This window comes from Chenopodium album, chromosome 7, assembly GCF_948465745.1.
Source record: "Chenopodium album chromosome 7, dcCheAlbu1.1, whole genome shotgun sequence".
Classification (NCBI taxonomy): Eukaryota; Viridiplantae; Streptophyta; class Magnoliopsida; order Caryophyllales; family Amaranthaceae; genus Chenopodium; species Chenopodium album.
In genome coordinates this window covers 48,270,087-48,342,175 of record NC_137840.1, presented here as the reverse complement: position 1 = coordinate 48,342,175, position 72,089 = coordinate 48,270,087, and the positions used below count along the sequence as shown (strand labels likewise).

Here is a 72,089-nt window from a genome sequence, read left to right as displayed (position 1 = left end):
TACAATAATCATTAAATGTTTGGGATGTAAATTCCCCAGCATTGTCAAGTCTTATTTTCTTTATTGTATGATCTGGGAATTGTGCTCTTAATTTGATGATTTGGGCAAGTAATTTTGCTAAGGCAATATTTCTACTTGAAAGCAGACTAACATGTGACCATCGTGTGGAAGCATCAATTAAAACCATGAAATATCGAAATGGTCCACATGCTGGATTAATTGGCCCACATATATCTCCCTGAATTCTTTCCAAGAATTTTGGAGATTCAGTAGCAATTTTGTTCATAGATGGCCTTATTATTAATTTGCCTAGTGAACATGCAGAGCATGTTAATTCATCTGATCGAGGAATTTTGACATTTCTTATTGAATGTCCAACTGAATGTGCTATTATTCTTTGCATCATCCCAGTTGCTGGATGTCCCAAACGATCATGCCATAGAATAATCAATTGTTTGTCATCTAACTTCTGGTTAGATACCATATTAATTTCCACGGGTCGTATGTTTATACGATATAACCCCGAAGAGTATGCTGGCAATTTCTCATATATATGTTTCTTGCCATGTTTTTCTGCCGTGAGGCATATATACTCTTTTTGATCTGTTGTCATTGTTTCTAGATGATAGCCGTTTTGGCGTACATCTTTGAAGCTTATGAGATTTCTTCGAGATTTACTCGAATATAAAGCATTATTTATTATTAATTTTGTTCCATTTGGAAGTATTATACAAGCCTTTCCAGATCCTTCAATTAATTTAGCTGACCCGGAAATGGTGTTTACATTTGCTTGAAACAACTTTAGTTGTGAAAAATATTTTCTATCTTTTAAGATAGTATGTGTTGTTCCACTGTCCAAAAGGCATTGATATTCGAAACTAACTTCAGGCAGATCCATATCTTCATAAAATAAATTTGAGATTAGTTTAGAATAATGTCATACAAACTTTTATTGATGATAGAGATTTAAAGTACATGACTAGAAATCTAAAATACAGGATACTAAGAAAATACATTAAAACATAGCATATGTTACATTGGTAGATGGGAAACCTAAGCACTGTTGTTTTCTCCAAGAATGAAATCATTTCCAATTTCAGCATTATCCATGAAATAATCAGACACATCAAGGCTGGGACAAGGAGCATTTTCCTCGTTAACATAATTTGCTTCTGCATTTTTCTCTTTGCCTTTTACAGAAGCCTGGTAAAGATCTACCAAATGTTTGGCCGTACGACAAGTACGTCCCCAATGTCCTGTCATGCCACATCTGTAACATGTGTCTTTTCCTTTCGAAGGATTTTGTTTGTGGCTTCCAGACGACTGTCCCTTCTGTTTTTCAAAATTTTTGAAATTACTGTTTCTTTGAAAATTATTTCTACCACGACCACGGCCGCGTCCGCGATAATTTCCACGGCCTCTTCCACGGCCATTGTAATTTCCACGTCCACCTCTTCTTGTAGCATTTGACTCGGGTGGATAGGAATTTGTTGCATTTGCCTCATGATGAGTGGCCAAAGACCCAGTTGGTCTCAGGTTATGATTTTTCAACAGAAGTTCACTATTTTGTTCCGCAACAAGCAATACACTCATTAATTCATTGAACCTTTTAAAACCTCTTTCACGATACTGTTCTTGCAACAGTATGTTACTTGCATGAAAGGTAGTGAGTGTTTTTTCAATCATCTGTTCATCTGTAACCGGATGATCATAGTATCTCAATATAGACACTATCTCATGTATGGTTGAATTATAATCAATTACAGATTTGAAATCCTAAAACCGTAAATTTGTCCAGTCAAATAATGCCTTAGGAAGGAGCACCCTTTTGTGGTGTCCAAATCTTTCATTAAGGCAATCCCATAATTCTTTGGGATCTTCAACCATCATGTACTCAGTTTTAAGGCCTTCATGTAAATGATGCCTTAACAACACTAAGGCTTTTGCCTTATCTTGTTCAGTGATAGGTTTTTCAACCGTCATTGTAGAAGAGGTAGCATCAGTTGTTTGACCAGAGGGGTTTTTATTTTCTTTAACAGTGTGCTCCAAGCCTTGAGCTTTCAAATTCATCATTGCATCCACTTTCCATTCCAGAAATTTCTTTCCAGATAAATCTAAGATGCTGAATTGTCTTTTCATAAGGTCTCCCATTTTAGCTACAACAAATTACGTGATAATTAGTTTATAATGACAAATTATATGTACAACTCACATGTTTAGTTCTTCCATATTTATAATTAAGTTAATAAGACACGTGATAATTAAATTTAATAATAATAAACCATAAATAATGTAGTCTTTTCTCCCCCTTGGTTTATTATTGTGAGTAATTATGTGATTAGGCAAAAATTAATCATGTTAGTTGCAAAAAAAAAAAAAAAACGACAACAATAGCAGTAGTAACAATAATTATAATGATAACGGTAGTATTATACAATGATGATTAATAACAACAAACAAACATAATAAAACAAAAACAAGCTTTTAATATACTAAAACGACAAAATAAGTGAGTTTTACTTATACATAATGACAAAAACTAATATTGCTACTAATAGAACTACAAGCGCCGTAATTAGAAGGAAATATTGTTTTATCTTCCTTAAATCTTCTTCAAAAGTGAAGTTGTGGGTGTTTTGGTTGCCGTCGTCGGGGAACATATCGGAGAAGAAGGGGGTGATAAAATTTTTAGGTGATTTTTTGGATAAAAAGTGGGAAGGGATAAGGGATTTGTGGTGAAATCGGGGAAAAAATCCGTCCTTTATAGAGGTAGGTTTATCCGTTACTGTTCTGTACAACTGTAAAAATATCATATAACAATCTAATATACTGACAAAAATTATGGTCCGTATATATATATTTATAATTGTAAAAGGTTATCACACTGGGAATGCAAGCCATAGTGGTCCGAGAGCCCTAATATCTATAAAAGATCATGGGTTCGAAAACGGAAAGAAACACAAAAAAGTATGTAAAAGTAAGAAAAATAATAAGTATAAAAGGCTGCATCTTTTTGTTAATAATATGCATGCAAAGTTTCTACTAGACAATTACAATAACTAAGATAAAAAAAATTTACGTAAAATGAGTACGTAATATCAACATGAATAAAAAAAACATTAACATGAATAAAACAAAATATGGTAGTAATGAATTCACAAGTAAGAGAACTTTCATCGTTGTTTTTGAGGTATATATATAATACAGTAAATGTTTGAGTTTCTGGTATAGAGGATCCCAAATATGGGCAACTATAGAGCATACTCCTCGAAACATTTAAAAGTAGATAGTATTATTTGTTATAAATTTTTATAAGTAGGTATAAATATACCTGACTGGAAACTGGTGCTGATAACGTGTTAAAAATATTTTACTGATGGTAAGATATTTATCAGTGAAGTGATGAAGATAGGAAGTAAGTAGTAGAATGGTAGGAAAACTCCTTTCTTGTTTTCCAACCTAAGTTCACAATACGTGAACTTTCATTTATATAGCCAAAATAATTGAATATAATAATATACATTATTGTACTTTATACAAATTATTGTACTTAGTAAAGTCTTCATTGACTTTAATTACCACATGTGAAGTTCAATTCAATCATGTTTCTCAACAGTATAGTAATAATAAAACATTGTAATTGCTAGCCCAGTGGCAGGAAAAACGAAACGGTAATTGGGTACTGGAAAAGAAGTCTAGTTTCAATTCTTGTTGTTTTCCTCCTTCAACATTTCTTTCTGTTAATTTTAATAATTCCAATCTTTTTATTAGTCTTTTGAATATCTCTCTAATCCCTAAAATCTTTCTATAATTAGTTTTGTTTATATCTTTACTCCAATCTTAAAATAACTAGATGAAGCCCGTGCGATGCACGTTTTGTTTGAATATATATATATGTGTGTGTGTGTGTGCGCGTGCGCACGCGCGCGCTAAAATTTGTTATATATTTAGATAAAAAATCTAATATCAAAAGAGAATATTTTATATTTAATTTATCTAAACTGAAAAATCCCATTCGCTAATTTTGCTTGCGTGTCATTTTAATTATTTAATTCTAAAAGAAATTAATAATTTCGTATTTAATTGGCTACCATTAAAATGTATTATCCTACATGGCGCACTAAAAAATTAAAGCCTATTATATATATATATATATATATATATATATATATATATATATATATATATATGTATGTATGTATTAGATTTTCCCTTTATTTTTTGATTCACAATAATGTATAGCTTAAATTTTTTCTTTTGTTTTTTTTTTTAAAAAAAAAAGATATATTGACCATTGATATCTTTGATAATATACATTGAGTTTAATCATAGAACAACTAATAACATTTGTTTTGTCATAGTAAAAATTATTTTATCAAAAAAAAAAATATTAGTTAAAAATGTGGTCAAAGCTAATTTATAATAGTACAAAAGAAAAAAGTTTATAATGGAAAACTTATACGACGTATATAAAACACAATATTATATTAATTAATATATGTGTTCGGCCCCGTTGAATTTCAAATCCTGGCTTCACCCTAGATGTATGTAATGAGGAGAGAGATAGAGAGAAATGATAACCTACAAATGAAAGAAAACATTTGTTGTAAATAATGTTTAGCATCTATTTTTGGTAAAAGGTGTACATTATATTATAAAAGATTGAATCTTAAAAAGTATTGATAATAAACAAAAAAATGTTTAGAGGAATTAATTAGGGTTTAAATGCTCTATATACAAGCTACAATAAAAATAAGAACAAGAATATTTATTATGATATAATACAAGTCCTATTTTTTGGAATAGCTCGAAAACCCAATTAAAATAGCTAAATCAGCCTCTCAATATCACACGTGATGGGTTTGGCTGTTTGGGCAATGTGACCCTATTTAGGGTCAACTTGGATCTAAAAAATTATGTGCTTCAAAATTTCCATATGCGAAACTTGAACTTTGCCCGGTGAGTCAAGGTATAGGGCAAGTGAGGTAAGATGTAATATACTTCATGGTATAAGGAAACTTTGTCCGGAGGCTCGGGGCGATTTCTCCTTTTAGGGAGCTTGGTGATAGGAATATACTACTCTTTGGTAATCAATCAAAAATATGCCCTATGTCTCATAGTCATCTCACATACACCACTATCAGGGCGAACAATAAAGAACTCCATTATCTTAACGTACTATACTCCCTAAGAAAATGTTCGTTCCAAACTTGGGGGGCATGAATCATACTCCAAAACACTGAATTCTCCTTGTCGGCAAATCCTATAATTCATCCAATTTAGGGTTGTCCAAAGAAGTAGAAAGGAAAAACAGCACCTCCAATCAATAATAACATAATACTAAAAACCGATGTCGGGAATGACAAGTGTCATTTTCTGGTGCTGTTTTTTCCCTCCAAAATTCCATCCCATGTTTTTTTATTTAATTATTTATTTATTTTTTATTTTTTTTTTTATAAATTTTTTCTCCCCTTTTTTTTACCAATGCCATTAATTGCCTATTATAAGATATACACAAAATATTCACCAAATCATATAATATAATTGTGATCATTTTATTTATATACTTTCCATTTTTGTAATTAAATTTTTCATTCTAGTTATTATAGTTTATAATACTATCTGATGTACGTAATTTTAAATTAATATAGAGTTTTCAAATTTTTAATATACAAACCTAAAGTAAAATCAAACTAACGTTGATTAAAAAAATATACATCTAAAAGTTAAAAAAAAAATATTCAAGAAAAATTTATTCTAAATTTATACTACTACTACTACTACTACTAATAATAATAATAATAATAATAATAATAATAATAAAATATTTGGTGAATACGACAAGTAAAACATATACTTCGTATTAGATTGTAGCTATTAAAATGGCAGATATGACAAGAAAATTTTAGTTTTTACTTTTTTATTTATTTCCTACTAGAGATAGAAAATGGATGAGTCTACTTTTCTTATATAATCACGTGGAGCAATATGCATTTATTTTTCAATTAATAAAATGTAATAATAAAAAAAAATACTAATAACTTATATTACAATTCAAACTACATTCCTTTATTTTTGTAACTTAAAATACTATTCAAATTACATTCCTTTATTTTTGTAAGTTAAAATAATATTCAAACTACATTCCTTTATTTTTGTATCGACCATTAGTAAATTGGCCCTTTATTACTAATTGAATTATCTCTGTTTTTGTTTTTTCCTACGATATTAATAATTAATAATTTAATTTACAAGTCAAGGGCACTATACTAGTTTCTAAAAAAATCAACTCAAACATAAACAACACAAGGATAAATGATTTAATTCCTAAAAAAAAAGAGAAATTATTTAAAATAGTTCTGAAGAGCTCAAAAACACTAGAAAATGTTAGAAAATGGAGGTACAATTTAATAAAATATAAACATATCAGAATAGAGCATTTTTTCCGAACCTCACTTCCCCTTCCCCACCCTCAATCTCACTCCATCGAACAAACAAAGCCTGCAAACAAAGAATTTTGTTACAATTGGAATTAAAACTTTCAATCACATGTATGTTCAATTCTTACGTACTAAACACTCCCTGCAAAGAAAAACAACAATAGTATATACTACCTCCGCCCACAATTATCTGCAACATTTGCCATTTAAGGGTGCTTGTATTATGTGCAACAAGTTTTTTTCTTTCTTGTTTTAGTAAAAAAATGTAATAAAAGGACAATTTTACCCTTATTTTTTTTCCTTAAACCTGCTTACTACATATCCGAGTAACTTACCAGAAGTTACTCCGAAGGCGCATTTTTGGGGATTCCATCGCATTTTATATTCTTTTATGCGAGTGAAAAATTTCGTAAAGCTTTTACATGTCCCATTCTATCTTCGGACTTCACTATCATATCATCCACATACACTTCTATTTCTTTATGCATCATATCATGCAAGAGAGTCGTAGCCGTTCTTTGGTATGTAGCTCCTGCATATTTTAAACCAAATGGCATGACTGTGTAGCAATACGTACCCCAAGGGGTAATAAAGCATCTCTTTTCTTCATCTTCTTTTGCCATTAAAATTTTGTAGTAACATGCTTATCCATCCATAAAGGATAACATCGCATGTTCATCCGTGTTATCTACCAATATATCAATATGTGGTAGAGGAAAATTGTCTTTAGGGCTAGCTTTATTAAGATCCCTAAAGTCGACACACATGCAAACTCGTCCATCCTTTTTAGGGACTGGAACGATGTTCGCTACCCGTTCTGGGTAATTACATACGCGAATAAAACCGACGTCCAACTGTTTTTGTACTTCTTCTTTTTTTTATTGCGACATTAGGTTTCATTTGTCAAAGTTTTTGTTTTACTGGTTTAGAAGTATGGTTCAAGGGAATGGTATGTTCCGCGATTTCCCTATCTATTCCAGGCATGTCCTTGAATGACCAAGCAAACACGTCTCCAAATTCTTTGAGCGTCGATATGAGGGTCGATCGCTCTTCCGGATTTAGAGTTAAGCCAATTTTGACTTCTCTCTTATTTTCGTTAGTTTCTATATTAACTATTTCAATTTCTTCAATGATAGGATTCATTTGTTCTCGTTCATTCATTAATTCAACTAATTTATTAATGTTATCATCTTCATTAGATTGATTGTTATAGCATTCGAAAGATTCAAGAGAAGGCATATACTCGGAAATAGAGCTCATATTATTAAAATCAAAAGAGTGTACATCAAGAGAAGAATCCTTTTTGGGATCTTCATCCTTAAAACTAGAAAATAAAGACTTAGTAATGGCCACAAGGCCTAGATTTTCAGCTTCCCTAGAGTCTACAATAGATTCATCGTCCGATTCTTCAAACATCTTCCCTTCGCCTGTGATGATCTCTAGTTTATCACCTTTGTGAATGATCCATTTGAAAGATTTCCTCCATCCATGCTTAAAAGTTTCGTTTGAAGGAGTGATTAACGAGGTTTGGTCAAAGGCTTCATCTTGAATGGCGTTTTGATTGGTCATTGTTGCGACATGATTTTGCTCTATTCCAAATAGCAAGTTAAATGCTTGCCCATAATAGCACCCTAGAGTTGGGTGTTTTGATTTAACGATGCTAAGATCGTCATCCAAGAAGTAACAATCATGAAATATTTTAAATCCAGGCTTCTTGATTCCTTCCAAAACTAAGGGTTCCCAAAAGTCATAACATGGGTAATCTTCTCCCTCCCTAATGAATTTTCCATTAAGGGTTTGTTGATAGGATGGGAGTAAAGTGATTATCCCTTTCTTATTATTGTCTCTACGTGCTTTGTTCTTTGCATCGTGAGACTCCAATTCTTCTTTGGTTGGTTTATATCCCAATCAAAAGGAGAAGCTTTTCTTTGGGATAGGAAGTAAGAGAGATTTCTTCATTCCTTTTCCCAAAGGCATCCCAGGAAAGTAACTACTCTTGAGCAAGAGTTGTTTACTATCCGAGTGGAATACGGATCAAGCTTGAACGGTTCTTCCAAGTCTTCTTCCATTTCAATTGTGAAGATTGGCTCCACGGAAAATCCCCACATGTCTTTTTCATCATTATCATGGTTTTTTTCTAAGAGTGATTGATCATTTATTGCTATTTTGAGTGGAGAAGCATGTATAGTCATAGGAAGCCTTTGATAGTTCAACCTAATCATTTGATGAAGTGAGAATGGTATTGCACCAAGCTCATGTATCCAAGGACATCCAAGTAAAAGGTTGAATGTAGGTTTTATGTCGATAACATGGAATTCAACCATTTTTTTAATTGGGCCTGTGGTAATTGGTAGCTTAACAGTTCCACACACCGATCTTCATGAATTGTCATAAGCCCTTATGCTTTGTTTTGTTGATTGGAAATCTTTTTCTGGATTTAGGCCTAAGTATTTGGCCGTTCGTAATGGGCATACGTTTACAGCCGACCCATTGTCTACCAAACTTAGAGGGATATTGTATCCCCTGCATCCCACAGTTAAGTATAACGCATTGTTGTGGGTAGTGTCTTTTAAAGGCAAATCATCATTAGTGAAAACGATTGACTTGTCGGATTTCTCTCTAGTAATCATGTAACAAGGTCCAGAGGGGTTGTGTCTGTGCTTACAGACAAAGCCGTTAGAGCGTTCATGAGAGAACTCCTATGTTCTTTAATAGTACTTAGGGGTTCCCAAATGCTAACATTCGCCTTGGATTGGCGAAGTTGTTTGACCAATGGATCTTCCACCTCAAGTGGAGGTGGTATCGTATTTTGTGTTTGAGTTTGATTTTGTGTGGTTGAATATCCATTTGGTGGTGGTGCTTGGTAGACTTGCCCAGAACGAGTTAAATTATTTATCTCATTTAGGTTAGTCATAGGACTAATAAACCAACTTTCTTCTAAAGGCTTTGGATGTGCCTCCATTTCAAGATGCTCCATGAGTTGTGCTTGATGCCATTGTTCATCCAAGGAGAGACTCGATAAATCTTGTGATTTCCCCAAGAAATGATCCCAGTCAAACGCTCCATTTGTTTCATTTTGCAAACAAGATGGAGGTGGGATGGCGGCATACTTAGAGACATATAAGTCTTGAAAGTCGTCGTCCCATAGTCCACATACTTCATTAGTTTCCCCTATGAGTATTGTGGATAGAGGTTCTCCTATGGGTGTGATATAGTCCAAAGGATTGAACGTATCACTTCCCATATGGTCTTCATCGATGTAAAACACCCTATGGGGGATGCATTATTGTTAAATTTAGGCGTGGGAATTTTCCCATCGTCTACTAAATCATGTATTTTGTGATTTAAAACATAGCAACGTTCAGTATCGTGTCCAACGCCTCTATGATAAGCACAATAAGCACTACCATTCCATTGAGGAAACCTCCTTTCTAGTGGAGTGGGTGGTGTTGGCCCTGTTGGGACAAGTAAGCCTTTTTCATTTAATTTTTCTAACAATTCTTTATAGCTTACAGAAAATGGAGTAAATTTTCTCTCTTTTGTCCATCTTTTTCTAGGATCATCATATCGATTTGTGTTATTGTATTGCGTGGAAGTCACAAATACGTCAATAAAGGATGATGCATTATCATTCCCCTTCTTGTAGTTATTCTTAGGTTGATGATGATAATGAGGTTTGTTTGCTTTTTCTTTAGCAAGAATATCTTCAATCCTAGTAGCCACAGAATAGACCTTTTGAAAAGTGTCTAGACCAAGGTAACGTAGATGTTTGTTGTACTTTTCATGATAGTTGTCAATGAATTTTTGTACTAACTCGAGTTCAGGAGGCCTTTGGGCAAGGTGGGCCGCCTTTTCTCGCCATCTACCATAGAAAGCAAGGAAACCTTCATCGCCGCCTTGCTTAAGCATCTCGAGTTCACGTATAGTTGACTTGAACTCCATGTTACTCTCATATTGGGTGATGAAAGCCGAAACTACATCTTCCCATGTTGCTTTGAATTTTGGATCTAGCCCATAGTACCACTCTCTCGCGGTTGGGTCTATTGATAAAGGGAAAGTCAAAGCATAAAGCTTAGGATCAACTCCCTTCAGTGTCATAGTGCCAGTAAAACACATTAAATGATTTTGTGGATTATTGGTCACCTTAAATATTGGCAACTCCGTAGCTATGAACATTTCTGGTAAAGCAAGTCCCGGGGGAGGAGCAAACTTTTCCGCGTCAAAGTACTTGTTCCCCATTGTAGAACAAAGAACTAGCTTCTCCAACTACTTTTCTTTGATGGATAGTTGCTCCATCTTTTCTTGTAAGGCTAACGCTTCAACTTTTTTCTTTTCATCATTTTCCATCTTCTTAATTCTTCTCTCCTCGGCCTCTTGAGCCTTTTCCTCTCTCATACGAAGAATCTCTTGTTGAAGTTCTTCGATGGCCGTCATTGTTGTTGGACTAGGATTAGTTGTCGAAGGAAAGTAGTTTGAAAGGGTTTGATCTTTGGGTGGTAAACGTAGAATGCGGTGCCCAGGGGTCCTCTTTCCCAAGCTTGAAAACCAGCCCTAAAGGAGTACAAAAGGATAAGTAAATCGATACGCTTGCTTTTGAAAGGAAAAAAAAAAGAAAAAAGACGCAAAATATACTCAAACGGATAACATCGCCCTTAAAAGTTCTTCAATGAAGATATTGTTCGGATGAGTCAATTTGTTTTTTGAGAAATCAAAACTGACTCGTCTAGTGGGCGTGCGCAAGTTTCTCAGTTGCGCGCGGTTGTCGCGCGCAACAAAATAACTTGCGCTGGGAGGGGTCGTGCAACTTCTTGAGTTGCGCGCGACACCTTCTCGTAATATATTTTTTAATTTTTTTTTAATTCGAGCATTTTTTTTATTCGATTTTTTTAACTTGACCCTTTTTTTATGTTATCCTTTGAATACGACGCTAAATCACGAAGAGACAACTTCGTAATTGGGAACCTAGACCAAACTAAAAAGATAAAAAAGAAGACTATCCTAACACGTTGCACATAGTCACATAATCACATAAGCATGTCATAAGCCAAGATTCACGCAATGCCGTTCTAAAGTCAAAAAGGGTTTGGGTGTCCAAAGGTACCATACCATAAGAAACGACGCATAAATCAATCACTCAACGTGTTGACCTATGACATCGTCCTCCCAACATTTTGTTGGTGATATGGGTGGGATGATTGTTATTGATTTTGGGATAGATGCTTAGTGTTGGTGACCCCTAGTCAATGAGCCAATCCCCAAGGGTTTAAATGTGCTATGCTTATGCATGATGCAATGTTGCTTGTTTGGTTTTTACTCTTGTACAAAAGGAAGATATTATGCGTTCAAGTCTCGCTCTCTAACTAGAGATTATCCAAGTTAATTCTCGTTATAACCCATAGGCAACCTATTGTTGGATACCTTGGACCATAACTACGAATTAATCATATAACCTCTAAGTCCCCAGTGGAGTCGCCACTGTAAGGAGGGAGATCCCATCGTAAGGGGTACTCTCCTTAAATGCCCTTGGCCACTTAAAGCCTAGGAATTTACACTTGTTAGGGTGTAGTTGGATTTGAATTCCTGACTGTTTGGGGGACCTTGAATTAGAATTGATTATATCATCACGCTTTTTTATAAGAAACAAGTAGGAGTCGCCAATGAGTTTTAGGAAAAACTCATAAACCTTGTTCATGCCTTTCTTCCATGTGGAATTCATGGAATAATTAGCACAAATCATAAGTTTACCCATGCCCAAATGGTCTATAAACTAGAAATGAGTTCGGGAGCGAGGGTACTAGGATAACATTCCTTTTATAGGGGAATCGTCATCCTAGCCCTAGTACGGCCTCTACTAGCTCTTCCTTTTTTACCATTTCATCACCAAACAATATACGCAACGCGATACCTAAAACTATGTTAGTAGATTTTATTTACATGCATTAATTCACATAGGAATTACATTGCAAAAGTCGTTATTCTTATTTAATAATATTTGTGAAAAAACAATAAATAAAAAATATTCGCCTTAGCTTAAGTGATCAACCAACAATTATTTAATTCAATTCTAATCTTTATTTAACGCAAGATACTATGTGGAATTGATTAGTTAATTATTTTAAAGGTGATCAAATAACACTAATTAATTAATTAAAGTCCTTTTAAAGAAGAAAATAAAGATGATTTAACTAAATGCTCGGGAATTTACCACTTCCTTTTGCTAGATCTCCGTTTAGAACACTTATGGACACCTTCTTGTTAGGGAACCTCCACCATAGTAATAAAGTATCGAAAGGGTGAGTGTTTAGGACAAGAGGGCTAGGTTGCACAAGTTCACAAGTAATTTCGCTAAAGTTTTAGGTTAATTTCTGTCTGTTGAAGCCTCGGTTTAAGCTCGTATTTATAGAGAAAGATTAGGTTTAGGGTTTTGAGCAATCTTCCACAGCAGGTGTCGCGCGAGACAGATGAAGTTGCGCGCGGCATTCCAGCGCAAGTTATAAAGCTGCGCTGCACTAAAGTTCTTGCGCACGGTTTTATGGTAAGATTTGATTTTATATTTTCTGTATAATTTCCGAATAATTACAAATATTCCGCAGCGCAACTCTGAAAGTTGCACTGGGTGTTGCGCGCAACTGAATTAGTTGCGCGCGGTAGCCCAACGCGACTCTGTGAGATGAGCGCGACTTTTCCAGTGGCAGCACTAAGATTTAACCTAGGCGCTCCTAAATCCGTCATTATCATGGTTTAAGCACGGGCTTAAGTCTAATTATGATCGGGTTTAGTTAACTGGACCTTTGTCTTGGCTTTTCCTTCAATTTGGGCTAGTCTTTTGTGTTTTGTGGCTTAACCAGTTATCCATAAGTATTCTTCACTTTGATCCAACACGAAGATGGCTTTATTTGTCGTCATTACACTTCCTGTTGGGACAGGAGGCCAAAAATAGATGTCTACAGGGTCAAACCACTTAAAAGCCTCATACACTTTCTTTATTAACTCATCTATTGTAGTGGGAAAGGACAAGTACTGCAGTGATTGAATGACCTTGAACATACCAAGGTCTAGCACATTTAAATCTGGAGATTGTGCTGGTTGATAGACCATCTATATGTTAAACCCATCACTTGTGCAAGCTGCAATGAATTCCTCATCCATAGGAATCTGATGTTGCCTTGCATTGTCCCATTGATGACAATGTCCTTAGGAAGACTTGGATGCCATTGCGTTTTAATTGCTGGAATGATGTTGTTGAGTAGCATTTTTCTGATTTCTTGTTTGGTTACACTCTGCACAGCCTTTGTTTCCATGACCCCTGCATCTCTATTTTTTCTTTTCTTCTTAGCCCTTTGTTGGTAGGTAAATAGGAAGATACCATACTTCCCATCATGTAACATCTGCCCATTATTGTCATACAATGGTTTACCAACCATAGCTATGAACATAGCTTTGATTTTGTATCTCTTGGACTGTTGGCATCTGTAGGGGTTTTCTTCCTTTGGTAAAAGGTAGAACCTCCTTGTTTCTAGGTTCATGTAGAACCATTTCTCATCTATGTGTATAGACTGTTGCATATCCATGAAAGTAGGGTCCCTCACTGCTGGTATGGGGTGAATATGCTCTAATGCCCACTTCATTCTTGCCACTTTATGGTTTGATGTTAGTGCTGGATGGTTGGCTGTTGTATGTGTTCTCAATCTGCCTTTTTTCTTTAAGTTATGGAGAAACCCATGACTTACTTTCAGAACTGTTGCATAACTCCTCTTTGTGGTCCTTTTGTATAATGGCACTGGCTATAAGAACTCATCAGTAATGTCTCTTGGTTTGGGACCAATTCTGCCAAGTTTCTTGCTTCTAACATCAATCACATTTCCCTCTGCTATACTTTGCTTTACAAACTTCCATACTCTTAATGATGTGCTTTTCTAAATGTCATACTTCCTTGTTGTTTGTGACACAAAACCTCTTGTGAGTTCCCCACCTTACATGTTTTGAAGAAAATCATCTACAATCTTTTTTTTTTTTTTTTTTTGCACTGTGAGATGCTTTTTGCTTGTTGGTTGTTGTTGAACTTCTTCTTCCACCTCACTGTGTTGTGTGTCCTCCTCATAGTCTTCCATACAATCATCATCACTTTCATCCCCACTATTGTATTCATATGGTCCCTCATCTAACAGTTAGTCAACATTAAAAAAATTCTAATCAAAGTACTCTTCGATGTTTCTTGTTTGCTGTTTTGATGGTGTGTCTAGATTTCAAGCAAGGTGATGAAGTTTTTTTGGCTACTATCGTTTTTGAAGAATGAGTGATGAAAGGAACCCAAATGCTACCCTTAGTTTAGGATATACATCAGATTAGGCATTACATATTTTGGACTAATTATGGTTGTAATTAATGGGTTTTCTATTGATGAAACTAAATTGTTGATTTGGTGCCCATTGTGGCTTTGGTTTGTATTAAATGCACAATGAATGATGTTTGCCTTTTTATAAGAAGGCAAGTTTATGTTTAAATGGTATGCTAAATTTGAATTTGGATGTGAAAATGAATTGAATTAAAAATTTTGGTGGAAAAGTCAAATTTTTAAAATTTCACACCAAATTTTGAGAGGAAAAGTACTTTCCCTCTTCTTTTGGACAGGCTTTTCTGCCAAAAAAAACCCACTTTCTCTCTCCACTTTCCCACCCAAATCAGCCCACATGCAAAACAAAACAAAAGGGACCACTTTCTCTCTCCTACTTCCCTCCTTTTTTACAACTTAATTAAAACCACCCAAACATCATTAATATACGTACACTAAAAGTTTTTCCTAGGAGTCTGTAAAAACCCCTTTGATGCAGATTATTGTGGGCGGAGGTAGTATATGGGATCCAACATTGTAAGTGATCCTCATCTATCCATGACTTAGCAAACAAATATAAATAATTACACGTACACCTAATTCCAATTATTAATGGAAGAGTGAAGGATAGCTCAGTTGGTTTGAGCTTGTCCCTAAATTTCAAGGAATCCTGGTATCAATTCTCATCATCCGTTTTTATACCTATAAAAATACCAAAAAAAATGAAGGATTATTAAGGTAATCCCAACAAACATAGCAAAGTTAGCATAAATATATAACCCAAACAAGAGTTATGTATGAGCCAATGACCAACAAGAGTTGGCTCATGTGGTAAGCAGTTGGATGTCGCTTAAGGGAGGTCTCGAGTACAAGCCTCGCTGAATGCCCAAAACTCTTGTTTGGGAGACTAGCCTACCATAAGCCAAATTTGCAATCCGGATTGGATCCAGATATAACTAGTGGTAAGGTCCGATGAATCGAGTGGGGAAAATATAAAGAAAAAATATAACCCATCTATATAAATGTACCTAGAAAAGTTGCATTCATTCTGAAAAAAACACGCATTCATTAAGCCTCTTAAACATAAGAAATTGACCAATAAAACCTGAACTTTTGGTCCATCGTGCCCTTCCAATATAAATTTTTACCTACACCCCACGACAAGGAACACTGCCTGCAACCCCCACCCTCCGCTCGTGTTTTGCCCCCGCCCCTTTTCATTTACGAATTTTCTACATATTTTTCTAAAATGCTCATTTATGTATTGGTAAATGTTCATTTTTGTATCATAAAATGTTCATTTTTATTACAAGGAGTCTTCTGTTCAAATTAATATATATTTTGAATTGAATTTTAAGAATTTTCTATAAATAAAAATAAGAGCAAATTTATTTATAAGGATTACTGCATTCAAATCATTTTTATTATAAGAAACGTTGTATCATTCAATGTTTATTTTTTTTTTATCCGTGTTCCAACATATGTTCGTTTTTGTATAACCAAATGTTCATTTCAATAGTTATGTGTAAGCTTCATGGTAAGATGTATGCCAATACATACGTCTTAGATTTCTATTTATTTAAATAAAACATTGTTAACAAATAATTTTCAATATAAAATAAATTTAATTTAATTACAGTGATAATGCATTTCTATACAGCTATACTATTAAATGTAATTGTTCCATAAACATGAAATTAAACCAAATGTACATATGTGTCTTGCTAAATGAACATTATTTGTTATATTTAATATAATAAAGTGTGTGTGTGTATGTGTGTGTGTGCGTGTGTGTGTGTGTGTATGTGTGTGTGTGTATATATATATATATACTTGTGTGTTTACGTTGAAAATTATAATTTGAGCACAATATATATGTTGCCTTCAACATCCTTACTTGATTATCCTGTTTAATGAAAGATCGATCAAGTTTTAAAAAAATAATAATAAAAATGCAAAACAATCATTTATTTTTATAGTTGTGTTGTGATCAATTTATAATGCTAAATGATTATTTATAATGCTTTTAGATCAATTTCATTACTTTTAAATGAAAATTTTAAATCGATAAATGTTCAGTTTTATTGCAACAAATAATCAAATTCCTCCAAGAAAAGTCCAGTTCCTTTAAGTGCTCTAAGAAATGTTCAAGTTTCTTTGAGTTTTCCAAGATATGTTCAATGTCATCCAAGTGTTCCAAGCAATTTTCAAGTGTTTCAATAGGTTTTCAACATGGCAGTTAAGAATAAAGTCATGTAAAAATGAACATATAGTCTATTATAAATGATCATTATACTTTGCAATTACAAACATGTATTTTTTAACAGAACCGATCACGTGATATAATTATAGCTTTTAAAAGTTGAGCATCAACTACATGAAATATAATTATCTTAGCGCTCTTTTTGTATTCTATCCACTCTATAATCGTCATCTATGTTCATACACAAATTTTTTTTTTAAAAAAAAAAAAAATCAATTAACAATTACATGACTTCATAACACTACAAGAAAACAGGTCATTTCCGACGGACATGAAAATTCGTCGAAAAGTACGAAATTTCTGATGAAAATAAAATTCGTCGTTTATTTATGACGGATTTTTAATCCGTCCGAACATGTACCTTTTCCGAAGGAAAATCCGTCGGAAATGGTATATTTTTCGACGGATTAAAAATCCGTCATAAATTTACGACGGATTTTAATTCCGTCGGAGGTTTGTGACGGATTTTAACCCGTTTCCAACGGAATTTATTTTTTTAAAAAAAACCCAAAATCCTAATAAAACGGCGCCCCCTACCCCTCCCCTTTCATTCACATTTCGCCTCTCTCGTCTTCTCTCTTCTTCTTCTGATCTTCTCATCTCTTTCTCTCTTATCCTACTCCTTCTCTTCTCACGCTTTCTCTCTCCTTTCCTCCTCCTCCTTCTCTTTTCATGCTTTCTCTCTCCTCTCGCAAGCTCTCCTTTCCTACTCTTCTGTTCTACTTGTGTATGTCGTTTATGGTGATGCTTCAAGGTCAAATTAATGGTTTTTAAGGTCAAATTCGACCATGAAAATCCTAGATCTATGGTTTTTGTGGTAAAATTTTGCCTTGTTAAACCAAGTTCGAGATGAATTTTGAAGTGTTTTATCTAAAGGTACGTTTTAATTTTTATTTTTGATTTTTTTTATTTAATTTTTGGGTGATTTTCGGTGGTGGTAGTGGTATGGGTTGTGGTTGGTCTGGGTCATTTTTGGGTGGGTCATGGTGGTGGTCTTTTTTTTTTTATGTTTTGTTGGTGGCGGTGGTCTTGGGTTCCGCCACGGCTAAGGTGGGTGGTGTGGTTAGGGTTCGATCAGGGGTGGGTGGTGTGGGTTTGGTTGGGTTTTGGTTAGGAGTAGGTGGTGTGGGTTTGGTTAGTGTATTTGGTCAGGGGTGGGTGGTGTGGGTTTTGGTGGGGTTCGGTTAGGGTTAGGTAGTGTGGGTTTGGTTAGTGTATTCGGTCAGGGGTGGGTGGTATGGGTTTTGGTGGGGTTTGGTTAGGGGTGGGTGGTGTGGGTTTGGTTAGTGTATTCGGTCAGGGGTGGCTGGGTTTTGGTGTGGTGTTTCGGTTAAGGTGGGTAGTGTGTGGTGTGGTGTGGTTGAGAGGGGCGTTTTGGGTGGGTTGAGGTAGTGATACGCTGTGCCAGTAGTGGCACGACGTATTTTTTTAAATTTCCTGAAATTAATTTCCGATGGAATTCTGGTCAAAAATTTCCGACGAATTTAATTTCCGACGGATTATGCCGATGCCTAAAAACCTCTAACGACGAAAAATTTCGTTGGAAATTCTGTCGGAAAAGTGTTTCCGACGGAATTTCCGTCGGAAATGGTCTTATTCCTACAAACACTTTTCTAACGCGACTTCCGACGAAACAAGTTTTCCGACGGAATTAAGGGTGTTTCCGACAGATTTTTTTCTCTCAGAAATGGATGATTTTCTAGTATTGATAATGTAAATGAAAAATCAAATAAACACTTTTGAATCAAGTAAACAACACTTACGTCTCCAAAAACATCATTTTCGTCATTTCATTCTTGTTTTGCAGATACTATCGCAATTTCTTCTCTTATATCACACATTTTTCTTAATTATTATATTCAATTTCGGTCGTAAAAAAAAATAAGAAAATAGACTTACGATTTTGATTTTGTTGGAGATTTTTCTTTCGCTGGTGCAATATCATCTTATATATCACTTATTGTTGTTGATATTGTATCAAATTTACAGATTTTTCTGCATGATTGAGCAATTTCAAAGCAAAAATGGAGAGAGAAAATGGCAGATGAAGAAAGAGAAAATGATGAATTTTTTTTTTTTGTTTTATATTTTTGTACTGGGGTAGGCAGTGGCAAACTGGCAATTACTCTTTACTATGAAGCATGTGGTTAATGGGTTTATCTATAAGGGTTTTGAACTGCTGGGCATTTGAGGAATGCCAGTACTCCCTGGAAAAGTCACCGCTTCAAAACTGGTGGGAATACTTGTTATTGGCACCAGTTAACCAGTGCCAAAAAAACCCAAAAAAATAGTCACACCATACGGAATAATACGAGCCAAATGGTGAGCAACAAAATTCCCGTCTGGCTTTACATGAGACCAAGCAATATCATTAAAAAAAAAAAAAAGGTACAAGTATCTAAGACATTCTAATAGAAAATCCAAGTCAAAGACATAATTTGAAGCTTTCGAAAGCATGGAGATAATGGTGCTGCTGTCCGACTCTAGAATAATGTGTTTAAGCCCATGTGGCCTTACAAAAGCACATAATAAATAGCAACTTTGCCTTCTGCTAACATAGGGGACCAGAATGCCTTGTATCTTCGTACATGCGGCCTTACGAAGGGAGTTTCCAAATCTTCAAGCTCTTGGTTGGCTTTGGGCTCTTGCAGCCATAAATCTTTAAGGCATACCTGTTATAATCCTCCATAGGTTAGTCATGTGCATGGGGAAAGTATTGTGGGAAGTCTCCTTGTTATTAAAGACTTTGTTATTGCGCCTTTCCCAGATTAACCATAGAAGAGCTGCTCCTCATTGCTGAGTCTTCTGATTCTCGATCACTACCACACGCCTCTAATAGATCTTTAAAATTAGGAATTCTTCCAATTTGATAAGCTTGTCGCAATTGGCTGCAGTCCATAGATCACGTACAACAATACAAGTAAAGAATGCATGGTGCATGGTTTCGGGTTCAGCCAAGCACCAGGGGCAGTGGTCTTCATCTGACATATGTCTGAATTTCAAGAGAGCACGAACAGGTAAAGAGCTAGTGGAAACTCGCCACTAAAGGTGTCTTACCTTGGGAGTAGTTTCAAGCTTACACAAATTGACCCAAGCGTGATGAAAAAGATCAAGGTTACAAGATTTTCCCAACATATAGGCGATTTTAACAAAGTAAAAACCATTGTTGGAAAAGGCCCAAGTGAGTCTATCTTCCGGATACCTCAAGCTTAGAGGTATCGATAAAATACATATGATGTCCTACTCATTAAAAATAGTAGCGCAGCTCATGGTTCTAGTCCATGACATCAAAGTCTATAAGGTCACTGACATAAGTAACCAAATCAAAATGTGGAGATAGAATATGTTAGCCGTTCTCGTAAGCAACCTATGAATCAGCCCAGATATTAATCCGGCTGCCATTTCCAACCTTCAAGATGAGACCTTCCTTAACTAAGGCCTTAGCTCCCCAAATACTTCTCCATCGAATAGCTACTTTAGGGAATATTTCAAGAATTACCCCAAACTTGAACCCCACTGTGATCATACACTAAAGCATGGTGGCGTCCAAAGGGAAGGAAGCTAGAGAAAAAGAGCCGCCAACAAGTTTTAGGAGCTTGTAAACCATTCATAGGGTGAAGGTTACACCCCTTAACGATCTAGGAGATCGTTAACTCCAATAGGTCTGGAACCATGACTGGAAGTTCGGGGATGAAGGTACAAGTACAATCTAATAGAGAAAGAACCTGCCCTAATAATAGGCCTCTACTTTATTTTTCTCGTAATCATGTGCGCTTTTTGACTAACATGCAATTATTAGGTTCACCCTAAACCTGTTTATCTATGTTGGTTGAATATTAATGCACAAATAAATCTATTATTGGCGATCACTTGAATTATAATCATATTAACCCTAAACAAGATTATTAATTATCTTATTAAGCGTGATTACAAGTACAAATTCCCTTAAACATGCATAAAAGGAGTGGTCAAGCAATAAAAATATAAATCAAGCAACATAATAATCATAATAATATTCATAATTAAAATAACCATGTTCATATTAAAATTAAAGCATAATAATAGCAAGATCATAGGCATGATACTAACAAGATTAATAACAAACCCTAGCATGTCACTAAACGTTAAAAATCAAAGCTTTAACTCTAACATGATACTAAAATGACATTAGGAAAGAAAATATGAAGCATTCTTTTAATCATACTTGATATTAGGAATTTTTTGTTGTTACCCTAAATATGATACTAAGAAGCAATAAAACATCCTAACATGATACTAGGAATTAAAATAACAATCTAAGCATGATTTCAATAAAGCAATTAAAGCACTTACTTGGATGTCTCGTACCTCTTTTTAATAACAAAATACACATGTTAGTAACTTCTAGGAAAATAATAAATCAAAGAACTAAATTAAATAGTTGAAATAGAGATTTGGGACCAAACCCTCAGAAACATCAAACCTTTTACGTCTAGGGCGAAGACAACTTCTAACTTGGCTAGGTGTGTGTAGTGCTTATATATGAGGAATTGTGTTTGTAAAAGGGTTGGTTTAGAAAGAGAGAGAGAGAATCAAGAAATTCTTGATGTTGATGAGAATTGATTAGAGTTGATGATTAAAAACGAAGGTGTAAGGACGCTATTTATAATAAAAACAGTCTGGATTAGATAAAAAAAAAGAATCAGATTTTGAAGAGGAATAAAACACGACGTTGTCGCCGCAACTGCCCTTGTCGCCGGGCGACAAGCCTGTCGTCCGGCGCTGCGGGACATTTTTTGCGGATTTTGTTTTTATCATATCTTTTGAACCAGAAGTTTAAAAAAGTCATATAATATGTCATTGGAAAGCCCTTGAAGTATAATTTCCAACCCAATTAGAATTAGATTAAAATCTTTTGTAGATAAAAAGATATGGCCGAAATAGTGGAAGGGTGTCAGTTTTGCATAGAGTTTCATATTCTATTCATATCTTTTTTGTTATAGCTCGGATTTAATATTATAATATATCATTGGAAAAATAATTTCAAGATCTATACAACCATATAAGATTTGGATAAATATTATGAGGCACGAAAATAATATCTGAATATATTCCATTTCATACAAAACAAGAATTCTCAAAAGGAGTAGTTTTATTCAATTTCAAACTCTTTGAAACATAATTATCAATCCTAACTCCATTAGGATTTAAAAGAACCTTATAGAGTATTCTAGAAGACTATAATCAATCCTAATAGCTTTAGGAATGATAATTAATAATAGGCCCTCCTCTAGATCATTGGGCCGTATGTAAAAATCAAACCGGGTCCAGTTTAGTATTTTGGCCATAACTTCTTCATTATTCATCGGAATTGGGCTTATAATATATCGTTGGAAATGTCTTTTCGAGCCCTATCCAACTACACTATTATTGGACCCTTGTCATGTGCCAAACTAAATTGGAATGCACATTTTTTCATAAATAGGGTAAAAAAAGAAATATTTTCAAAAACAGAAAGAAGAAATATTTTAATAAAAACATCTTCATCACTAGACTTTTCACACTTTCACCTCGTTCGATAATCAAATGACATGAAAGGTATTCATCACTGGGTTTGGTTTTGGGGAGACACATTTGGGTGTCTACAGCTACACAAAAGTCCAAGGGAAGAACTTAAAAAATCACTGTGAGGAAAATATTTTTTCCCCAACACTCTGCTCAACAGTGAGTCCGGATTGGAAATAAGCCTCCAAGCTTGCTTCCCGAGCATCGCTTCATTGAACACTACCATGTCACGGAATTTAAGGCCACCAAGCATCTTCTGATTGCATAGGGAATCCCAGTTTATCCAATGAACTTTCTGGCGATTATTAGAGTGACCCCACAAAAATTTCGCCGTCAAGGATCTAATATCATCAATGATAGTATGTTAAAATCTATAAACCCCCATAATGTAAGTCGGAATCGCTTGGATAACGGATTTTATGAGGGTCTCCTTTCCGGCTCTAGACAAAAGTTTCTCTTTCCACCCTTGGAGTTTCTTACATATTCATTCCTTAAGGGGATTAAACACCGCTTTCTTAGATCTCCCAATGATTGTCGGAATGCCAAGATACTACCTGTGTTCATCAACAAGTCTCATCCCAAAAAAATCTACAAGATCTTTTTGCACTAACTCACACACACCTTTGCTAAAAGAGACCTCCGGTATTTCATAATTTTTTTTTTCCGGATGCTGCTTCATATTTGTTGAGTATATCAACTATCTTGAAGCATTCTCTTCGGTTGGCTCTAGCAAAAAGAAAACTATCGTCAGCAAAGAAAAGATGAGAAATTTCAGGACCATTTCGGCTGGCCCGAGCACCATGAATATTGCCTTGCAATACAGCCTTGGAAATGAGACGAGATAAATCATCTGCGATCATAATAAATAAATACGGAGAGAGTGGATCGCCTTGCCTCAAACTCCTTGACAGTTTAACTTCCCCACAAATAGCACCATTTATAATAAAAGCATAGGAAACCGTCGAAACACAACTCATAACCATCTTCACCCGGAACTCTGCAAACCCTATTCTAATCACCAGCTTCTCCAAAAAGGATCGTTCTACCCCGTCATAAGTCTTACTCATATCTAGCTTCAAAGCTATCGTTCCCTTCTTACTTTTGCTCTGTTTTTTCATGGTGTAAAATAATTCCAGAGCAATGAGGGCATTATCAGTAATCAATCTCCCCGGAACAAAGGCACTTTGATTTTTAGAATTGATATTAGGAAGAATTGACTTCAAACGCATCACGATAGCCTTAGAGGCTATTTTATACAGAACATTGGAAAGAGCAATCGACCTAAATTTAGTCATATTTTAGGGATCATTTACCTTAAGAATCAAAACAATATTGGTGCCATTGAAGTCTGTCGAAGAGATATGACCATGAAGAATATTGCACACAATTGTAGTAATGTCGTCCCCAATAATATGCCAGAATTTTGGGTAGAAAATTGCATGAAGTCCGTCAGGTCCCGGAGCTTTTCAAGGATGCATCTAAAAAATTGCAGAGTAAATGTCTTTCTTTGTGAAAGGCTGGAGAAGTTGAGTATTGACATCATTAGTATTGGAAGGAGTAATAGCTTCGAGCACTTCATTACTGGAGTTTTTAGAATACGGCCTCGAGGTAAAAAGTTTAGAGTAATAGCCTTGAACTATACCCTCAATTTCCTCGTCTTCTGTGCGCCACTCCCCTTTCTCATTATGCAGCCCCACAATTTCATTTTCTTTTTCCGTTAGGAGGCCTTATGATAAAAAATACTTTGTGTTTTTGTCTCCGTCTTTTATCTCAGCCAATCTCGATCTCAAATACCACTAAGCTTCTTACTGTTCATGCACGACATCAGGCTTTTTTTCAATTTCTGCCCCTAGCCGGATATTAGACTTAGACATTGCTCCCTCTTATACGGCTTTAAGCTTTAGCTCCAAGTCATTGAATTGTTTATTAAAATTAGGTTAATTTTTAAATTACCACCCAAAAATGTAACAATTTTCTAACTATCCGTCTAATTTTTTATTTTAAATTACCACCCCTTAAATTAGATAAATGCTCAGATTACCACCCATTTAAAAAATCGTTTCCCACTCCAGCATCGCAAGGAACCAAGTTACCTCCTCAACCGATCTAGCATAAGGAACCCCTTAGTGTCTTTTTATGTCTGCAGAACTACCTTCTCGCACTTAGTGTCAAGAAGCCAAGCCGTCTTGAATTTGAAGGACTTCTTCCCTCTCTTGCGCTTTCTCTTAGGCCGCTTCTGTCTAACCATAATTGGAGTGTGGTTAGACTTGAACCTAACTAGGTGCTCCTCATAAGAATCAGGGAACAAAGAAAACCATTCATCATTTCCACATAACACTAGTAGAAAAAGTGCTATTTGTAACTGGCAAAATTGACTTTTTGTAACTGGCGTTGTAGGTTGTGAATTCCACCGTTACAACTAGTGAAAATTATTCGTAACCGTCTCATGTTAGTTACAAATAATGTATTATTCGTAACTGGCATAACCTAACACCAGTTACAAAAAGTCTATTTTCCAGGTAAGAAATCACACTATTTGTAACTGGCATTAAGTTACGTCGGTTACAATAAGGGTATATTCATAACTAGCATAACCCAACGCCAGTTGCAAAAAGTCTATTTTCCGAGTAAAACAGTACACTATTTGTAACTGGCATTAAGTTACGTCGGTTACAATAAGGGTATATTCATAACTAGCATAACCCAACGCCAGTTACAAAAAGTCTATTTTCCAAGTAAAACAGTACACTATTTGTAACTGGCATTAAGTTACGTCGGTTACAATAAGGGTATTATTAATAACTGGCAAATCATAACGCCGGATACGAATATATTTTTTATTTTTTTTAAAAAAAAAATACTATTAGTAACTAGCATTAGATTACGCCAGTTACTAATAAATATATATTTTTTTAAAAAATATTTGATTCGAATACAAAAATGGTAGTATATCCTATCAAATGACCCATCGTCAAATGGGTTATAACCTGTTACAATTCAACCAAAAAAACACGTACTGCGAATACTTCCATACTTCCATACAATACAAACACTCTAAATAGTTCCGCACAACTCGAATTATTCATCCATAACCATACAATAAAAAAAAATTAATTATACTTTAATTTCCAAAAAACAATTAAACTTGAATTAAAAAAGCATTGATTTATAATTTAGAAATGTAATAACAATAACCAATAGGCTAAATAAAATTAAAAGAGATATATAAAAATGTGTTATATCATTGTATTAAGCTAAATGCGATAAATCATAACATCGATTAATAAGATAACTAGCCTTTCAACAAAAAGTTAAGCCTAAAAAACTTAGCCCATTGTTCTCGAATCTCATCCACTTCTACATCGTTGTAGGCTGCAAGTCTTGCCAAATACTCCTGAAAAAAAAAAACGTGTATATATATATTATACTTTATAAAAATAAAACATCAACCAAAACTCGTAATACATCTCATCACTAAATTCTTTCAAATTACCCTTGCAATCGCTATGGAAAGATACTACCTCATACATATATCTCATCACATAATAAGCACATTCGGTACCACCACATTGTTGAGCACACTAATTCAAATGAACATAGTACAATTATTTAATATATTAAATAATACTTTCATTACTAATAGAAAGAAAAAGCAAAAATTATACGCTTACCTCCATTCTTATGTGTAGTAATTGTGGTTTACTCGTTTTGAAAGCATTTCCTTTAAGGTGTGACCTATATACATTATAAAGTCTAAAAAAAAAATCATAAAAATCATTAGATTAAACGAAAGAAAAATAAATTTTAATCACATGCATATGAATACGTAGTACTAGGAATGTTGTGTAATAACAACTTCATTACTTTGGACAACTCTAAGTTTCGAGCGTTCAGAGGTGATTGAATAACATAATCAAACTCATACACAAGACTCATACGCAAATCAATCACATAGAGTACCCAATGATTCCTACATTTTAATAAACTTGTTTGTATTATTCACATAATTAAAATAATAAAATTATGAAAAAGTAAACATTTTAAGGATCAGTAGTACATATGCTTCCATATATGGAGCCAAAATGAATTTGCATTGTGCATCCTTTTTCCTTAAATCAGTAAGAAAAGCATTTTTCAAATACATTTGGACTTCAAGGAAATCTTTCTTGATTTCAGCTGCAGAAATTTTTTGGGGGCACAAGAACTTGATTTTAGTCTTCTGAAATAATGAGATATGCTTCAATTAAGTACCTGCATTTTACAGAAAAAATAAATACTTAGTATAATAAATGGATCTAATAAAATACTTCCTCCGTTTCTTTTTACTTGCAACACAGCCTTGTGGCACGTGTTTTGAGGTCGGGTTTATGTAATGTAAACGGATAAATTATTCATTATAATTTTTACAAATGATACTTAACCCTATTCTAATCTTCGTGTAAAAATTATATTGATAAAATCGCTCGTTTATCCTCACTAATCATCTCCTAAAACTGCGTGCCTAAAAGGTGTGTTGCAAGTAAAAGAAAACGGAGGAAGTATATTTCATAGTAAAACAAATTCAAATAACTTAAATGAATGTTAGTATTTATAATATGTAGACATGGATTAATGAAATATTAGCCCATGCTCCTCGTAGTAATTCAGAGACATCATCACTAGTAACATAAATTTGTGTGTCTTCCTTTTGATAAAACAATGGAGCCTTCAATGGAATTGTCGTAGCATCATAATCTCCACTTCCTGAAGTCATGCAATAATACAACATAGAACACTGTTCACCAAGACTCTCAACAATATTTTCCGGAATAGTTATGTCTTTGCCTTTAATAGTTGAATGCTTTGAGTTGATAGGTCCGCAACTATCAACTTTCTCTTTGGTTTGCACCAATTCATTATCCGTCTTTTTTGCTAAAGTCATAACCTTCAAGAAAAGATAAATATTAATATAATTTAGTTACAAATATCTTAGATCATTACATAGCATATCAATGAATTACCTCCTCAGTAAAGAAGACTAAATCTGCCGGCCACCCCAAAAAATAACCTTTCGCCTCACCCAACTTGGTGATACCGTCATCGGTCTCTTCTGGGAGATTTAGGTGAGAATAATCACTGTAAACATGGTCAACACTAACTCTATAGATGTCACAGTTCATTTTCTTGTTATGAATCACTCTACTAGGACAAGGTTCTACCGTTCCATCGGCCACAATCACTGAGTTCCCACTGAACTCATCAACTAAAGCAAGACAACATTTAGTTGGGACCTACATAATTGATCATGTCGTAAGAAACATGAAAGCATAATCTACAGTTAACAACTAATATTCAAGTGCTGAATATAGTGTTTATATTTTAAAGCACTGATGTCAAAAAATAAGATTAATAAAATTTATGAATGATATTTTCCTTTTCATAAATTTGAAGCATTTTATATAAGCAATAAGACCGATTAGTACTATATGTCTACATGTTTAATAAATATGTGTGTCAAGGGACATAATAAGGCTTCCAGATTATAATTATGTCAATAAACTAAATGTCACGTACACTATAACTATCTAAGACCCTAAGATTCCAAGGAATATAAGAACCAGAACTAATGAATACATGAAAGTAAAGACACATCCCATTAGCATCAAGCCTCAATGAATCCTAATCTTCCATTCTATTGTCCACTGTTTGAGATTTTTCACTTTGAAACATTGATTCAGCCTTCTCCCTATCATATTTTCCTAATATGTCAAAATCCCAAAGAGCGGGCAAATAGTTTTATGACTAAATTAGTACGTGAAGGCTAAGCATTTTTGCTATTACAGACATGGAGAAATGCAAATTTTTTTTATGTTGAAGCAACCATTCTTTGGCTCTTTTAGTTTTCTTATTTTTAACTCCAAGATAGTTTTTTAAAAAAAGCCATCAGGAATCTTGTTCCAAATTATTTGAATCACATACTCCTGTCAAAAAAACTCGAGATCTAACTAAGAACCAGCTAAATTATAATTATTCAGCCATTAATTGTACAAAATACAGATTATAACATCAGAAGCAATGAATATGGAACCTCTATGAAAAAGAATGTTCACTGATCATGGTATATTTTGAAGTAGCTTGTCACAGTTATTCTGGCTCAAGTACTCTTGTTAGATAAAGGTACAAGTCCAAGTGTCAAACACTAAAACTAATATTTTATTTAAATATCTATGTGTCAGGTCCAAATGAAGTATAGTAAGGATGTCAAACATCAAGCACCCAGCACCAATACTTGATTAAAATAAGGAAATATGCTCCAAACAATATGAGAACTACAATCTATCTTTCTTAATAATTTTGGAGACAAAAATTGACTGTTTGAGGATAGAATGAGCAATGCAATATTTTTGTTTCCAGGAAAAAAGGGATGATAGGTTTGGGTGATATACATATAAATATATAATGAGAATCAAAAGTAATGTAGTGCCTCAATTGAAGCGTTTTGCATAAGGGCCAGTGGGCATGTGGGATTATGGTACATACATTTCCCCTGGAAAATAGCAATACCATCATTAGGTTAGACCCTTGACTTAAAGTGCATTGACTAAGAACAACTTCACAGAACTTCATGGAGCATATGATCATGATAAATATCAAAGGAAGTCTATACACTCGTATCAGAAACAGTAATTGATAAATATCATGGCCTTCTAAAGGGGCTGTACCTGAGCCCCTTTCATAAACCCTAGATAAAAACACCATGTTTTTAAAACGTGAAGGCACAAATCAGCACACAAATCAGCGATACAGGACAAAGCAACTATATGACAACAACAACAAGACAAAAATAAGTGATACTGTTTCATTGATTGAGTTGAGGGGTGAGTCTATACCAGGATTCACAGCATATAACTCCACAGACCTAAAATTAAGAAGACTAAACAATACCACTCCAACATCAAATTCTACAAGCAATACCAACCAACTCCACAAACCTAAAATTAAGAAGACTAAACAACGCTGAACAAACTATCCATCCTAACTCAGTTCTGAATTCTGTTCTGATTTTCAATTCTGAATTCAGTTCTGAAAGTCAGCTCTGAATTGCGTTCTGATTTTCATTTTTGAATTCAAATATGATTTTCAATGTTGAATTCAATTCTGAATTCAGGTCTGATTTTCAGCTCTGAATTCAGGTTTGATTTTCAGTTCTGATTTTCAGTTCTGAATTCAGGTCTGATTTTCAGCTCTAAATTCAGGTCTGATTTTCAGTTCTGAAAGTTGTCTCTGAATTCAATTATGATATTTAATTCTGCATTCAGTTTTGAAATTCGGCTTTGAATTTCGTTCTGATTATCAATTCTGCATTCAGTTATGAATTTAGACTTTGAATTCATTCTGATTATCAATTCTGCATTCATCTCATGTGATAATAATTAAGCGTTCAATCTCATTCAAATGAAGGTTTACCTCTAACAAGCAAGGACTTAGCTCCGTTGGATTGGTTGAGTAAGATGGGGAAGGTTGAGCATCATTTAATTGCAAATCCTTAACAGTCATGTGTGGTATGAAAGCAGAAAGATAAGAATTTACAGCTGCTGCAATGCCTTCCTTTAATTTTTCTTCAAATTCCCGAGTTAATTTCTCTTTAAATTCATCTAATTCTTGTAATGAGCAACCACTTTTAGACATGTTTTTACCTTTTACCGGGCCAAATGCTTTTCTATAGCCGACACCAAGTCCTTTCACAAATCCACGATGGTCCTTTTTCCCCAAATGCCAAAGTAAGGGCATCAACGGCTCAACGCCTCACTCTGATTGTTTACACTCTCCTTCCCTCAGATTCCTTTTCTTGTTTTTGCAAGTTCTCTTCCTGTTTGAAAAAACATAGAAAAAGTTAATTAGATGACCAAAAATCTATAATGTTAGTAGATTTCTTTGTTTTGATAAACTATGACATACAACTATATTGGTAATTCGAATAGTCTCCGTATCTTTTGGGTCGATGCCCCATGTTCCATCTGGCAACCGCATTTAATGAGCTAAAACTCACTCGAGAGCTCGACGATAAAAAATAGAACCAGTTGATGTACTGCTCTGGGAAGTGTTGCCAGTAGTTGAAGATTTTGCCAGAGCAAGAAATCTATTTTCAAGTCTCTTTTGCTTATTCCAAATTATCCGAGCTCTTTAAAAACTGTTTCGACCCAAGTGATGGCGACATTTGTTTAGCTTTGCATTTTCCTTCCCCTTTTCACTCTTTTCCTTTTTTTTTTTTAAAAAAAAAAAAAAAAAAGAAAAGAGAGTTAAACATTATCATATTCTTCACAATCAGTTTTTGTTTGATTAATTAACAGTGCATGTGAATATGTAGTTACCTTAAATTCTTCTGATTTACTATATATTTCGAATCTCTTCCATTTCTCCTCTGTAAAGTAACCTTCATACACTTCCCATGGCTTCATATTTACTTTAGGAGAAGTGGTCGGGTATGGGTTTTTAAAAGTGATGAATCGTGCCCTTAAATTCGACTTGTGACAGCTAAATCGCGAAGCCACAACACTATGAAACCTTTTTTGCCTTTCTCCACTTGGATCCTCAATGTGGAACATTCGCTGTGGATTATAAAACAGTTAACTAATATTTTGAATAGCAACATGACTAACTAGTAAGTGAATAGTTTATACCTTTGTCTCCTCCCATATATTTTCCGATTCACTTTATCTATTTTTGCATACTCATTCACAGTGATGTCTAATCTCTTAGCATGCACCAATCTGTTTTCCATAAGCGGGTTCCCATTCACCAGTAGGCAAGTCAAAATCATTAAATTCAAGCACCATAGGCTTACTTGATTGTATTGCCTTTGATGGCCCCCTACTCCTCTTCTTAGATGATGTGGCTTGCAAAGCAACATCTTGGCTTGAGGAAGTTTGCTCTTGACTTTGTTGAATGGCCATATATGCTCCTTGATCTAGAAGTGCCTGCATAAAACAAAAGACATAAACTGATAGAATTAAATATCACATGAACAGAGCTATATTTTTACAGATTATAAAAGGTTTCTATCTACAAGTAATTAACAAAGCAAGCAAATATAAATAATAAAAAAGCAACCTGCAGAGACATTATTTTTCGATTCCTAAAGTTATAATACCAATAAAAACAGTCAAGCTTGTGCCGCATATATAAGAACTATGTAAAATTCCATTTAATCTGTCAAAGCTCAAAAGACTAAAATCCAAGTGAAACTGGAGGTTTTATAGTCATCTAACATTATTGTCTAGCATTATAGTTACAAATTAATCGAAGAATTAAAAAGAACTACAGATTGATAAAAAATGAAGCCCTAGGTATCAATATATTCTCCCTCCTCATGGGCGTACTCTTCATCAGCGACAATGTCTTCCCCCTCTCTTAGGGGTTGAACCCCAATAGATAGAGGCGGTGTATCATCAAATAGGTCATACTCTTCCTCATCGACAACATTTTCAACACCAACAATTCTTCTCTTGCCTTGAATAACAACCTACCAGTTATGATCAATGTTATCCCTTATATAGAAAATTTGTTTTGCTTGTGAAGCTAAAACAAAGGGCTCCTCCCCATCAACAAATCGACTTGAATCCACTAAAGTAAAACCAAATGAGCAGCCTTATTCTTCAATTAGGTCAAAATAATCTTAAACCATATCAAAAATTGAGAATTCACACTATTTTCTTACATAATGAAAGCGCTGAATTCTTCCTAAGTCTATAAGGCTGTAGGATTTTATAGTCAAGCATAACAAATTACACCAAAATCAGCATATACTAGCAGTCTTAACATCACATGGTCATGAACAATTTCTGGAACAATCAGTAGCACAGGGCACAAACAGAACACAAGCAGAACAGCCACATGACAGCAGCAACTAAACGAAGCATAATGCATAATTTTCATGGAATCAAACAAACCAACCAAAAAGGCCTGACATACTCGGCTAGTGTACCCCAATTAGACATGCATGTACCCCAATTACACAAAGCAGTTCACAAACAATAATTGTTTCTATTAAACCTTTATCTATTAAACCTTTATCTATTAAACAGCAGCCTGACATACTCGGCTAGAGTACCCCAATTAGACATGCATGTACCCCAATTACACAAACCAGTTCACAAACAATAATCGTTTCTTAATTTTTTTTGTTCAAAATTATTCATCAAAACCTAATTTCCTTGGTTTTTTAATAATCTAATTTCATTAAAAATTAATCAAATAATTGAAAACAACAACAATCAATTCGAATTTACATGTAAAAACACTAATTCGAAAGTAAAATAACCCTAATTCAAAAGGAACACATACCTCAAACTTTGATAAAAATCCCCTATAGCTGATCCCAAATTCGAACAAACCAAAACAACAATTAATGGAGTAAGATGCAGCGACAGAGAAGGAAGAGAGGTGAAGGAGAAGGAGGAGCAGTGAAGAGGTGAAGGAGGAGCAGTACGTGAAGGGGGAGCGAAACTACAGTAGTACAGTGTTATTTATTTTTTTTAATTTTTGCGAATTCTGAGTATGTAATAGCTACCTTAATTTTTTTTTCTTTTGTTTTTTTTACCTTTAATCAAAATTTAAATGAAAAATTACTTTTCAAAAAAAAAAATTAATGAAAAATAAATAAAATTAAGAGAAAGTATAAAACTAGAAACTTTCCTTTAAAAAAAAAAAAAGTAAACTAGAAATTTAATATTTGTTGGTTTAAAAAAAACTAAAATTATTGTTAGAGTTATTATTTATAATCAGCGTTTGTAAGCTAGTTACAAAATTTTTACTTTGACTTATTATTTGTAATTGGCGTTTGTAAGCTAGTTACAAATGTTTTGATCAACTTTTCTTTGACTTGTTATTTGTAACTGGCGTTTCTAAGCTAGTTACTAATGTTTTGGTCAACTTTTTTTGACTTAATATTTGTAACTGGCGTTTATAAGCTAGTTACAAATGCTTTGGTCAAACTTTCTTTGACTAAGTATTTGTAACTTGCGTTTGTAAACTAGTTACAAGTTTTTTAGTCTAATTTTTTGTGACTGAGCATTTGTAACTGACATTTATTTAGTCAGTTACTGATAAAACTTCAAATAAAGATACACCACATATTAGTAACTGACATTTACTACGTTGGTTACTAATGTCATGGAATTTGTAACTGACATTATCTTAGTCGGTTACTATTGATGCTTCTGTAACTAGCATAATATACGCCAATTACTAATAGGGCGTTACAAATAGCATTTTTTCTGGTAGTGAAACCTGTCTAGCTTCTCACAGACAATAGTAGAAGAAGTATGGCCTCTTTCCCATGTGTACCGTTGGCCTTCGTAACCTAAGTCACGCAAATTGCACTCATCAAGAATGGCACAAAAATCATCCATAGTACGACGCTCATTTTCAATGCCTCCCTCCTTCTCTTCCATACTGAGGATTTCATTGAAATCACCCCCAAATAAAATCGGACCATTGATCGATTCACAAATTGATTTAACAAGAAGCCATGTCTTGTATTTTTCGGCAGCAACCGGCTAGCCATAAATAGACCTGGCAATCCTGACCCAACCCGAATGACCCGACTCGTAACCCGAAAGTTGACCCGAAATGACCCGAACCCGAACCAGCCCGACCCAACCCGAAGTGACCCGACCCGAAATTGACCCGAAACCCGAACTTCACCCGACCCGAAATGACCCGAAACCCGAAGTGACCCGACCCAATTTTAACCCAAATTGATTTACCCTAATCGACCCGACCCATAGTGACCTGACCCGAATTAACCCGGATCCTAAGTGAATAGGGTGAAATAGTGAATTACTTAGTTTAGGGCTTCTTTATTTCCTACGTAATAGGTACTCATGATTTTTTTTATTTAACGATTTTACTTTATTTTTCCAACTATTTTTTTTTTTTAAAGTGAATTTATTTTGATGACCCGACACAAACTTGACCTGACCCGAATTGACTCGATCTGAATTTGACCCAACCCGAAATTGATTCGAAAATTGATCTTAAAAATTGACCCGACCCGAACAGACCCGACCCAAATTGACACGACCTGAACTTGATCCGACCCGACCTGAACTTGACCCAAAGTGCTGACTCGATTTTGACCCGAAACCCGAATCAACCCGAACCCGACCCGAACCCGACCCAAACATTTGCTGACCCTAACGTGACCCAACCTGAATTGACCCGACCCGAACCCAACCTGAATGACCTGTTTGTCAGGTCTAGCCCATAAACACCAACAAAATACCAAGTAAATACAAAAGGATGGTACACGCATTCACTAAACCTCTAACCAATAACTCCACCATTACCAACTTTATGTATATAAAACAATATCCATGACCAAGAAAATCAAAAGAGGTAATCAAACAACTCCCTCGTCAAACAACCCCATCAACACACTCTCTCTCCTCTAGTCCTCTGTACCAAATAATGCAACCACTCATCATCCTCTTCATTCTCATCATACTCATCCTCCTCAAGCTCACTCACACCATCTTATGGGTCCCATGGAAAATCCAACGCCGCTTCATGAACCAAGGCATATTAGGTCCCACATACCGCCCAATCTTCGGCAACACGGCCCAAATCCGACTGTTGTATGCTGAAGCCCAATCCAGGCCCATTGAAAATGAACAAGAAGATGGAGATGGTCTAATGGTACTGAATCATGATATCTGTCATCGAGTCATGCCTTTCTACCATAAATGGTCGGCCCAATATGGGAACACTTTCTTATATTGGTTTGGGCCTAGGCCCATGCTTGCTATTGCTGATTATCAGATGATTAAGGAAGTGTTGATCAATAAAAATGGGTTGTTTAGGAAATTGAAGTATAATCCTTTGGCTAAAGTGTTGTTTGGTCAAGGACTTGTAGGCCTTGAAGGTCATAAATGGGCTTTTCATCGTCGTATTGCTAATCAAGCTTTTACCATGGAAAGGGTTAAGGTATGTTCACTAATTAATGATCACTACTTCTTGTAAATTAATTTATTTGATGAATTTTATTTTTATTAATGAATAAAGTATACTTCCTTTATTCTTTTTTACTTGACATGTTTCTTTTATCATGCTTCTCAATGTAAAACTTTAGCAATCAATAACCTTAATTTTCCGTAAGTAAAAATTATAGAAGTTGTATATTATGATAGTGCTTATTGAGACGAATTCAAAAATTTCCTACATGAATATATTTTTCCTTACATATCATTCATAAAAGACGATCAAAGGAGGGATAGTGAATAGTGTAAAAGTCAAAACGGGTCAAGTAAAAAAGAACGGATAAAATATATTTCATAAAAAGATAACATATTATAAAAACATGGGTTTATTAAGAAATTTTTAGTTTGCATCATATAATCTTCAAGTTAATAAAAAGTCCTACAAAATATGAACTTTTAAAGGACATAGGAATATATCTATAAGTACTCATTCTAAGGGTCTGTTCTCTCTAGCTTAATTTTAGTTGAATTCAGTTTAGTTCAGTTCAATTCAGTTTAGTTCAGTTCAAATCAATTTAGTTCCTAATTTCCTACTCTCATAAACAATACATTTCAACTCTATTCGGGTCAATTCAGTTCAACTCAGCTCATCTCAGTTCAGTAAATCAGAACAAGACCTAACTATTTTTTTTTTTTTGTTTCTTTTATGTGAAACTAGTACGTACCCCGGGCAATGCCCCAAGTTCCTTCCGCAATATATATCTTTATGTTTTAAAAATCCTTACATTAATTCGCTACTTATAAAGACAGGTTAAAGTTGTGTTAAAAGTATTTAAAGTTATAATTATTTATCTTATGCGTGTCACACTAATTCATATTTGTTGTTTACATGACGTGACATTTGGCGAAAAATCAAAATGCCAAGTTTTGTGTTGGTTGATTAAAGTGTATCATAAATAAGTCCTGTTTTGTAGAACTTTATAAATTTTATGATTTAAATTTAATTTAACATATTTTTAAGATATATTTTTAAAGTTACAATCTACTTATTCATATGGAAAATTAGAAGTCCTATGAGAAATAAAACTATAAATAACTTTTTTATCAGAAATAAAACTCTAAATAACTTTTTTATCTTAAAAAAAATCTATCTTAAATTCTCTTATCTAGCGTTAGAGGTGTCATACTAAATCTTATATGTCACCTATGTGGCACGACACTTGGTGAAAAGTTCAAGCGCCAATTATCGCTGTCTCGTGGCCTGTCTAAAAGTTTAGCTTTATATAATAGTTATATGATATGATATAATGTTCAATTTAAGATTTAAAATTTTAAATAGAATGTATGCTAAATTATTAGCAGATAATCAAATCTATTAAATGAATGGTGCAAGAGGTAAGTACTGTATAACTGAGTAAGCATGCATTTTGAATTAGAGGTTACAAATCTTCGCCAAAATGAACAAGTTCATTGTCCCTCTCTCATTCGGTGTCTTGTACTATGAGGAGCAGATGATTTATTTATTTATTATATTAAAAAGAATTAATAGCATAATATAAGTTATACTCCATCCATTTTGTATTTAAATAATACAATAATTAAACCATTATATTATTCATACCCTTCCTATGTATTTATCTATGTACTTGTACCATACTACCTTTGTTTCTTTTTAGTTGACACGTATTCCTTTTTAGGAATTTTTTTTAGTTGACACGTTTTCTTTTGAGGTAACTTTTTTACCTTGTATTTACAAGCTACCCAACTTGCTTTTTCATTCTCTCTCACTCTCTCTCATCTCCTTAATATATGTGCCTAAATCAAACGCGTCAACTAAATAGAAACGGAAGAAGTATCAATTTGACACGTTTGTCATTGCATCGCTTTGACTATTAATAACTTTAATTATGTCCCTTCTCTAGCTGTTAAAAGGATTGATCAATACTCCTAAAGTGCATAATCTCAATAATTTCTATCATATTCTTAATTAAGAATCTTCAACTCATCTACTCCATGATGTAACTATTGCTGCATTTAGAGTTGGATACCAGACATTGTTGCTAGTACAAAAAAGACACTAACCGCATGGGAGGAGACCAAAGGAGGCCAAGAAGAATTTGAGCTTGATGTGCACCAAGAGCTTCATACTCTCAGTGCAGATATTATATCAAGGACCGCCTTTGGAAGCAGCTACGAAGAGGGAAAGCGAATATTTCAGTTACAAGAACAACAAATGAACCTTGTCTCCCTTGCTCTCAGAAGCATCTACATTCTTGGATTTAGGTTTGTATTCTGTATTACACTCTTAGATTCTAAGGCTATGTTTGGATAACAAAAAATGGAAGGAAGGGAAGGGAAGGAAAAGGGAGGGAGACAAACTTCCTTATTTGGATAATATGTTGGAGGAGGGAAGGGGAGGGGGAGGGAGGGATCCATTTTCCCTCTTCCTTTAATAAAGACCATCCCTTTTATGCTGTGTTTGGATAAAAAAGGAGGAAGGAAAAGAAGGGGAGGGAGGAGAAGAGGAGGGGAGGGAAGGGAAGAATGTTGAATTTTCCTTTCAAATCTTTCCATTGTTGGAGGGTTCAATTTCCTACAATTTAATCCCTTCATTTCTCTCTCCTCTAATTCCATTCCTTCCTCATTTGTTATCCAAATGAAAGATATTCCATCTCTCCATTTTCCTTCCCTTCCTTTCCCTCCAAACACACCCTTAAATTGGAGAGATTTGGAGGGAATATGGAGCTCATCATTCCTTCCACTTTCCTTTCCTTCCATCACCTTCCTCTTATTTCCCTCCCTTCTATTTCCCTTCTAATTTGTTATCCAAACATAGCATAACTCTTTGTTTGGATAGCAAAGAAGGAAGGAAAAGAAAGGGAGGGAAAATGGAGGAAGGGAAGGGAAAAGAAAGGGAGGGGGAGGTGAGCTCCATTTTCCCTCCAAATCTCTCCAATTTTGGAGAGATTATGGTTATTAAAGAGAGAGGGAAAATGAATCCCTCCCTCTCCTTTCCCTTCCTTCCCCCAATCTTTTACCCAAACAAAAGATTTTGTCCCCCTCCATTTATCTTCTTTTTTTTTCCTTCCATTTCTTCCTATCCAAACAAAGTGTAAATGTCTGGATTGTCTTATATATCAATGAGATACATTAGACATTTAGATACACCAGTCACTTAGATATGTACCCAAACCTGACACTTGTAATTACACATGGGTGACATAGACACTTATTATACAAGGGTACATATCTAAGTGTCTCGTTAATTCATTATTATTTCTAATTTACTTGATTAATTTATATCATCATAATCGAATGATGCAAATTTTGGAATACAGGTTTTTGCCAACTATGAAAAACAAAGAGAGGTGGAGGTTAGATAAGGAAACTCGTGATTCGATTAAAGTGTTAATCTCAAGAAACAAAGATTCAACTAAAAACCAAAGCAACTTGCTGAGTTTATTCATGTCTGCTACTGATTATGATGAGGATGGGAAAGAAAGGAGATTGAGTATAGACGAAGTCATAGAAGAGTGCAAGACTTTTTACTTTGCAGGGAAAGATACAACTGCTAATCTTCTTACTTGGGCACTCATCTTACTAAGTACAAACCAAGAATGGCAAAACAAGGCAAGGGATGAAGTTTTTCGAGTTTGCGGTGTCCATGGATTTCCTACTGCAGACAACATCAATGACTTCAAGCTTGTGAGTTTCTTTCTTTTCCACCCTTCTGATCTCTTGTTTAAGTACTGTTCGTAGCTGGAATTCTAGTAGTAATAAGCATTATACTTAACTAAAATTTTCATGTCTATGGTCTTAATGAAATATAGAGAAGTATGGATTGACCATGACATTTTTTAAAAAATTTTATTATTATTATTATAGAGAGAGTCGTAATGATAGTAGTGTAGACCAGATTTGATCAAAGTTGACGGTTGTCACTCTTCAAAAAATCAAAACTTTAACTAAGTAAGCTAGTTGGCATCCAGGAACAAAATATCTTGCTTTATATATGCATGTTGGCATGACTCTATTCTGGACAAAAAGAAGAGTAGAACTGTAGCAAATTTGATGATTTCAGATATTCATTGATTAATTAAGGAAAGCCCTATACAATTTTTTCATTTTTTTTTTATTTAAATCAAATTGATCTTCTACGAATGGCATTGTTAACAGATTAACATGATACTCAACGAAACCTTACGATTATATCCGCCTGCTGTGATGATGAAGAGAAGAACTATCAAAGAAGCGAAGTTAGGAAATCTTACAATTCCTGCAGAAACACAGCTATATCTAGCCATGACGGATGTTCATCATGATGTGAATATTTGGGGAGAAGATGCAAACAAGTTCAACCCGATTTACGGAACCTCGAAAGCATCCAGCCACATTTTTTCCTTTCTCATTAGGTCCAAGAGTTTGTGTTGGGCAAAACTTGGCTATGGTGGAATCAAAAATTGTACTAGCCATGATTGTTCAGAAATATATGTTGATGTTATCTCCAACTTATGTTCATGCACCAATGCAATTGTTGACCTTGCAACCTCAATATGGGGCTCCTATCCTTTTTAGGAAAGTCAACTAATTTATATTGACTATATTGGAGCTTGGCCGGCCCGAAGGGGTAGGACTCGAGTGTGATCGCCTAGAGCCCACGTCAGAAATTAGTTTGCATAGCTGTAGTATTTTACTCTGTAGTTTTTACTCGTTAGAAAAAACTACTTTTCAAAAAGATAATTACTGCATTTAGTTAGCACTTAACATTAAATTACTTAGATTTCAATCAGGTGGTGATAACAATGCAATATAACCTCTTCACTTGAAAGTGAGGGATAGCTCAAGTGGTTAGAGCTTCCCTCCCGATTTTTGGAGGTCCTGGGATCGAATCTCACCCCTGCCCTTGTGGCTCTCTAAACACCAAAATAAAATATAACCTCTTCACTTCTTCTTCTAATCTTCCGTTTTCTATGAGTATTTGCTCCAAAATATTAATCTTTTCCATTACACCGTTTCATATTTATTCAATTATCTTTTCCATTACACCGTTTCATATTTATTCAATTACCGAAATATATATTATGCAAAGTTATTACTCCAGCATTGTGTATGGAGACTTACTATTCAAATAATATAAGCTATTTTCATTGTCTTATATTTAAAGCTATTGCATGTAAAAAATTTGTTACGTAAGGGGCCATTTTCTTACATTATGCCTAGGGCCCATAAATTTCAAGGAACGGGGAATTTTAGTTTATTTAACAAAGAAGTTTTGTGCCCCGTGCGATGCTCGGATTGTTTATTGAATTCTAAGATAAAATTTTAATCTATAAGTCAAATTTTAATATTATATATATATATATATATATATATATATATATATATATATATATATATATATATATATATATATATACTATACTATACTATACTAGTTCAAAACCCGTGCCATGCACGGTTATACAGTAGTGGCAACATTCGTTTATTAGAAAAGTTACATACTTAACATAATAATGGGAAGTAAAAAAAAACTTAGAAAAAATCATATTAATGTGATATACCATAAGATGAATCTCAATAAATATACAAAAATAATATAAAATGAAATACTAAAATAAAAATATCATGATAATTGATTGATCCTGAATTTATTAGTCACACTATCAATGGGTGTCATGTAGTTGGCCGAGTACCTAATAGCCGATATCCCTACAAAAAAAAATTAAAATAAATAAATAAAAAGGATATAAAAGAAAAAGAGAGAGTTCATATTACAATAATATTTTGTTGTAAGTTATGAGAAGTAATGTACCTGTTATGCCAAACTTTGAAATACTTCTTTGAATACTACATTACTTGTAGTACTGTAAATCTGACCTTCTTTATCACATATCAAAATTTTCAAACCACTTCTCCTTGTAACCCTTGATATTGCTACATAAAGCTGGCCATGACTAAAAACTGGTCTCGGAAGATATAAGCCTACATTTGAAAGAGACTGACCTTGGCTTTTGTTAATAGTCATTGCAAAACATACCACCAATGGATATTGCCTTCGTTGAAATTTGAATGGCAATGTTATGTCAGATGGACTTAAGATCATGCGAGGAATAAAAACTTTATGCCCAATGTTGCTTCCCGATATAATTTTTGCCTCAATGATATGGTTGCCCAATTGTGTTATAATTAATCGAGTTCCATTACATAAACCAGAGGGTTGGTCTATGTTTCTGAGTAGCATAACAGGAACACCAATCTTCAACTTAAGGATGTGATTCGGCAAGCCAGAACATTTGATGCTGTTTAAGTAATCAGATGAATATAATTCTTCATTATTTTGCATATTTCTATCTGTTTTGCAAATACTATCTGAACTTAAATATATCCTCTCTTCTCCGGGAACCAAAGACAACAAATGTTCATTGATATTCTCTACACAATCATGGGTGGGAGCAAGAATGGCCCTCTCTCTGAAATAATTTGGATCTTCCGAGTTTTGCAATATAAAAGGATAAACATCATATATAATTGCTGTAATAGGATCTATTGAGTCATCTTTTATTAATATATCGCTCGGGATCTCTATATTTGCTTCACCATCATTTCGACCCCCCTCTATACCATCTCCTATCCTCAAAATCCACTCAGAAAATTCTCTTATCTCATCTGAAGCCATATCAGAACTTTCGATCTGAAGTCGCATATTTTTTATCAGCTTTAGTACTTTACATGAACTCCATAAATAAGATGAATTGATGGTTGAAAAAACAATATCTTGCCGACTTCCTTTAGGGATAACAGGTAAAATTTGCCGGAAATCACCTCCAAGGACAACTATTTTTCCACCGAAAGGTTGTTCTGAACTTTGTCCATTTGAAAATCTCAGAATATCTCTCAAACTCTTATCCAAAGCTTCAAAACAATATCTAAAACACAATTGTTAAATTAAATAAATGTACAAAAGAAAATTTAGCCACTTAATTCACAACTTGTTAATAATCAGTTTACTTCCTCCTCATACTACGTATTAATGATTTAGCCGGAAAAAAAAAATTGAAGTCAAACAACAAATATGATAATATTTGTGTAGTCAAATATATCTAGCATTCTTAGCTTATCACTTAGCATTATCATCACGTAGCATTCTTATCACTTTATATTGTTAAGTTGTTGATGTAGTTAGCATTCTTATCACTTAGCGACTTAGCGTTGTTAACAAAACCGTAAATACTTATCTCTCTTGTCCACTATCAATTATTTGGCGTTTACCCTTCCTGATTAGTATTCTATTCATCCGTGCATTCTTGGCAAGAATTTGATCCATCTTGCTAATAGTTCAAAATTGTAAAATGATTTTTATTTGATTGGGTAAAATAACAAACTTACAATATTATTCAAAATGCTCATAAAATATTAGGTAGATAATATCATACAAATTTGAATATGTAACAAACTTTTTTTTTTTACTAAGTCAAAATTTATTTTTTGTCGTGTATGTTTAGATTAGAGATTTTTACCTTATCATTTACTTTGGAGGCACAACTAACTTTTAAAATTGTATTTAGACACTTTTGTGAGTTGTATTCACAATTTCACCAATAATACTCACTTATTATAGTCTTAGTTATAAAAGTAAGTTGGTACTATGTTGAGATAATATGCTTTTCCAAGCTAGTGGGACCTCAATGTTGTTATTATGTGGAGTAATCTTTATATTAGCATTTTGTAAAACAAATTGAATTCAATGTTAACACAATACTAATCACCATACAAAACCCGTAGCTTTTTATATTTATTCAAGCAGTATTATATTTATTCAATCATTAATTAAAAATTAATTAAATCATCATACCACTCTGTAACTATTATTCAGTTAGGAATACAAAGATAACTTTTTATTTATTTATTTTTTTGAGCAATATTTGTTATTTTTTTACTTATAAGAGTTAAAATCGTACATGAAGTATTATAAATACCTGTGAACCATTGGTGCTTCATCCCATATTATAAGCTTTGTCTTGATTAAAAGCTCGGCTAAAGGAGTGCCTTGCTTAATATCGCATGTTGTATCTTCATTCACATTAATAGGTATTGCAAATCTAGAATGAGCAGTTCTACCTCCAGGTAGAAGAAGAGATGCAATACCACTTGAAGCGACATTAAGAACAATTTCCCCTTGGCTTCGAATACCGGCTGAAAGAGTTTTCCATATAAAAGTTTTTCCAGTGCCACCATATCCAAAAATGAAGAATATGCCACCTTTACCTCCATTAAGAGAATCCATTATCTCATCATAAACTGCTCTTTGTTCGTTAGTAAGGCTTGAAAGCATATTCTTGTGATCTTTATCCATGGCTGCTATATCATAACGAAGCTCATCTTGTATAAGTTTGTTTAGACCCTCGCTGACTAATACTTGATCAGGAAAAGGCATTAGAGAATATTGTTTAAGACTCCGACCACTGCTTTGTAACATCTTCTCTATCTCTACTAAAGTGTAATTCTTTAATTGTTCTTCATTCAGCTCCAAGTCTAATAGACATACATAAGAAATTAATATAAGTTAGCTTCTAATAACTAATTGTAACAATTATCATTAGTTAATTTGGTTATAGCAGCACATTCTACATTTATATAAAACACTTAATATGTTTAAATTTTACAACAAAGTAGTTTATTTGCTACCTGGAATTTGAAGTATTGATCTTTGTTTATAAAGAATATCCTCTGCAAGAAATTGCCAGGTCTGCTCCCACACATGTTCCGGTCTAGATAAACTTTCTGATAATAATAGGGTCACAAAAAGAGTTCTCAAATATCGTGAAGACCCCCAAAAGCTTGCCTCTGTAATACCATCTATGTATTCATTGTCATCATCTAATAACCCCAATTGATAGCATGCCTCTTTGAATAAAGGATACACAATACCATTGACAGTCCTTATATCATCATAACATGTTGGACCTTTAACTATATTCAACAATGTCCTCAGATAATATATTTCTCCGCAGCCAGGAGGGACATGATATATTCGTCCAATGGAAAAACCTAGTTTTCTTCGCTGCCATTGCTTTAGTTGTGGTTTCCACACAAACTTGGTTGGAAACTCAACATATGTTAATTGTCTAGCTAAATCATCCCTTTTATTGCATTCCATCCAAGCTAAGAACATTGAACGATCAATCCCCGGTTTATTTGCAATTGAATCAACTGGTTCATCATCTTCAAATATAACGCTCTGTTCGCCTTCAAGATGGAAACTCAATCTTTCAACGGGAGGACTTCTGTAATGAATATCAAATCCAAATATTCTCCAAATTGCTTCACATGGAGAAATGTACCTATTTATTGATCATAGATATATAAAAAGGTAATTATAATTTCTTAAATAACAATTATATAAAAATTGTCCTTGAACGATATCATGAAATAGTATGTATAAGAGTGCATTTAAAAAATTAGATAACTTACTAAGTACTATTCAATATATATCTATATATAGATAGTTAATTGAGACATGTAGGCATGTAGGCTTGTAGCTTTAAATCACAGCCATTATTTGGTTAATCCATATAAAAAAAACTTAGTAAAAAAAAAAAAAGAAAAAGATTTGAATCACAGCCATTAGTTGTCCAATTTATCAAATTATTATATACTTAATGGTAACTTTTTGCCATTTTGGGTAGATTTCACTTATTTTTGGTGACCTTAAATCAAATATGTAGTATATAGTTTTAATTTTAATGCATATAGACAGTGCGTGGAATAAGATTTGAATCACAGCCAAAAAAAAAAAAAAAAAGAAAAATCAAACTACTATTGTACCACTACGATACTACTATATGTACATACTAAGTATAAAATTAGGAACAATAAAATCTTTACTTGTAGACCATACCTACAATCATAATACGCCTTGATCTCATCATTTTGTTGGTTATTCTCATCATTGCCGACTCCTTGGTACAATGCCGCAGTTACTCGATCATGTCCCTTGTTTATATATTTAAACAAATATTTGATCGATCTAGATTGATTGCACCACTCGACATTGATGTGAGCTTGGTACTTCAAAAGGAGATGAGAATTATATGGAACGACAAATCTATTATCTAGAAGTACTCCATTCTTTTCTACTGTTCTCCCATTATCTCTTCTCCTATACAAAGGATAGCCATCATCATCAACACTCGTTCTCTCATTGTATTTCTTGGGAAAATGCTTCGAACATTTACCATCTTTCATACATGGTGAACTCATATTCGATGAACCACACGGGCCATGCATCATACTTTCCTTAACTAATTGATACAATTCAGGGTGTGTTTCCTCACTCGGTATTTCTGCAGAGATGATTTTATCGATGTCATCCGCATTAGGAAACTTGTCTTCTTGATTCAAGAACAATAAAATATGAGCATGAGGTAGGCCACGTTTTTGAAATTCAATCGTATAGATCACTGCATGAATTTAAAATGAAATAATATCAATAATAGTTCCAATAAAAAATATAACATAGAAAAATTAGATCAACAAAAGTGTAAGCAATAAATATATACCAGCTCTTACTCCCCCAAATACTTTATTTTCCTTTAAATCTCTGATCATGTGATCGAGTTTGATTTTGAAAATCCTACAAAGAATATCTGGTCGATCTTCAGGTTTAAGACCTCTTTGCTGTACGAATCTCATCACTTCTGGCCATTTAGGATTACAAGTGAAAGTGATAAATAAATCAGGATATCCATACCATTTGCAAATGGCCATAGCATCTTGATAGTTCTGAACCATATATCTAGCACAACCGGTAAATGATGAAGGTAACACTACATACTTTCCTATAGTAGACGAATTAAGATTATTTGTGGTCCTAAATTGTGTAAGATTTTTGTATGAATCTACTCGTAGATTTTTTTGATGAGTTCGAACATAACACAATCTCTCAGATTCTATCATAGTGTAAGCATCGACACAAAATTGTTGGAATAACTTGCGAGACCATAATATTGTAGGAGCCTCTCCTTCTCGTTCTTGGATTCTGAATGCAAAGAATTCTCTCATGCTTAACTTTGACCTTTTTCTAGATGATGTGGTGCTTGTATCATCTCTTAGTTTAATACCAATCCTATATCCATCCTCTCCATATGGGAACAATAGGGGATATTGAAGGGCAAGATAAGACGGATGCAACTCACTTATACGTTTTAATTGGCCATCTTGTGTCTCTATGATTATATCCCTTTCCTCTGTTGAATTGCCAATGTCCCCTACTATAAGAGCAGCTACTTCAGACGAAGTTGGGAGATTATATGTTCTCCCATCAGTTTCTCGTCTTCCAATGAGCTTTAGCTTAATAGCTTCTTGGTCATTGGAGCTAAATCGATCCCTTGCTACTCTAAAAGCCTTCACCAAGGGATTATATTCATCTAGCATACTTTTTAGATCATCCACAATCTCAGCATCTAATGAATTATTCTTGTCACTTGAACTGCATGTACAAATAAATAATAGTGAGAATTTGTATGTCATTATAATAGCCTCTTATTAGTTGTAAACATGTAATTGATGCATCTTTATTAAAAAATAATTATAGTAACAAACCTGAAAGAATTCATTCGGTTGTAGACCTCATTTTCAGTATCATATATATAGAGTTGAGAGAATTTTGGAGAACATCCTGTTTTTGGTAGTAAGCTTCCTATTCTGTGGTAATTCTGACCATGTAATCTAAAAACATAAGGTCCGCGTCCCTTGTTTATGGATGAATCCACCTTTCCACCCATAGATGTAAAAGAAAACATCATGTTGTATGCTCTTATACAATCAAGAAAATCTTTGCTCTTACCATCTCCATTTCTCAAAAGCTTGAGTAGAATTCGGGGTGGGTCTTTCAATTTTGGAAGTTGTACTTTTCCTTGCATGCAACAGAGTGAAAATTTTGGATTTGAAATTCGATCTCTCCTTGCTCGTTCCTCAAGCCATAACATTGCACCACAATACTCACAAATGCATGTTGGATCTCCTATGTCCCAATATCCTAATTATTTTATGGGGTAAATATTAGACAACTTTATATATATGCTCAATATTATAGGCTTAAAACACTAATTATATATTAGATTACAATATATATATATATATATATATATATATATATATATATATATATATATATATATATATATATATATCATGTATAAATATATTTCTTTCAAGAGATTTTATCAATATATAATTGATCGAAAAAATGTTCGTTATACCTGAGGTATTTGATACATTCTGAATATTGTTGTCTATGAAGTCGCTACCTCTAGAAATTTGTTCATCAATATTGTTGTGTATGAAGTCACCAACTCTAGAAATTTGCTCATCAACATTACATGGAATGATTCTCCCATTTTTAATTAAGTGTTTGCCGGCTCTTAATGAACTAATAGAATGCTCATCTGGACCAAAATGAAACTTTCTTGTTGAATCACAATTTATAATATGATTTTTGTTGATGGGCATATAAGATGGTATCGTTGATGTTGATTCATAAGACCTGCAATCTACGAAAAATAGACGTTTACATTATTTTTATTAAAAATATACTACATACCACTATGTACATCATAATAATGTACATGAATAATTTTTTTTTTTTTTTTTTTAAAAAAAAAACGAAACCACCATCTTACCATTTGATATATCACCTAGTGGACTTCTTGATTGTTTTCTTGATCTCTCTTGTCCACTATCAATTATTTGGCGTTTACCCTTCCTGATTAGTATTCTATTCATCCGTGCATTCTTGGCAAGAATTTGATCCATCTTGCTAATAGTTCAAAATTGTAAAATGATTTTTATTTGATTGGGTAAAATAACAAACTTACAATATTATTCAAAATGCTCATAAAATATTAGGTAGATAATATCATACGAATTTGAATATGTAACAAACTTTTTGTTTTTACTAAGTCAAAATTTATTTTTTGTCGTGTATGTTTAGATTAGAGATTTTTACCTTATCATTTACTTTGGAGGCACAACTAACTTTTAAAATTGTATTTAGACACTTTTGTGAGTTGTATTCACCATTTCACCAATAATACTCACTTATTATAGTCTTAGTTATAAAAGTAAGCTGGTACTATGTTGAGATAATATGCTTTTCCAAGCTAGTGGGACCTCAATGTTGTTATTATGTGAAGTAATCTTTATATTAGCATTTTGTAAAACAAATTGAATTCAATGTTAACACAATACTAATCACCATACAATTAGAATCTTCAAGTAAAAAACATTAATGGAAATGTGTCTAGAATCGATTATGTGGTTGCTTCCCAAAAAATACTACGGAATACTATGTAGTTTCATTCTAATATCTCAACATTAATTAAAGTGAATTAGAATGCTAAAAATGTATATATAATAAAGTTAAGGTCATTATATTCACAAAAATTATATGATTAAATTAAAATTAACATTAATTATACCGATCGATGTGATTTTGTCATGCTTTCCCAAATAATTAATACCACTTTAGATGATATTTTAAATGCTTATCCAACATTAAGATATAAGATAATGCTTTTTATGCTTATAATTTGTAAAGCTATCCAAACATAGTGGCTTTTGAACTTTAAAATTTGTAAAGCTATCCAAATATAGTGGGTTTTGAACTTATTTATGTGACTTAGTAAAATCGGTAGAGAAGTTTAATAAGCATAGTAGCAGTATGATGACAAAACAACATTCTAATAAATATTGAATCCAAAAAAACAAAAAAATTGCAAAAAAGAAACATCTTATAAAAACTTCAAAGCAAAACGAACTGGTTACTTTTTATTCAAAATAAATAAAAACAAAAAAAAAAAAATCAACACCCTAATATTATTGATAGAATATAACCTATATAACCTATTCTACTAAGATAATGCCAATAACTCTCGATCATGACATATTTGATGAACTAAGTCTCAATCTTCATCTTCTTCTGTTTTTACCACAACCATCCTTCTCCTTTTGTTTGTAGACAATTCAGCTGAAGCGAGATGATCTTCCACATTTGTATTCTCTATATCCTGTAACACCTTTTTCTGAATCGGAGTTGTACAATTGTTTGAACAAATTTCAGAGTAGTCATCATTATCATTCTTGCTTGGTTTAAGCTACAAAACAATAAAATTATTGTAAAATATTATTAATTAATAACAACCTTTTCAAAAATTATGAAAGTATAAGGAATTCTTATTAATAAATACATCTATTATCAATGAAGTCGCTTTTACCTTTGAACTTTCTCCGGTATTTTCCATAGTTCCTATAGATTTGGAACTTTCACCTGTCTCCTAATGAACCTATATAATATTAAAAAATAAATAGACATTAAATTATATTATCAAATTAAAGATACATTATAGTGAAAAATATATAACATACATCAAATGTATTAGTTGAACCAATGAATGACTTAATCAACTTCTCATCCGCAGTCAATTTGGTTACTGTGTAAACCGGCCACTGTTGCTGTAAGTTATACTCGGAAACCTTGATTTTGAACAAAAACTTCTTGCCCACCATTATATTCAACTCATCCGGGATACAATCATCATTTTCATCCTAGATAATATTTCTTGTTAGTAACACATGGTGTATACGAAATAAATATAGATTTAGTTAATTAGTTAAATATATTAACTATGAAAGTACCTTTGTCTGGCGCTCTCGTATAGATTCAGCTGATTTCCCTACAATTTGTGTAACCTCACGATCAAACAAAACGAATGATGCATTTCCTGTCTCGTCAACAACTCTAATTTGCAATTTATATTTCACTTTGACATCTTCAACATATGCATTGCACTTGTCACACCGTGTCTTCGTCTTCCCCTCATCAGTGACTTCCTTTATTTTTTTTAAATCCTTCTTGCATGCTTTGTACCACCATCCATATGTGGACTCAATACAATCAATAGTTGCTAATGTAACACAAGTAGTCACCTAAAAAGAAATAAATTTATGCAATGCATAAGCATAGGAATACATATACTTGATTATACTAACTTATTAATTCAATTAAAATTATTAACAATATATGTATACATATATAATATACTTGCCTCCTGTGATTCTCGGATTTCATCAACATGTTTTCTATCCATTAATCGAAGAAAATCGTCCTCAATTGTGTGTGATGAAAAGCTTGCAAAAGAAGATGTTTCTCCTCGATCGCCTCTTCTATATGATACATATTATAAATCAAAATTACAAAACTATTGTTGTTAAAAAATTAGATTTGCAAAATAAAAGTTTATGGTATTAAAAAAAATTAAAAAAAAAAAAAAACCTCACCTTCCCGTAAATTCATGAACTTCTCCAATGTTTGCATTAATAAGAAGTTTAGTTGCAAAAAGTGTGCTTTGAACACCAATAGCTCCTACAAAATTATCCAAGAAATATTAAATACTTCCTATACTATATTTAAAAAAAATCACATTCTATAGGAAATAGTAAACGGAAAAAATCATGTTATTTAAAGATAATGAACAAAATTATAACCTTGCCAAGTCTTCATTTTTGCAAATTGCAATACAACAATAATTGGCTGCCCTTCGTGGTTTGATAAATAGGTTTTCATCATATCAGCATATTCATCCCATAGAGTACAGTCCAAACTTTTTTTACTACAAAGTAACATTATATTTAGCATGCATGTAGATTAATTAGTTATAAATCATTAATTTTAATATGTATACAATAGCAAATACTTACTCTAAATCCTCTAAATTAATTACAATTTTCCTCTTCATCTTTCCATTGTTCCCCCACATTTCAAAAGTAGACACTTTTGTCACTTCTCCGATAACATCTGAAAGTAAAGTACCTAATACACATCAGTACTATTGTTTGTTTAAAAACTAATAACTAAATATGTAATACTACTATAAGAATAATTCATACCTATTAAATATTTATCATCCAAATGATTTGAAATGATATCAAAAAAGGACACAAAATTGTACACACCAGCATTAAAATCCATGTCATTCAATTCCTCAAGAATAGTAGTGTAAATAAAATTAATTTTATACGCATGTTGAGTTGGCCTATATTCTCCATTTGCTTGGCCTACCCAAAATCTTGAGATTGAATATATTCTTCCCTCATGAAGAGCACATCCAAACTTCTGTAGCAAAGTTTTTTTCACAGTAGCTTGTATTTTATCACCCTATAAAATCAACCCAAATAAAAAGGATTTCCAATTAATTAGTTTAAGAAATTTCCAATTAATTGAATAAAAATATATGACATAAGCTTTAATTTAAATAATTTATGTATTACCTTTTCATCCATGACAACCAATTCAACACTATAATGATCTTGTGGTTTGTAGAAATCGGGAGTAGTCCAAAGACGAATCACTTTTACTCTAATACTCCATGTTTCTTTCGCTGGGTTAATTTCTTGAACGTAATCATATATTTGTGTCATTTGAGATGAAACAAAAGAAAAGAGTGGAATATTTTTGGGAAATTTATGTATGCAATATGAACGTAAATGTGATTTTATGAAGAGTAAATATAAAGTATATTATTTAAGAGATAATTATCAATTATGTTTGAGTGATAAGTGTAACAAACTTTTTTGTTATTGATATGATAAGTGTAACAAACTTTTTTGTTTTTGATAATTATCCAACTTACGTAAAATTGAATTTCAATAAAAATTATCACCTTTCACTTTTATTTTAAAATTTTTAAATTAAATTCAAATATAACTAATATTTTTTAAATTCAAATATAACTAATAATTGTTTTAGAAGATAACCAAGAAATTTTAGAAGATAACCAAGAAAAAAAAAACTGTGAAAAAAAAAAAATTAATAAACTTTGGGCGGGAAAATTTTTCATGAGAACGTGACACGTGTAATAGGGGGATAACCACGGTGATTACTTTAGTATAGGAGTATTGATATATATATATATATATATATATATATATATATATATATATATATATATATATATATATATATATATACACACAAAATTAGTTAGAAATTGATGTGCTTTTGTGACGATTTGTTATCTAGTAGGCATGTAATGACTAATAATAATTTTGGTGAATGTTCAATTTAATTTAATACATTTAAAATAAATGAGCAAAAAGTAATTAAATAAAATAAATGTTCAAAGCCCGTTGGGTTGACCTGAAACTTTGGGCAAGGGTTGAACATTTCTTGACTCATACGGCTTGTTCACATTTACTGAAGTGAGCTGAACTGAACTGAAATGAACTGATTGGAGATGAACCAAACTAAACTGAAATGAATAAAGCTAAAATGAATATATTATGAGAGAAGGAAATTAGGAGCTGAACTGAATTTAACTGTACTGAACTGATTGGAGCTGAACTTAATTGAACTGATTGGAACTGAATTGAAATAAAGTAACTGAATTGAAATTAAGCCATAGTGAACAGGCCCATAATATGGAGTGACCCAGTCCGAGATGACTCATGATCCGACTCTAATTGACAGGTCTACATAATAATAAAGTTCTATTGAAAATTGAATTATATTATTACACCGATTAGTATATATTATAAATGGATGTTTTACGCTTTAAACTAATTCGTTCGCTAAAAAAAATATAAAGATATAAAAAATAAATTTTTATGATATTTTTGTAGAATTATAATTTTTTTTTTTTTTGAATAAAATTATAATTCAATTTGTATATTTGAAATATTAGTATTTTATCAAAAATAAAACTCTAAACTAACAACTTTATCCTAAAATTCTATTCAAATAGAATTCTAAACTAACTTTTTTTTATCTTATGAATTCTATTAAAATCTATCCAACGTGGTTCGACACTTGGCAAAAAGTTGAAACGCCAAGTGTCGCTACCTTGTGACATGGCTAAAAGTTTAGCTTTATATATTAGTTATATGATTATCGTGTAGTTTTGACCAGTAGTACAAATGCTTACCATGTTGATTATTCACTTGTACCATTTATGTCTCTTTTCTTTTCAATGTTTGTGTTTTATACCAAAAATATATGAGCTACAACATCCGTTTTTATACTTGATTTCTTTTATTACTAATTTTAAAACAATATTGATGCATAATAATCCAGTTTTTATTAAATAAATGACACATTTGACTTTTTGCACTATATTCACATACTAACATACATTGATCATAGTTTTTATAGTAACATACAAAAAAATGTTTTTGGGTATTTTTGTCCCTTGGGAGAGTTTCAGCTTGAAGATTGATCCGACGCGCTCTGTACCTACAAAACCGGAGACTCCGGTTGATAGGAGCTCCGCCTCCGACGATCAAGTTAGAATGTGTTGAAGAATGTAAAAAGTGCGGAAAAGTAAAAGAGAGATCTTTTCAAATTCCGAGATCATGTATTTTCTCTAATGTGAGAGAATGTAGGGTAGGCTGTAATAAATTAACTATAGATGTCCCTAAAATGGGGGAATCTCCCTATTTTCCCTTGATGTTTTGATGATAAAACAAGACAAATAAAAGGACTAATGCCTTAATCAGTTTTGTAGTTTATTTATAAAGTTTCAGGGTCAATTCAAGGCATAGGAATAAGAGCTAAAAGATTAAAAGACATGTTACAGTGTTCCCGTAAAGGAACTGAAGCTTCGGAGCAGAAGCTAAGGAAAGAAGACTCAGAGCAGAGACTTCTTAGAGAAATTAAAGTCTAAAATATTTTACATGTTTTAGGTTTTATGTAAGTGAGATTAATTGAGAGTTGATGATGAGTAGAATGCGTTTTGAATTTGTCAAAAAGATAAATTTCTTTGGTTGCTAAAATATAGGAAATATTGTTTTTGAAAAATACCTTTTTTGATTTTATCCTCTGTTAATATTTTTTTAACTTTAGAAAAATATATTCGAAAAGCTTAGGAAAACTAACTTCCTAAACTTGCGCTAACAACTGTTGATTAAGTCTTCACCACCAACACAGAAACTGCTTCTAAGAGGATTAAACATGTCTTGGTTTTTAGAACATGTTTGAAGCTCTGGTAGTGGTGGAAAGTAGTGGCGCTAAGGTGCAGCAGTATTAGCGTAAGTAGTGGAATTACTGGCATTTTAATTAAGCAATGTTTTTCTATAGATATTAAAGTTGTTCTTTGGAAAACTTTACCTTGCTCAATCATATCTTTCTATCTTTCTTGTTTTCTAAAAAGAGTCAAGAATCGCATTCTACTTAAGAGTTAACTTTCTTAATTTATTTCACTAGAGTATTTTTTATTTGAATTGTACTAGGGAATTGGGAGTTTGAGTGAAATCTAAGAGAAGTCAGTAGAGTAAGAAAGAGAAGAGTGGCAAGTAGTGGGAGTTGTTGTTGGGAACTTCAAGTTCATAGAGGAAGTTGAAGTTAGATCCTTTAGCTTGTAATAAGTTGTTTTCCCTATTATAGTAAAGAATATTTCCTAAAACCCCAAGTGGTCGTGGTTTTTCGTCTTGTTAGGGCCAAGAGGTTTTCCACGTAAAATCTCTTTGTGTTTCTTTTAAGTTCCTTTAGCTCAATTTTATTAGTTCCGCAAAAAGTTAGTTGAATTCTCCCAAACTACAATTCATCCCCCCTCTTGTAGTATTCCTCTAAAGTTACAATTGGTATCAGAGCCTAATCCTCTCAAAATCAGGACACCCTGAAGAGGAGAATCTTGGCAAAAGATGAATACTCATGAAAAACTCGAAGAAGGATACTTTACTGAACAACCTCCCATGTTCAAGAGGAAATTCTACACATATTGGAAGAACAGGATGGAAATCTTCATCAAGGCATAAAATTATCAAGTCTGGAGAGTCATCGAGTTAGGAGATTTTGAAGTAACCAAAACCAATTCTCAAAACGAGGTAATTCCTAAATCAATGTCTGAATATAAGAAAGAAGACTTTGATAAAATGGAAATTAATGATATAGCTGTTAAGTTACTTCACTGTAGACTTGGACCACATGAGCACAATCATGTAATGGGGTGCAAGAATGCTAAGGAAATATGGGATTTGCTTCAAGTTACCCATGAAGGAACCAATGAAGTAAAGCATTCAAAAATTGATTTGCTAATGTCTAAATATGAACGTTTCAAGATGCAACCCAAAGAACTATCCAAGAAATGCTTACTAGATTCACTAACATTATTAATGAACTAGTTTCTCTTGGTTGAAAAATTCCTACAAATGAACAGGTAAGAAAAGTGTTCAGGAGCTTACCTCAAGATAAACGTTGGAGAGCCAAGGTAATAGCCCTGTAGGAAACAAAGGACTTCACAACATTCAACATTGAACAACTTGTTGGTTCCCTAATAACACATGAGATCCATCTGGGAACTAGCAGTAGTGAAGGCAACATGAACAAGGGACTGGCTTTAAAGGCTGATCAAGAGGAATCTGAAGTAGATGAAGAAGAGGTTGCAATGATGGTCGGGCGTTTCAAACAAATGTTCAATAGAAACAAACGGAACTTTAGAAACTTTTAGAAGAAATCCTTGAACTCCAAACCAGACTATAGATGTCACAAATGTGGACAGATCACTTCATCAGAGACTGTCCTTAGTGGGATATTGAGAAAGGAAAAAGGAAGATCAAGGAACAAGGAAAAGAAAAATACATGACTCCCTTTTCAAAGACTGATGTCAGGAAAGCCATGATAGCTGCATGGGGAGACTCTGATAGTGAAGAAGATGAAGATCAACCAGAAGAGGAGGTAGCAAATCTCTGGCTGATGGTCAAATCAGATGATAGTCGTGCATACCTCAAGGAACTTGAAAAGGAGGTAAGTGAAAGTAACTTTGACAATGCTCGACTTAGATCTTTATCCGAAGATACTTTAATTGACTTAATTGTTGAAATGGAAGTTAATCTAAATGATGAATGCATACAAAGGAATGAATGTCAAAAGGTTCTGCAAATCTGGAAGGATCACAGTGCTTGGCTTGAAACAACACGAAATGATATCCAAACCAGATTTGGAGAACTACATGACAAATATCTTCTTATGTCTGAAATACTTGAAAGAGTCAAAAAGGAAAATGTCATGTTAAATGTGGAAATTTCACATTATAAACTGATTAGTACTGATATTGGTTCTAGCAGTTTCTCTAATGATTCCATCCTAAAATTTAATGCTAATTTTAAAAAACTCAAGCTAGATCTTGACAATTTAAAGTCTCACAAAGACAAACTGGAAAAGGAATTGCAGCGTAGAAAGAATAGAAGTATTGATCCTACTGCTAGCTACTCCTAAATGGATTAAAGATCCTCAAGTCAAGAGAACTGAAGGACTTGGGTATGAGTCCAAAAGGAAAGGAAAACAGAAAAAATATGTAGACCTTCCAAGTAGCAAAGTTTGTACTTTCCGTGGAAAAACTCAACATTTACATTTTGATTGTAGATTGAAAATAGGACATGATAAAAGAAATGTTAAGCAAGTATGGGTAAAGAAAACTGATATTGCCTTAACATCAAAGAAACCCAAGGATCCCGGGGTTCCTGAAGCTAACACTTAAGTTTTCTTGCAGGTTCTAGTGAGGGGGAACAACCTATGGTACCTCGACAACGGTTGTTCAAAGCATATAACAGGAGACAAATCAAAGTTCCTTTCACTAAAGACCTACCCAAGAGGAACAGTGATTTTTGGAGACAGTAAGAAAGGAGAAATCATTGCTAAAGGAAAAATTGGAAAGTCATCCTCCTATGCAATAGAGAATGTGTTCCTAATCGAGGGCTTAATGCATAATCTGTTAAGCATATCACAATTTTTTGATAAAGGTAATTCGGTAAGCTTTAATTCTGATGAATGTCATATCTTCAATAACAAGTCAGGAAAGGTTATTCTACAAGGAAAGAGAAGAGGAAATACTTATGTGGTAGACCTTTACTCAATCCCAAAGAGTAGCCTTACATGCTTGAGTGTTATTGAAGATGACTCTCTACTTTGGCATAAGAGATTCGGTCATGCTAGATTGCTAGCTACTCCTTAATTGATAAACTCATGTCAAAGGACTTGGTAGTTGGACTACTCGCTATCAAGTTCCTGAACGATAAAATATGTGATGCCTGCGTAAAAGGAAAGCATGTTCGAAATTCTTTCAAAGCTATGAAGATGGTGAGCACTACAAAACCATTAGAATTGATTCACATGATTTTTATGTGGTCCCATGAGAATTCAAAGTAGGAGTGGCAAGAAATATGTGTTAGTTATTGTAGATGATTACTCTAGATATAACTGGGTAATATTTCTAGCTAGTAAAGATGAGACCTTTGATGAATTTGTAGCTTTTACTAAACATGTAAAGAAAATAAGTGGATTCTCCATAATCCACCTAAGATCTGACCATGGTACAGAATTCGAAAATTTAAAGTTTGATGAGTTTTGCAGGGAACTGGGCAAGAATCACAACTTCTATGCTCCTAGAACTCCTCGACAGAATGGAGTAGTTAAAAGAAAAATCGAACTCTGGAAGACATGGCATGAACAATGTTGATTGCAAGCTCACTGCCAAGGAACTTCTTGGCTGAAGCAGTCAATACCGCATACTACATAATCAACAGGATAACAATAAGAGCAATCTCCAACAAGACTCCCTACGAGCTATTCAAAGGGAGAAAACCAAATATCTCTCATCTCAGATCCTTTGGTTATAAGTGTTTTTTTCACAATAATGGTAAGAGGAACCTAGGAAAATTTGATGAGAGAAGTGAAGAGGTTGTATTCCTTGGTTACACCTCAAGTAAAGCTTATAGAGTTTATAATAAGAACTCATTATGTGTTGAAGAAAGCATTCATATTATTTTTTATGAGTCTAACCTGTTTATGAATGCTCAGGAACAAGAAGAAAATGATTTTGAAATTGGATTAGTAAGAAACAGGAATGAAGATGAAGAAGAAATGAATCAAAAGCAAACTAGAGAAGAGCCAGGAGTAACAGATGATCCTCATCAAGGAATGAAAAAGGTTCTTAAGAGGAAACTCTAGAAGAACAAGTAAATGAAGAACAGGTCAATGAGGATCAGATAAATGAAGCAGATGGTGAAGGAACTGAGCAAGAAGCTCTCCAAATTGGAGTTCCAGCAAGGGAATTCCATCCTAAACCTTTCAAATATTAAGGATCCCATCCCACTGATCTTATAATCAGTGACATTGGCAGAGGAACTCAGACTAGATCTCAGATGAGGAACTTCTGCGCATTCAATGCATTTCTATCCATTCTAGAACCTCAAAATCATCAGGAAGCTTTGGAAGATGCTGACTGGATTGTAGCCATGTAAGAGGAACTGAATGAGTTTGAAAGAAACAAAGTCTGGCATCTTGAAGCAAAGCCCAAAGACAAAAAGATTATTGGGCTAAAATGGGTCTTCAGGAACAAGCTGGATGAATATGGAACAATAGTTAGGAACGAAGCTTGTTTGGTTGTGAAAGGCTACAATCAACAGGAAGGTATTGATTTCGAAGAAACATTTGCTCCTGTAGCTAGATTAGAAGCTGTTACACTACAAGAAAACAGGTCATTTTCGACGGAATCGTTCCGATGGACAAGAAAATCCATCGAAAAGTACGAAATTTCCGACGGAATTAAATCCGTCCACTAGGTGAAAAAACTAAATTGCTACCGCCATAAGGCCACCGGTTCTTAAGAACCGATGGGGGAAAAAAAGTGTAAAAAAACGAGTGAAGAGAATTGCCACCGGTTCACTTTGAACCGGTGGGTAAAATATTAAACCCACCGGTTCAAAACTGGTGGTTTTATTAATTTTTTTTAAAAAAACCGCCCCATAGAAACTAAATAAAAACCCTAACTCTCTCCTCACTTCCTCAGCCGCTCCACTTCTCTTTCTTTCTCCTCCTTCTATCTCTCTTCTCTGTTCGTCTTCTTCTTTCTCCTTGTTGCTCAGTTTCCTTCGATCTCATCTCCTTCTCTCTCTCTTTATCTTTCTCTTTCGTCCCTCCCCGATTATCGTCCCCTTCTCTTTCATTTCCACCACCAAAGGCCACCACCGAAGACCACCACCAAGACCAACACCCAAGACCACAAAGAACACCGACTCTAGGTACATGCATGTGTTTTTTAGGTTTTTTTTTTTTTTTATTTTGAGATTTCTGGGTTTAATTAATCGAGTTTTGGGTTTAATTGGAGTTTCTGGGTTTAATTAATCGGTTAAAATCGATTTTTGGATTTTAATTCTATTTTTTTGGGTTTCATTAATCGATTTAAATCTATTTTCGGATTTTATTTAGATTTTTCTTAGTTAATTTTCAATTAAAATAATCGTTTTTTTTTTTTTTTTGTTAATTAATCAAGTTATAGGTTAATTTTCAATTTTATTTTTCGATTTTACTTGGTAAATTAATCGAGTTCTGGGTTATGGCTAGCATTTCGATTTTTCTTGGTTAATTTTTTATTAAAATGGGTTCATGCATGCGTTTTTGGGTTTTTTTTTTTCGATTTCAATTTTGTTTTCTTTTTTGATTTCAATTTTTCTTTTTTCGATTTTGTTTTTGGATTTTTCGATTTTTGGGTTTTTTTTCGATTTCAATTTTTTTTTCGATTTCTGTTTTTTTTTTCGATTTTAATACATTTGAATTTTTGTTTTTTTTTTTTTTTTTTCTGAGTTTGAATTTTTTGGATTGAATTTCTGGTTTTTTTTCAAAGTTTATCTATATGAATCGAATTTTTTTTAATTGGTGCGGGTACATTGATTTAGATCTTAAATTGAAGAATCAAGATGGGTTTTTTTTTTTATTTATATTGTAATTTTTTTTTATTTACGAGCATATTGTAATTTTTTTTATTTACGAGCATATTGTAATTTATTTATTTATTTATATATTGTAATTGATTGTAATTTTTTTTTTATTATATATATTGTAAAATTTGGATTATATTGATTGAAATTCGTCGATTTATATTGTGATGTTCTTATTTATTTTGGTTGATTGAATTCTTAAGTGAAAAAAGACAATAAATAAATAAATAATATTTTAGGCACTTTTGGCACCGGTTAACCGGTGCAAAAAATAATGAATTTTTTTTTACCATTTTTGGCACCGGTTAACCGATGCCAATAACCATTTTTGCCACCGGTTTGAACCGGTGGCTTTTCATGCTAGTAATTGGTACCCCCCACATTGGCACCGGTTCAAAACCGGTGGCATTGAGGGGTATTGAACCGGTGCCAATTTCCTTTTTTCCCGTAGTGTTGTAAATTTACGACGGATTTTTAATCCGTCGAAAATTATACCTTTTCCGAGGATAAATCCGTCGAAAATGGTATAATTGAATTCCGTCGGAGGTTTGCGACGAATTTTAACCCATTTTCGACGGAATTTAATTTTAAAAAAAAACCCTAAAACCCTAATAATAAAACGGCGCCCCTACCCTCCTCATTCACAATCCGCCTATCTCCTCTCATCCGCTTCCTCTTCTGATCTTCTCCTCCCTTTCTCTCTCCTCATGCATTCTCTCTCCTCCTTCTCTGCTCACGCTTTCTCTCTCCTCTTCTCCTCCTCCTTACCCTCTTCTCAGGCAAGCTCTCCTCTTTTTATGTCGTTAATGGTGATGTTAGTCAAATTAATGGTTTTTAAGGTCAAATTCGACCATGAAAATCCTAGATCTAGGGTTTTTGTGGTCGAAATTGGCCTTGTTAAACCAAGTTCGTGGTGAATTTCAAAGTTTTTTTTTTATCTTAAGGTATGTTTTAATTTTTAATTTTGATTTTTTTATTTAATTTTTGGGTGATTTTCGGTGGTGGTGGATCTAAATTTGGGTGATTTTCGGTAGTAGTTGTGATCTGGGTCGTATTATGGTGACTTTCGGTGGTGGTTGTGGCTTGGTTAGTGTATTCGGTCAGGGTGGTGTGGGTTTTGGTGGGGTTCTATTAGGGTTAGGTGGTGTGGGTTTGGTTGGGTTTGGTTAGGGGTGGCTAGGTTTTGGGTTGTGGTGGCTGGGTTTTGTGTTGGGTGGTGTGGGTTTGGTGGGGTTCGGTCATGGGTGGCTGGGTTTTGGGTTGGGTGGTGTGGGTTTGGTGGGGTTCGGTCAGGGGTGGCTATGGGTTGGGGTTTTGGTGTGGTGTTTCGGTTAAGGTGGGTAGGCTGTGGTGTGGTTAAGGGGAGCGTTTTGGGTGGTTGGAGGTGGTGATACGCCGTGCCGGTGATGGCATGACGTATTTTTTTTAATTTCTTGAAATTATTTTCCAACGGAATTTCTACCGGCAATGTCTGACAAATTTTAAATTCCGGTGCCGGAAAATCACTAACGACGGAAAATTCCATCAGAAAAGTGTTTTTGACGGAATTTTCGTAGGAAAAGGTCATTTTTCCTACAAACACTTTTTCGACGACGACATCCGACGGAAACAAGTTTTCGGCGGAATTAAGGGTGTTTCAACAGATTTTTTTCCGTCAGAAATGGACGAAATTCTAGTAGTGTTAGAATACTCATTGCTTTTGCTTCTTTTATGGGTTTCAAACTTTACCAAATGGATGTGAAATGTGCTTTTCTGAATGGTTACTATAGGGAATATTTCAAGCATTACCCCCTTGAACCCCATTGTGATTATACACTAAAGTACGGTGGCGTCAAAAGGGAAAGAAGATAGAGCAAAAGAGTCGCCAACAAGTTTAAGGAACTTGTAAACCGTTCACGAGGTGAAGGTTACACCCCTTAACGATCCAGGAGATCGGTAACTCCAATAGGTCTGGAACCATGACTGGTAGTTCGGGGATGAAGGTACAAATCCAACCTAACAGAGATTGAACTTGCCCTAATAATAGGGCTTTACTTTATTTTGATCGTATTCATGTGCGCTTTCTGACTAACATGTAATCAATAGGATTAACCCTAAACCTGTTTAATCTATGTTGGTTGAATTTAATGCACAAATAAATCTATTATTGGCGATCACTTGAATTATAATAATATTAACCCTAAATAAGATTATTAATTATCTTATTTAGCGTGATTACAAGTACAAATTACCTTTAAACATGCATAAAAGCTGTGAGCAAGCAATAACAATAAATATCATCAAGCAACATAATAATAATCATCATAATAATAATCATAATAATTATAATAATAATTATAACAATAATATTCATGTTAAAGCAAATAATAGCAAGACCCTAGGCATGATAATAACAAGATTAATAACAAACCCTAGCATGTCACTAAACAATAAAAATCAAAGCTTTAACCCTTACATGATACTAACATGAATATTAGGAAGAGAATAGGAAGCATCGCATGAAACACAATTGTCATATTTGATATTAGAAATTATAGTTGTTACCCTAAACATGGTACTAGGAAGGTCAAAACGCCATAACATGACACTAGGAATCATAATAACCTAGACATGATTTCTATATCATAATAACAATGCAAACAATCAAAGCACTTACTTGGATGCCTCGTAGCTCTTTCTAATAACAAAATACACGCATTAGTAACTTCAAGGAAAATAATAATTAAAGAATTAAATTAAATAGTTGAAAGAGAGATTTGGGACCAAACCCTCAGAAATTAAAACCTTTCACGTCTAGGGCGAGGCAACTTTGAACTTGGCTAGGTGTGTCTAGATATTGCGAAAGCGGAATTTTGTATGCAAAAGGGTTGGTTTAGAAAAGAGAGAGATAGAGAATAAGATTTAGTTTAGAGAGAGAAGAGAATTAGAAAACTAGAGAGTTGATGATTGAGAACAGAATTTTAGGAGGCTATTTATAGAGAAAATCAGGCGGATGGATAAAAAAACGAATCGGAGTTTCGAATAGAATAAAACGAATTAACGCCAGACGCCAGACATTAGCGCCAGGCGCTAATCCTATCATCAAGCGCTAGAAAACAATTCCACGCGTTTTCTTAAATTTTATAAAATTTAGCCGTACAGGAGGGAAAAATCGTATTTTCCTCAAAAACACTTCTTTTATTCTGATTAAAACTCAAAAAGCCAACTAAAGTCAATTTATCAATGCTAATTAAAGTAGGAATGAAAAGAACCTTCTAGAAGAATCTAGAAGACTATAATCAATTCTAATTGCATTAGGAATGATAAATCAATATTAGGCCATCCTCTAGATCATTGGGCCGCATATAAACATCAAACCGAGTCCAGTTTAGTAATTTGGCCATAACTTCCTCATTATTCATCGGAATTGGGATTATAATATATCGTTGGAAAGCTCTTTTCAAACTCCATTCAACTACACTGTTATTGGACCCTTGACATGGACCAAACCAAACTGTATTGGCTGTTTTATTAAAATAGGTTTTCAAAAACAAAGAGAAAGAAAAGAAATAAAAACTATCCGCAACACAGACTTTCCACACTTTCACTTCATTCGATTATGATTCGACATGAAAGGTACTCATCACTGGGTTTGGTTTTGGGGAGACAAAAATGGGTGTCTGTAGTTACTTAATGGAGGATGTGTTTCCAGAACAACCTCCAGGTTTCGAGGGTCCAAAATTTCTTAATCATATTTTCAAGCTTGACAAGGCCCTCTATGGTCTGAAGAAAGCACCAAGAGCCTGGTATGTAAGGCTCTCCAAGTTCCTTTTGCAAAATGATTTTAAAAGAGGAAAAGTAGACAAAACTTTATTTATTAAGTCACAAGGAACTGACCTCTTAGTTGTACAGATTTATGTAGATGATATTATCTTTAGTGCAACTAACGATGTTTTGTGCAAGTACTTTGCTGATCTCATGAGTGGTGAGTTTGAAATGAGTATGATGGGAGAATTGAACTTCTTCCTTAGACTACAAATCAAGCAAACAGAGAAAGGAATTTCAATTCACCAGCAAAAGTATATCAAGGAACTTTTGAAAAAGTACAATCTTGATCAAGCTTAGACAAATCACACACCCATGGGAACAGGCACCAGACTGGATGATGACCCAACAGGAACCAGTATGGATCAAAAGATGTACAGAGGTATGGTAGGTTCCTTATTGTACTTAACTGCTAGTAGACCTGACATTGCTTTCAGTGTTGGATTATGTGCCATGTTTCAGACAAATCCTAAGGAATCTCACCTAACTACTGTAAAGAGAATACTCAGATACTTGAAAGGAACTGATGAGTTATGTATCTTCTATCCTAGAAGTGATTCTTTTGAACTAAAAGGTTTTGCAGATGCGGATTATGCAAAAGATTTAGTCAATCAAAAAAGTACAGCAGGTATGGTCCAACTCCTTGGGCCATGCTTAGTCTCATGGGGTTCTAAGAAATAGAACACCGTAGATTTATCCACAGCTGAAGCAGAATATGTTGCTGCAGCTGCTTGTTTCTCACAAGTATGTGGATAAAACAACTCAAAGACTTTGGTATGAAATTCGATTGCATTCCTATTTTTTGTGATAACACAAGTGCTATATGTATCTCTAAAGATCCAGTGCATCACTCTCGTGTTAAGCATATTCATATTAGACATCACTTTCTAAAGGGTAATGCTGAGAAAGGCTTAATTAAATAAGAATTTTGTGAAACAACTAATCAAATTGCTGACATTTTAACTAAGTCTTTAAACAGAGAAAGATATGAGATGATGAGGATGGAGCTTAGAATGATAAAGTTGTGTTAAGGAAAAGCCTTGATGTTCCCTCAGGTAAAAATCTCTAAACTGATGTACATTTTATCTCACACAAATATGATATGTTTAATTACATAGATTTGGCAAGAGATTTAAACATATATGTCCAAAGTTGTGCATAAGAGAAATGATAATTCTTGAATTCCTTAACGGATGGCATGAGTTGTGTTGACTTGTTCCGTGTACCAATTTGTATTAACAAGTTTATCTTTTCAACAAATATGATCGTTTTTTATTTATTTTTTATCTCATTCATATTTATCTCATCAAACACGGTTTATCTGATGAATACATTTAATATTCATCCAATTTTGTTAAAGTAATCTCTTCACATGCAAAATAAAATTCACATTCTAGAATTATCTTTTTAGTTTCCCAAAGCTATAAATGCAAAGTATGAATCAACATAATTCACCTCACCTAACCTCTACCCTGTAGTGACACCTCTCATTTACTCCAGTATAAAAAGGCGATGGGTAATTCTAGAATAATTACACCACTCTGATAAATTATACCTCTCCCTTATAAAGAACCTCACTCATACTCTCCCATGGATATCTCACCAAAAGACCAAACCCTAATTAAAGATCAAACCTCTACTGTGAAAATCCAAGAGATTTCTACAAACGAAACCACAAACACTCTCAAACAACTCCTCCTTGAATATCCTCCGTCACCAAAATCAAGCAAAATGGAAGAGGAACCAGAGCTGCCCAAAGAATAAGTAATCGAAGATATGGGGGTTTCGTATAAGCACAAGACTACAGGGATAAAGCGCCTTGAGGAGAATGCAAAGCACTTTGTCTTGGGTCTAAGCATCAATCTTTCATGGTGTAAGTCCTGTAAGTTCGATGAATTTCTTGAGCTTGTTAAATTTCAAAATTGGACTTATTTGTTGAGTGAATGTTTTAATAAGCCTTTATATGTTGATGCTTTGAAAGAATTTCATTCTACCTTCAATTGTGAATTCTACCTTCAAATGTGAGAAAGGAAAAATAACATGCATAATTCAGGAGAAATCAATTGAATTTGATGCTGAGTATTTGGGAGAATTGTTTGATGTTCCTAATGCTGGTTATGAGTTGTATTTTAAAGGGTTAGTGTAGAAACCTCTTCCTAATGCCTCAATTGAATCAATTATGGAGCACTTCTGAGGAAACCCTAAGACCACATATGTCAATCACAACAATTTCACCCCTCTCTAAAAATTGCTCTTTGAAATAGTTCACAATGACATTGTGCCCACAACCTAGAAAAGAGATTCATCCAACAAGCTTGACTGTATCTTCATGTATTGTCTTGAACAAAAAATTCCCATCAACTTTCCCTCCATTATGATACAACACCTTGACCATTGTGTACCTCGCAACTGGAAAATTGGCTATGGTAACCTTCTCACCACCATCTTTGAAAGCTTCGACATTAACCTCTCTTCATGTGAACCCTGGCCTTTGAAAAACAATGAGTTTATTTAGAAAACATTCCTTGAAAACCGAGGTCTGCACATAGTTCATGGTTGTTTGGAGGAGATGCCTGCAGTTTTAGAAGAAGAAGATAAGCCTAAAGCTGAGGGGGAAACAGTAAAAGGCAAGGGTGTTGAGGGAGAAAAAGGTGAAGAGGGAGATAAGAAAGAGAAAAAGAGGGAGAGGGAGAAGGCTAGTGAGAATGAGGAAGCAGGAGTTATAGAAACAGGGGGAAGAAAGAGGAAGAGCTTAAGGTTGTCCAAGAAAAATGCTCCTAAGGAAGTGACCCATGTTCCTATTGATTTTGAGGAACAAGACATGATAAATGATTCTTCAGTTCCTAGCCCTCCCGAGTTCCCTCCTAAGTATGCTTCTAGGGAAACAGGGTTTGCGGAGATCAGTTCTCTAGCTATGCTCAATGAGGCAGTTCCATAGAGCTGCGGGAATTGAAGAAAATGCTTAAGGAGATCACCTCAAACCTCAAGTCAAATAATGAAATGGTAGATACTCTTGAAAAGGATGTGTCAAGCTGTACAGGTGAAGTAAAGTCTTTTCTTCTCCAGGTGGCTCAAGCAAGAGATGGAGCCATCAAGCAGGTAGTGGAGAAGATTGCAGCAAAGCTTGATGATCTCACTATAGAGGAAATTTGAACCTGTTTTATGTCCCTTCAGCCAATGATGATGACTTTGTTTTTATTTTGCATATCTTGATCAATTAAATTATGCTTTTGGGTCTGTAACTAAATCAGGGATTACTTCTTTTTTTTTTTTTTTTTTTTTTGTGAACTTGTGAATTTGGTGCACTTTTGCCGATGTTTAACATTGGTTTTGGATGGATGCTTTATTAAATTACTATTTTATGCATATTTTCTGTCTGGATTGTTTATATACTCTCTGCCTTATCATTCGACCATGATATGGTGTTGTGCTTGAGATAATTTGCTATGTACATTTTGTTTTTGATAATGCCAAAAGGGGTAAAATATACATGCAAACTACTTACACACTTATCATCCATCTCTACTTCAACGTTTTGTGTCTCTCTGATTCTCAGTCAGGTATACAAACTTTCTTATTCAATTCCATTTTCCTTTGTTTCAATTTACAGTAAGTTTACTTGTCTTTTAATTTTATTTGTGCTCTAATATGTTTGTCTTGTTTGTCATCATAAAAAAGGAGGAATATTGTTACCCTTGATGTTTTGATGATAACACAAGACAAATAAAAGGACTAATGCCTTAGTCAATTTTATAGTTTATTTATAAAGTTGCAAGATCAATTCAAGGCATAGGAACAAGAGCTAAAAGATTAAAAGACATGGTGCAGTGTTCCTGTAAAGGAACTGAAGCTTTGGAGCAGAAGCTAAGGAAAGAAGACTCGGAGCAGAGGCATCTTAGAGAAATTAAAGTCTAAAATATTTTTCATGTTTTAGGTTTTATGTAAGTGAGATTAATTAAGAGTTAATGACGAGTAGAATGCGTTTTGAATTTGTCAAAAAGATAGAATTTCTTTGGTTGCTATAGAAAATATTGTTTTTGAAAAATATCTTTTCAGATTTTATCCTCTGTTAATATCTTTTTAACTTTTAAAAAATATCTTTGAAAAACTTAGAAAAACTAACTTCCTAAACTTGCGCTAACAACTGTTGATTGAGTCTTCACCACCAACACATAAACTGCTTCTAAGAGGATCAAACCTGTCTTGGTTTTTAGGACATGTTTGAAGCTCTAGTAGTGGTGGAAAGTAGTGGCATTAAGGTGCAGCAGTATTAGCATAAGTAGTGGAATTAGTGGCATTTTAATTAAGCAATGTTTTTTTATAGATATTAAAGTTATTCTCTGAAAAACTTCACCTTGCTCAATCATATCTTTCTATCTTTCTTGTTTTCTAAAACGAGTCAAGAATCGCATTCTACTTAAGAGTTAATTTTTTTAATTTATTTCACTAAAGTATTATTTATTTGAGTTGTAATTGGGAATTGGGAGTTTGAGTGAACTCTAAGAGAAGTTAGTAGAGAAAGAGAGAGAAGAGAATAGAGAAGATAATAGTGGCAAGTAGTGGGACCTGCTACTGGGAACTTTAAGTTCATAGAGGAACTTGAAGTTAGATCCTTTAGCTTGTAATAGGTTGTTTTCCCTATTATAGTAAAGAATCTTTCCTAAAATCCCAAGTGGTCGTGGTTTTTTCTCTTGTTAGGGCTAATAGGTTTTCCACGTAAAATCTCTCTTTGTTTCTTTTAAGTTTCTTTAGCTCAGTTTTTTAGTTCCACAAAAAGTTAGCTAAATTCTCCCAAACTACAATTCACCCCCCTCTTGTAGTATTCCTCTAAAGTAACAATAGGGTCATTGGTAGATGTGCCCCTGATTAGGTCAACCTGACTTAATTCTGATGGGCTGCGCCGAATTATGGATTTTTCGGGATTTGGCCCCTAAAGGCCATCTTTTCTCCTAAATTCTGGGAACACCACGTCTCAAATGGGGATAGGTCCAATTTTGACTAATCTTGGACTGACACGTGTCGCCTGCTGTAGACACCCATTTGTGTCTCCCCACAACCAAACCCGGTGATGAATACCTTTCATGTCATTTGATTATCGAACAAAGCGAAAGTGTGAAAAGTCTAGTGATGAGGATGTTTTTATTAAAATATATTTTCTTTCTGTTTTGAAAATATTTCTTTTCTTACCCTATTTTTAAAAAACGTGCATTCCAGTTTAATTTGGTCCATTTTATGGGTCCAATAATGGTGTATTTGGATGGGGCTTGAAAAGACCTTTCCAACGATATATTATAAGCTCAATTCCGATGAATAATGAGGAAGTTATGGCCAAAATACTAAACTGGGCTCGAACCGGATCTTACCTACGGTCCAATGATCATGTGGACGGTCCAAAGGTTTAATCCTATTCCTAAGCTAATTAGGATTAATTAGAAGCTTCTATAAGTTTCTAAAATATCTTAATTATCCTTTTTGAAAAGATAAGATTAAAGAATTTGAGTTAAAAAAAAAAAATTTCCTTTTTTAAAATTTTCCTTTTTCTTTAATCCTAATTCTATTTGAATTTAAAGATGTTCAAAGACATTTGGATTTTATTTTCGTGCCTCATAATATTTATCCAAATTTTATATGGTTGGATATATCTTGAAATTATCTTTCCAATGATATATGATAATATTAAATCCGAGATATAACGAAAAAGATATGAATGAGATATGAAACTCTATCCAAAACTAACACCCTCCAACTATTTCGGCCATATCTTTCTATCTACATAAGATTTTAATCTGATTTTGATTGGGATGGAAATTAGACTTCAAGATCTTTCTAACAACATATTATATGTTTTTTTTAGAATTCTGGATCAAAAAATATGATAAAAACAAAATCCGCTAAAACTGCTGTCCATCGAGTTCTATTTTGATTCGAATTCGGATTCTTTTCTTATTCTTCGACCCTCTTTTTTTCTCTATAAATAGAGGTCATATCTCCTCTTTTTCAATCACCAACTCTCATCAAGAATTTCTTGATTCTCTCTCCCTCTTTCTAGCCTAGCCTTGTACAAAAAAAATTCAGCATTCACAAGATCTAGACACACCTAGCCAATTTCGAAGTTGCCTTCGCCCTATACGTGAAAGGTTTTAATTTCTGAGGTTTTGGTCCCAAATCTCTATTTCAATTATTTAATTTAATTGTTTGTTTATTATTTTCCTTGAAGTTACTAACGCGTGTATTGAATTATTAGAAAGAGATACGAGGCATCCAAGTAAGTGCTTTTAATTGATTTATTGATAATATGATATAGAAATCATTTCTAGGTTGTTATTATGATTCCTAGTGTCATGTTAGGGCGTTTTGATATTCCTAGTATCATGTTTATGGTAAAGAATATAATGTCAATTATGATTTCTATGATGCCTTTTATTGTCTTTCCTAATATTCATGTTAGTATCATGTTAGGGCTAAAACTTTGATCTTTATTGTTTAGTGACATGCTAGGGTTTGATATTAATCTTGTTAGTATCATGCCTAGGATATTGCTTTTATTATGCTTTAACATGATTATGATAATTATGATTATTATTATGATGATTATGATTATGATTATTATTATGTTTCTTGATATTTATTGTTATTGCTTGATCATACCTTTTATGCATGTTTAAAGGGAATTGGTACTTGTAATCATGCTTAATAAGATAATTAATAATTTTGTTTAGGGTTAATTTGATTATAATTCAAGTGATCGCCAATAATAGTTTTATTTGTGCATTAATATTCAACCAACATAGATTAAACAGGTTTAGGGTTAATCCTATTGATTCCATGTTAGTCAGAAAGCGCACATGAATACGATCAGAATAAAGTAGAGGCCTATTATTAGGGCAGGTTCAATCTCTTTTAGGTTAGATTTGTACCTTCATCCCCGAACTACCAGTCATGGTTCCAGACCTATTGGAGTTAACAATCTCCTGAATCGTTAAGGGGTGTAACCTTCACCTCGTGAACGGTTTACAAGTTCCTAAAACTTGTTGGCGACTCTTTTGCTCTATCTTCTTTCCCTTTGGACGCCACCATACTTTAGTGTATGATCACAGTGAGGTTCAAGTTAGGGGTAATGCTTGAAATATTCCCTACAGTTTTTGGCGACTCCACTGGGGTGGATTTCTATTTGCTGGCTCCAAGTTCTTCCAATACCGAGCCAGAAATATGCGTTCTAATTTTTACCAGTTTTTAGCACTGTTTGCTCGATCCTACTTCCTGATTGAGTTTTTCTCACTTTTTTGAAACCCATATGTGTTCTACATATGGACATAACCCTCTAGGAATTCGTCCTCCATCTACCTCATTGAACGCTCTGTGCAACAAAGGGTACATCCGAGAATGTTGAATTCACCAAACCATGGAAGCGAGTTTTTCTTAACTCGTAGTGTCCCATCCACTCGCACCAACCCTTCACGGTTAGGCTTCCGCGCGGTGCATCTGGACAATTAACCATGGACCCTCTTTGAATAACCCATATCCCGAACTTTAGAGAACTAGAGCCATGGTTAGGTTGCAAACTCATTGCATCATGTTGTGACTACTTGACTACTTGTGCATCTCTTACTTGTGCATACTTATTATGTGACTAAACTAACCATTTGGTTTGACTTGTGTTTGTAAATAAGTCTTAATAAACTAATTAATGACTAAAGGACTTTGCTTAATTAATTAATTAATTAATTAGAGCTAATAAATATGTCTAAAATTGAGTCATAGTCCCTTTAAGTCAACCCTGATTTTTATTTCCGTATACTGCACAAGCGTCAACTTGTTTTGATCATAGATGGAGTTCTAGGAAGAACTACGAGTCGTACAACCTATAGATCTTTAGCCCCGAGTTTTATCTTTAATTTGGCATTGGTTTCATCTCAATCAGAGTCATAGATAAAAGTTATGACTAAAATACCACAACCTGTCCAGTTTAATGCATATACGTG

General features: G+C 33.7%; 2 protein-coding genes, 1 long non-coding RNA gene and 1 pseudogene across 4 annotated transcripts; 1 reads left to right on the top strand and 3 right to left on the bottom strand.

Annotated features, from left to right (window-relative positions):
• Positions 1–25,893: 25,893 nt before the first annotated feature.
• Positions 25,894–31,525, bottom strand: LOC145637863 (uncharacterized). Its single transcript, XM_081688874.1, has 6 exons — positions 31,240–31,525; positions 30,931–31,167; positions 30,518–30,817; positions 30,026–30,428; positions 27,580–27,849; positions 25,894–27,503 (listed from the first exon to the last, which is right to left on the bottom strand). Exons 4-6 carry the CDS (start codon positions 30,347–30,349, stop codon positions 27,168–27,170), a joined length of 930 nt encoding a protein of 309 aa, XP_081545000.1. The 5' UTR covers positions 30,350–30,428; positions 30,518–30,817; positions 30,931–31,167; positions 31,240–31,525; the 3' UTR covers positions 25,894–27,167.
• Positions 31,526–31,739: 214 nt separating this feature from the next.
• Positions 31,740–33,097, bottom strand: LOC145637862 (uncharacterized). Its single transcript, XR_014114521.1, has 2 exons — positions 32,903–33,097; positions 31,740–32,081 (listed from the first exon to the last, which is right to left on the bottom strand). It is a non-coding gene; the product is annotated as an uncharacterized LOC145637862 (long non-coding RNA).
• A 1,847-nt stretch (positions 33,098–34,944) lies between these two features.
• Positions 34,945–40,186, top strand: LOC145637861 (cytochrome P450 734A1-like; annotated as a pseudogene). Its single transcript, XR_014114520.1, has 4 exons — positions 34,945–35,545; positions 37,577–37,821; positions 38,877–39,243; positions 39,715–40,186. The product of XR_014114520.1 is annotated as a cytochrome P450 734A1-like (transcript).
• An 815-nt stretch (positions 40,187–41,001) lies between these two features.
• On the bottom strand, positions 41,002–52,014 carry LOC145640249 (uncharacterized). Its single transcript, XM_081691551.1, has 18 exons — positions 51,865–52,014; positions 51,550–51,751; positions 50,875–50,959; positions 50,643–50,760; positions 50,233–50,523; positions 49,963–50,142; positions 49,812–49,871; positions 49,527–49,691; positions 48,083–48,089; positions 47,799–47,984; positions 47,203–47,575; positions 46,098–47,032; positions 45,437–45,998; positions 44,689–44,879; positions 44,224–44,508; positions 43,515–44,070; positions 42,075–42,464; positions 41,002–41,936 (listed from the first exon to the last, which is right to left on the bottom strand). Exons 1-18 carry the CDS (start codon positions 52,012–52,014, stop codon positions 41,354–41,356), a joined length of 5,319 nt encoding a protein of 1,772 aa, XP_081547677.1. The 3' UTR covers positions 41,002–41,353.
• Between the last annotated feature and the right edge of the window lie 20,075 nt (positions 52,015–72,089).

Bases quoted from the DNA above. Each gene is read 5' to 3' on its own strand.
- LOC145637863 (XM_081688874.1), bottom strand. From the start codon at position 30,349: ATGCCCTTACTTTGGCATTTGGGGAAAAAGGACCATCGTGGATTTGTG. The intron at 27,850-30,025 runs GTAAACCTTCAT...TCAATTATGTAG, and splicing joins TAAGTCCTTGCTTGTTAGAG to GTCCCAACTAAATGTTGTCT. The intron at 27,504-27,579 runs GTAATTCATTGA...CTTTTCTTGAAG, and splicing joins TAGTCTTCTTTACTGAGGAG to GTTATGACTTTAGCAAAAAA.
- LOC145640249 (XM_081691551.1), bottom strand. From the start codon at position 52,014: ATGACACAAATATATGATTACGTTCAAGAAATTAACCCAGCGAAAGAA. The intron at 49,692-49,811 runs GTAAAAGCGACT...ATTGTTTTGTAG, and splicing joins ATACCGGAGAAAGTTCAAAG to CTTAAACCAAGCAAGAATGA. The intron at 44,071-44,223 runs GTAGCAAATAAA...TATGTCTATTAG, and splicing joins ATCAATACTTCAAATTCCAG to ACTTGGAGCTGAATGAAGAA.